The 72,089-nt window shown below is 34.8% G+C and overlaps 1 long non-coding RNA gene across 1 annotated transcript; it reads right to left on the bottom strand.

The window, feature by feature from the left end:
- Positions 1 to 18,673: 18,673 nt before the first annotated feature.
- LOC131826987 (uncharacterized) lies at positions 18,674 to 66,263 on the bottom strand. The gene is made up of 5 exons (XR_009351838.1): positions 66,129 to 66,263; positions 25,873 to 25,981; positions 22,726 to 22,806; positions 22,281 to 22,335; positions 18,674 to 19,789 (listed from the first exon to the last, which is right to left on the bottom strand). It is a non-coding gene; the product is annotated as an uncharacterized LOC131826987 (long non-coding RNA).
- Positions 66,264 to 72,089: the final 5,826 nt, after the last annotated feature.

The following is a 72,089-nucleotide window of genomic DNA, read 5'->3' as shown; positions in this document are numbered from 1 at the left end:
GGAAGGTTTTAGTTGGAAGTTAATGGGGTAGAGGCTCCTGGGTGGCCCACTCAGTTAAGCAGTTAAGTGTCTGACTCTGATTTTCTGCTGGGGTCTTGATCTCCAGGTCCTGAGATTGAGCTCGCCTGGAGCTCTGTGTTCAACAGAGCGTCTGCCTGGGGCTGTCTCTCTCCCTTTGCCCCTGCCCCCCACTATGCATGTGCACACTGTCCCTCTCAAATAAATAAGTGAATCTTTAAAAAGCAAGGAAGTTAATGGGGTATTAGTTGGAAGCCATTCTAGTTTCTGCCTTGCTGCCTTTAAGTGATATTGGCTTAATAGAGCTCCCTGTACTTTGAAGGCCAAAAGAACATTAGGTAGAGTTGTCATTCTATTAATAAGAGGAAAGGCTATAGCAGTAGTCTCACCGAGAAGGAAATCATCCCCACTGCTAAAAGGAAGTAAAGTGAAAGGATGTCCAGATTTTCCTCAGGAAGGCATCTTTAGGTTTTCTATAGACCTTGAAAAAGTACTTTAATTGTAGAGGATAGCAGAGATAACTTTTACCAGAATTTTCCAGTCAGTGCTTTCTCCTTTTCAATTGAAACACCAAGCATTTATTTTCACATATATGACACCAAACAATTATTTAAGGCCATTAATCAAAAGATTAATTTACTTTATGTGGGACAGTGAGATAAATAAACAAACATGGTGGATTTGGAGACTTTCAGGGAAGCCTATCCAACTCTTCTTTCTCTTTTTAAATCCCTTAGGAGTCCCACATTCTCCAAATAAGCACAACTTCTCCACAAATGATTTTTCTCTCCCAAATGCATTGAACATCATCCAGTCTTAAAAAGTGTTCCAAGAAATTTAAGGAATTGTCAGCAGAATTCTTAACTTACTAATTAATTGTACTTTTTTTTTTTTTTAAACTAACTGAAATATTTTGTCCCGATGATTGGAATGTTCACGTTTAATTTGCCAAACAAAAGTTTAAAAATATATTGTTAGAAATGCCACAGGCTTTGTAAAGTGGCTTTCCACTGGCTGAATGTTAGACCAAGACCAAATGTTTATTAATTCTCTCTGCCACAGAGCTAATAGAACTGTTCTTTTAATTCAACAAACAGAAGCCTGTGTTCTTTGGATGGTTATTTTATTTCCCATGGAGTCTGCTCGCTGTTGGCTGACAGTTACAATGGCTATGTATCTATTTGGCTCTAGATGGCTCTATTACAATAACAACAACAACAACAACAAAACAACAAAAAACCCAAAACAACAAAACAACAATAACAAAAACCAAAACCACTACAACAAAAACAAAACAAACCTATCTTTTAATTTGTGTTTGCAGTAGTTCTGAAAAATATATATTCAAAATTCTTGACAAAATTTCTGAAAATAATTTTGTGTTCCTTGGGAAACATTTTTAGTGTAGAACTGCAAAATTCATGAGATAAAGACTAATTGATTAATACAGAGTCTCACATTGTCTAAATATTTTTCCAGTTGCATTGAAGTTTCCCTCTTGAACTAATTGTGTCTTTTTTAGTATATTATATATATTTTTTTAAACAGAAAACACTAACCAGCAGCTTCCTCTCCCTGCCTTGCCAACACACAGACCATACCCGTGGTTACTGCCTTTTTCAGGAAGATGTGAGTAGTTCATAACAAAGCTGCTATGAAAGGACAGGTGCAGAGGGGTGGCCAAAAACTAGACGGAGGCATAGCTCTCAAAACTCAGATATTTTCACTGTGCTTTTGTCCGTGTGATCTTGAACAAATTACTTCATCTCTCCATGATTTATTTTCCCATTTATAAAGGGAGCATAAAAATGATTGTGGCTCTTCTACTGGAGTGTTAAGATAATTAGATTAAGTTCATGGAAAAGCACCAGAATAGCTCCTAATCAATGGTAAATAAAGTGAAGTGAGTTGTGTTTTTTCTCCTTTCCTTGAGCTCTCATCTTTATGTGTTTCCATCTTGCTGCTTACCTTTGCCTTGATGCACCTGTTTCTACTAGGAATTCAGTGTTACTTCTAGGGGAAATTCAAATGTGTCCTCAAGTTCTTCAGCTTAAAAATTCTTCTCTTTGCTTCTTATCATTTTTTCTGTCTCTATTTTTAAATTATTGGCTTTCACGTATTGCTTCCTTTATCAGTTGACCACTCTGCAAGTTTCTGATTTTAATCTGCCACAAACTGAGAAATCAGATTATTAACTCAATTAACTTGTAATAAATTAGGAGTAATTTGACTCAGGTTAAGCATCTGGATTGCTTTCCTCTGAGTCAAGCATATCCTCCTGACTGCATGGATTCTGTACTTGGTAGGATCTGTTTTGCTTTCCAAGGACCTCTTTTGCTTTTTAAAAGCGAATGTGCTAGATAAAGCACCTTGGAAAAAGTGAGGTGTTGTGATAGTACATTGAATTTCCTCTTGATGTTAGTGTTTGCTGTGTTTACAGAAAGTCTGGATGAAGAATAAAAATGATATAGAGAAAGTAGTGAGGCACATGTAACAATATTTGTTATAGGAGTAAGTGAGACAGCTCACGAATGTGGGAACTTATTACCCTGACTGCATTTCAAATCCACCGGCTCTGCGCTCACTACCTAGTGCTCTGCTTCAGGGAAACGGAATTGATTTGATAGTAGGGGTTACTACAGTGATTCTCAGATGGTGCTCCCAGAACCAACAGCAACAAAATATTTAGAAATCCAAATTCTCTGCTCAATACTAAACCTATTGACTCAGTACTGCTTGGGATGGGCTCAGCTGTCCATGTTGTACCACTTCCTCCAAGTGATTCTGATGTAGGCTGCTGTTGGAGACTCACCCCCTGCTCCTCCAGACAAGGCTGCTTGTATTCAAACTCAAATTATACATTAGATACACTGGGGAGCTCCTAATCTAGAATCTAGGGAGCTCCTAATCTAGAAATTATTTTAAGGTCAAAACAAAAATGGAAACAAACAAAAGTACTTCAGATGATTTCATTTTAAACAAAGCATGAGACCTATTTCTCTAGAACTTGCTTTTAGGCTGAAAGCAAAGTCACTATTGGTTAAGAACTGGAATTTGAACAGGACTCTGTGGTTCAACATAGCTTCCTTTTAGCATCTGTAATCCTGGGACTTTTCCACACTAATTCTTACTGTTTGTATCAGTGTGGAAGGCCTCTGTTAAAATACAAATGTTATCTGTGAGATATGATATCATGAATTAATATACGTTGATATATTTTCTTCTGCTAATTTCATAGTTTAACAAAAGGTTTCCCTGCCTCACCTTCAGAATTTCTGATTCTGAAGATCTGCAGAGGACCCCAAGAATTTACATTTCTAACATGTTCCAGGTAAACTGACAGTTGTTGGGCCTAAGACTATAAAAACTTGTAGGAAAGAAGGGTCCTGAGGAATGAAGTTCAGAACAAATAAGACTTGCCGGATGGGGAAGGAAAAAGTCATGCTGCTCTTCTCCAAATGGGGGACCAGAGCAACAGAGAGACCACTCTGTGGAAGGAAATAGAAGGGCAGCTGTAATGATGGATCCTAGTGACTTCAAAATCATGAGATTATTATTAGAATTTTGATATCACTAATTTCTAGTTTCCAGGTTTTTATCTCATGTTTTCCAAAACATACATTGCAGTAAATTGACTATATAATTTGTTAAAAATGCAGACACCTAGTCTTCAACTTTGCAACTTCTAATCAGTAAAGCTAGGATGAAGGCCAGAATAAGTAAACTAGGTGAGTTTGCTGTAAGTAGTCTTTTATTTGTTTGTACATTTGTAATCCTTTACTCAGAGAACAGAGGGCTTTCATTATTATAATTATTATTACTAAACACTTCTGGAGGTTTAAGAGTAGAATAGAAATATTTTTCTGAGTGTACTTCAGATATACTTTGGCTTTGTTCACAGAATGACCTCTACCCCTTCAACTCCTAGGGAGCACTTAAAAATAAATTGAAGATAACATTTTCCTATATTAGGTATTTTTTTTATATGAAATAACTCTCAGGTCCATCTAAACTCAGAAGAGATGAGACATCCATTAGTAGGACTATTCCCAATTATAGAAATCAATGTATATGAGAAAGAGCATGTGGGGATAATGCACAAACTTCATTCTAACCAATTCGAGTGACTTTTTGCTTTCAATGTGATGATGGCTACCATATTCCTGCCATTTTGATGGAAATCTCTACAGATAGGGGTGTTGTCGGTAGACTATTGTGATTGAAAACCATGTGCACTTCTAAAAACAATTATTAGCAGTTGTTGCTAGGTTACTTTTAATTTTCTTTTTTTCTTTAAGATTTTATTTATTTATTTGACAGAGAGAGATCACAAGTAGGCAGAGAGGCAGGCAGAGAGAGAGAGGAGGAAGCAGGCTCCCTGATGAGCAGAGAGTCCGATGCGGGACTCGATCCCAGGACCCTGAGATCATGACCTGAGCCGAAGGCAGTGGCTTAACCCACTGAGCCACCCAGGCACCCTAATTTTCTTAACTCCTTTCGTAAACCCCAGTTTAGAACCCAGTGAAAAGTCAGGATAGTGGCATGCTTATAATGAACCTTGGATCTTACTGCACAAGAGAAAAGATTGCTATCCCAGCTACCTTCAAATAATAGTTTGGTGAAGTTACTCTGACAGTTATGAATAGCAAGTGATCTTCTAGAAGATATAGCTGGCATACTTAAATCTTTAAGCAAATTATGAAAGCCATTATAAAATCTATTCACTGGGAAAGAAGGAGGGGTCTACTTCTTCAAGATTTTTTTGCTTTTTTAAAAATAAATTTAGTGAATAAATCACTGTAACAGAATGCTGTCAAAGAAAACACTTTGTCTTGAAATCTAATGGTGTCCACCAAGGAAACCATGAAAGATATGAGCCAAATATATTTAGACAAAAATATTAAGAAATATTTGATATTTTAAAGATATGTGTACCTCTTGTTAAACTCAGAAATTTAACCTACATAAAATATGTTTCACTAAGAATTATTGATAATGCATAGAATGGCCTAAATTGCTTGGTGAGGTGTTCAGGAAATTTTCTTTTGAAAATTTTTTTTATTCACTTAATCTATATTTGAATTGTATTAGAAGTTGAAGTTGTATGACTAGAATGGGCATGTGAAGAGTTTGTTTTAAAGGAAGACTGGATTGAGGTGTTTTAACTGCCTTAAGCCACACATCAGTTTGAACTGGACTGGCCCATGTATTGTTTGGCATTGAGACCTTGTTGTTTTATCCCTGTGAGAAAATAGTCACATTTATTCAACCTTGTCCCCATCTTTTGTTCCTGTATTCAGCAGAAAGACAGCATGGGAACAGAAGTAGCTGCCTATCAGAGAAAGTTGCCAAGTTTCAGGGTCCCCAGAGAAATGTCTTGGGTAGAACACTCCAGAATATTTCCCAATTTTGATGCTGTAAAACAGTTAGTATTCTGCTCAGGCTGATAGGCAATTCCTGTATTCACGCCATACTAGGTGTTATGCTATAGAAAGCATAAAAAAATTGCTTCAAGCAGTATGTTTTCCTTTCTGGCATTTAGGAGAAACTGAATGTGGAAAGTTGTGAATGTCCCTCCAGATTTGTTTGCTTTCTGTAGGAGAGGGTTATTTATTAAGATCATGGAGAAGCTTTTGTGAATGGTACCTTATAAAATAAAAGAATATTACTACCTCTCATTTTATTACTGTTCTTCTCTTTCAGTAATACTATACTTCTGATCTTGGTGTAAATGTCATATTGTGTGAATATGCAAACATCACATCCGCCTACATATGTTCTGTTGCTTAGTAATTCTTGGCACTGGAGCACAGTGAATTCTGTGCCTAATAAATGAGATATCCATCAGAATGAAAAACGAATTATGCTGGTCTCTTGGATAAGATATTGTTATTTCAGATTTTAGTTGTGAAAAGTAGGTTGCATTCTTGTGCATGGTAGTTCTGAATTCAGAGCTAAATTTGTATACTTGTTCATCAAATAATGCCCACTATCCAATGAATTTTTGAAGAAACAGACCAATATTTCAAAGCGTTTATTTAAAGATATACATATTTTTAGATATATAAATTTTTATTTGGAAAAATTTACTTTTTAAAAATCTGGAAAAATCTCCTTTTATAGTAAAAACCCTGTATTTAAGAGTAAGTTCTGGAATTATGCCTTGAAGATTGACCAATGAATTACCTTCATTTTAGTGTAATTTTTACAGCCATCTTTTGAATTCTGAGCCTGTACCTCCTTTTGTAATGTCCATTAATAAATCTCTGCAATTTGAGGTTTTTAGTAGGGGTCTATATTCAGCTTCAAATCACCGCATTAAAAGATCTCTCAAGGTGCCTGGGTAGTTCAAGAGTGACTCTTGATCTCAGCTGGGGTCTTGAACTCAAGGTTGTGGGTTCAGGCCCCATGTTCGGCTCCATGCTGGGCATGGAACCTACTTAAAAGATCTGTCTTTATCAATACATTTTAATTCTTTTTTAAATTTGAGAGACACTGTCTGTCTCTGCCTCAAGTAATTAAATATGCTTTTTTCTAATGGTGACTTCAAATCCACCAAACAGTGTTACCAGATATCGTATTCTGGAAGGTCATTCCTTCACTTCTAAATGTTCATTTCAGTACTAGGATTTTCTTATTCTTGTGCTAAAGACAGGGAATACAAAGATAAAAGATGTCATACTTTTTATTTAGGGGGAGACAGACGTGTTCTTTGATGTTAAATTAGAAATTACAACAGAGGCCACAAGTGACAATAGATATCTGGTAATAAAGTTCATACTGAATCAGTTCCAAAGGAGGACAGGGATTACAGAGTAACTGTTAAAGCCCTAGCCATGTTGAGGGAATTAAAGAAAGTGTTAACATAGTGGAGATTGAGGAAAAAGTTTGGAGACAGCAGTTAATACGCTTTGAGTCACAACTTCTTCCAAAGAGATGAGTGTAGGATGTTCCCACTCTACTTCAAATCAAGAGAAGGGGGCTTTACTGAGATCACTAAGAATTTGAGACATGGACTTCAAAGTTTTAGGGATGAGTACAGAGGGTACTGCCAGCAAAATGGAAATGATAAGAAGGATACCTCAACTTCTTGTGTTTTCAGGTACCTTAGTGGATCAGCTGTCTACCACATTATGGAATAAAGCCAATCTAGGGCCACCTTAATTAATTAACTATGCATTGGATATCCCTTACATCAGGAAAATGTGGACTAAAAATACAAGTGATGTTGTATAGCCAAGGTATTTTTACTTCAGCGGAAACACTATGCTTCCATGCCCTTGTAGGACCTCTAAATGCTGACACTCCTTTTACTTCACACATGGTCTCTTCTCTCATAGTTAGATACCTACTAGGGGATGATGGCTTTCAAGTTTTTATAAATATTCTCTGGACTTCTATCAAATTACATATGTGACCTTTTCAACTGTCTGCCTCTGGGTACTTTAGATGTCCAGAGAAACAGTACTCTTTCTAACTACTTTTTAATATGCTCTTCCTTTTATGTTAATTGTGTCCTCTCAAGTAGATGACACAGTTATCTACTCAGCTACAACTAAATCTAGAAAGGTGAGTCACCCTTGATACTGTAGTTATACCTTTAACTTCATGTCCTATAAATTACTATATAATGTTAGCTTTACTGTCATTCCTCCCTCTTTACCTTTATTACAACTAGTATAATTCAGACTTTTCACTTACTCATAGTCTTAGTTAACAACTTTCTTGCCTCCATTCATCCCCCACTAAAATTTATCTTCAGTAACATAACCAGTTATTTTTTTCCTAAAACAAAAGTATGAACATGTCACTCACTCCCTTGATTAAAAATCCTTCAGCATCTTATTAAAACCCAAGCTTGGAAATGCAATAAAAAAATTGGTTCCTTGAACTTTTTCCTGTTTATACTCTGGCCATATTTTTTGTTGCCCTCTACCTTTGACTTTATGTTCATTTAACATATGACCTATACTTTCCACTTATGTCATGGTGTTTCTCCCTTCTCGGTCCCTGTTTTCTCTGCTTTGAATATCTTCTCTACTTCTACTCATATTTTAGGATTAAGCATAGCGATTAATGCTATGACTCTTTCACTGAATGCCCAATGTAAGGTGGTAAAATTTATTCTGAATGTTTTTATCTTTGAACTGTCACTGTATTTGTAATACTTATTTGTTTGGGTCCCATGCCAGATTGTGTTTCTTTTGAATCTTCAGTACATAAAAAAAATATTCGGTGTAATGGAAATGTTAGATGGATGGATGGATGGATGGATGGATGGATGGATGAATAAATGGCCACTAGTCTTGCTTGATAGTTTATGCTGTACATATACACTTTCTGTGAAGGGAGAGGCAGATGATATTTGAAGTAGTAGACCATAAAGCCACTCTAGATTGTTGATCAGACTGAATATGCCAGTGCTATCATGAAAGTGGTTTTTGAAGAATAACACCTGAAATTACTTGTGAAAAAGAAAGGGATGTGAGTCAAGAACAATAAGATATTTTGGCAGTTGCCCAAGATGAATGCATTTAAGGTGGAAGTGGAAAAGGAAATGAGTAGGTTTGAAAGACACCATCAAGAAAAAATAAGCCAGGAAAATCAAGTATATCAGCTGTAAGTAGGAGTGAGGAAAAAAGTCTTAAGTGTTGAGAGGGTTTAACCATACAATTTGTGATATTTTGGACAGGGCTGAGTAATTACAGATAGACTTATAATCTGCCTGGAATTGGAAATATCCTAGTTTATGTAGAACTGATATTATTATACACATTTAAATTTATAGAGTTTTTGTACTCCTGCCATGATGGAGTATCTGGTATTAGTCCTGCCCTACCACTGTAAACAAATAGAAAATTGAATGGAATATATAAGAACTGACTTCAGATATTGGACAACAGACAATACAGAACTCTGAACTCTAAGAGGAGAAAAAAGTGAGGTGTGCGCCAAACTGTGGGAAGAACCAAGATGCCCTTCAACGGAGGAATGGATAAAGAAGATGTGGTCCATATACACTATGGAGTATTATGCCTCCATCAGAAAGGACGAATACCCAACTTTTGTATCAACATGGATGGGACTGGAAGAGATTATGCTGAGTGAAATAAGTCAAGCAGAGAGAGTCAATTATCATATGGTTTCACTTATTTGTGGAGCATAACATATAGCATGGAGGACATGGGGGAGATAGAGAGGAGAAGGGAGTTGGGGGAAATTGGAAGGGGAGGTGAATCATGAGAGACTATGGACTCTGAAAAACAATCTGAGGGTTTTGAAGGGGCGGGGGGTGGGAGGTTGGGGTACCAGGTGGTGGGTATTATAGAGGGCATGGATTGCATGGAGCACTGGGTGTGGTGCAAAAATAATGAATACTGTTATGCTGAAAATAAAAAATAAATTAAAAAATATGTGAGATGTGCTCTGTAAATCCCTGGTTTTCTACAGGGAATCACTTTCTGAGTCCTAACACAGAGGTTCAGGGAAAGTTGAAGCTGTTTAAATTTGCAAAACAGAGCATTTAAGAGTTAGGGACTATGAAGAAAAAGAATTCCTGAAATATGCATAGGCTTGCCTTCGGCCTGTTGCTGAATAATAATGTATGTGTATGCAGAGTGAAACCTGATAAAACAATTATCAGGATGTTAGAAGTCAAATAATTTCCAGAGCTCACACAAAGTTGGAAGTTTCTGTCATGCAAAATAAAAAGATTTCTTTGGACAGTAGAGGCTTACTGTAGGACACCAGAAAGTAAGTCCAAACAACACTTGAGTAAAGATTATTCTAAACAGTCGAAAAGAAGTCTTAAAAACATGTCATGAATATATATATATATATATATATATATATATATATATTTAACTAATCCATGAGTAATGGAGCTGCTTCTCACAATAAAATTTAAAATTTTTTAAAGAAATACTATAAAATTCAGACACTCAGTAACATAGTTTTCACAAGGCCTCTTACCTACTCAATAGTTAATAGGCTTACAAAGAAGCACAAAAATATGATGCAGAAACAGCAAAAATATCAGTTGTTAGAAAAGAGCCAGAGAGAAAATAGATGAATTTGGAAATGAGAGCTTTAAAAAAGTTATTAGAAATATACTTACTAATTAAATGAAAACATGACCATAATGTGAAGAGAAATTAAAACTATGAACTGGAAACTCTAGAAAATAGGATATCTATAATGAAAAACTCATTAGATAGGCTTACCACAGGATAGAGACTACAGAAGAAAAGAGTAATGAACTAAAAACATACATAGAACTACAATAGAATCTCTCCAAACTGAAGCAAAGGTCTCAGGGTGCGACAAGGACAATTGATCTAACATACATATAATTGGAGCCCCAGAAGACAAAGAATGAGCAAGACTGAAATATATTTAAAGAAATACTGGCCAGTATTTTCCAAATTTGACAAAAAAAAAAAAATGAATTTCCAAATCCAGGATGCTGGTGACTCCAAGCAGAGCAAATAAAACAGAAACCACACCAAGAAACCATTATCAAATTGCTGAACCAATGATTAAGAAAAAAAAAAAATCTTAAGAACAGTAAGAGGAAGAACAGACATTAGATAATACAGAACAAAAATAAGAATAAAGACGTTGCATAAAAACTATGCAAACAAACAAAACCCAAAAACAACAACAAAAAAACCCAAAACAACTATGCAAACAGCCTGACTTTTTTCACTTAGCCTAATGCCCTCTGGGTCCATCCATGTTGTCTCAAATGGCAAGATCTCAGCCTTTTTTATTGCCACATCATGCAACATTTATATGTTACCACATCTTCCTTATTCACTTATCTACTGATGGACACTTAGGTTGTTTCCATGTCTTGGCTATTGTAAATAATGTTGCAGTAATATAGGGGCGCATATATCTTTTCAAATTAGTGTTTTGTTTTCTTTTTCTTTTTTAAAAAATGATTATTTGAAAGAGAGAGAGTGTGTGCACATGCATGCGAGTGGAAGGAGTTGCAGAGGGAGAGAATCTTAAACAGACTCCCTGTTAAGTGGTGGGGTGGGAGGGAGGGCGGCAGTGAGGCCTAATCTTATGACCCATGAGATCATGACCTGAGCTGAAATGAAGAGTTGGGTGCTTAACCAACTGAGCCACCCAGGGGCACCAGTGTTTTCATTTTCTTTGGGTAAATACCCAATAATAGAGTTATTGGATCTTATGGCATTTCTGTTTTTAATTTTTTGAGGAGCCTCCATACTGTTTTCCATAGTGGCTGTATCAATTTACATTCCCATCACTGGTGTATAAGAGTTCCTTTTTCTTCACATCCTTACCAACACTTGTAATTTCTTGTCTTTTTTATTTCACCCATTCTGATAAGTGTACTACATGATTTCATTTGTAAGTGGGATCTAAACAAAACAAAAATGAATGAGCAAACGAAAAGTAGAATCAGACTTCTAAATACAGAGAACAAATTGATGGTTGCCAAAGGGGAGGAGGATTGAGGTTGGGCAAAATGGGTAAAGGAGGGGGGCTTGGGTGGCTCAGTGGGTTAAAGCCTCTACCTTCAGCTCGGGTCATGATCCCACGGTCCTGGGATTGAGCCCTGCTTCAGGCTCCCTGCTCAGTGAGGAGCCTGCTTCCCCCTCTCTTTCTGCCTGCCTCTCTATTTGTGATCTCTCTCTCTCCGTCAAAGAAATAAATACAGTCTTTTGAAAAAAATGGGTAAAGGAAAGTAGGAGATACAAGCTTCCAGTTATGGAATGAATAAGTCATGGGGATAAAAGGCACAGCATAAAGCATATTGTCAATTATACTCTAATAGTGATGTATGGAGTCAGATGGTAGTAGCTACATTTGTGGTGAACACAGAATAATGTATAAACTTGTTGAATCCCTATAGTGTACACCTGAAATTAATGTAACATTGTGTGTTAACTATACTCAAATTTAAAAAATGGTAACAATGTAAACAGAAGACAATGAAATAGCACCTTCAAAGTGCTAAAGGAAAAAGTCAATAAATTTCTATAATGAGCAAAAATGTCCTTCCAAAAAAAAGATTAAAACATTTTTTTAGACAATGAGAAAGATATATGTATATTTAGCATTCTTGCTAAATATGGTTCTTCAGGCTGAAAACGTGTGATGCCAAACTGAATCTGAAGCCAAATAAAGGAACAAAAAGAGCAATACAGTTAGAACATATATTGGTAATTATAAAAAAGCTTTTAATTTTTTTATTTCTTTAGAAGAAAATTGACCATTTAAAGCAAAATAGTAAAAATTAGTGGCTTAAATATACAAGGAAAAAGTGTAAGCTTGGAAACATAAATATACTGTGAAAAATGTTACATTATAAATGACTATATATAATCTTATTGAAAGTAGATCCTGACAAGTTTATGAAACTTATTGTAAACATTGGATAAACTTCTAAAAGTAAAACACTGATGTACAACTAATAGCCCAATATCTGAAATGAACTATAAATACCCTAATCATAAGGAAGTTAAAGTAGTAATACTGGTATCAGAAAGGCACACTTGAAGACAACGAATATTACTAGAAATAAAAGGAATATTTATAATTTTAAGGAGTCAATACATCACGAAGACAGCACTCCCAAATGTATATACCTCTAATTACAAGACTTCAAAATACATGAAACAAAAACTGATAGGACAAATAGTTGAGGATTTAAACAATTTCAAAGGATTTGAATAGTTGAGGATTTAAACAAAGTCAAAGATTTGAAAGCTAAAGCCACACTATGAACCAAATTATTTTTATTTTTACAGAATACTTTATTCCAAAGCATCAGAATATACATTGGGTACAAATGGAACATTTACAGAAATTGACCATATTCTTGGCCACATGGCAACTTTTAATAAATTTAAAAATTTTATAATTCCATAGAGTATGTTTTCTGACAAAATTGAATTAAATTAGAAATCAAAAAGATTATTTAGGTCCTTTCAAAAGATGGGAAATTGAACACTCTCCATAAATGCCTTTAGAGAGCAAAATGAATACTAAAAAAGATTTGAAGTGCATGAATTTTTTTTTATTAGAAAATGATTTGAATACAACATAATAAGTGATTTTACTAAAGAAGTTGCTTAGAGAAAATGCTATTGGATTAAAGGCTTTATTAGAAAACAAGTCTAAAACTAATGATTTAAGCATCTTCCTGGAGAAGTTAGAAAAAGATACAAATTAAATATAAAAAAGTACAAAGGAGAATAAAACACAGCTGAAACTGGAAATTAAGTGAATATAAAGTGGACAAAAATAAAAAAAAAATCAGTGAAAACAATTGGTTTTGAAAAAAATCAATAAATTTGATAATCTCCAGAGTGATCAGAGAAAATACAGAGAAAACGTATTATTTATAGAAGGAGTCAGAGAGAGGCATAGGTGCAGAACCTACATCCATTAACATTTTAATAAGTACATTTTATGAATTTTTATACCAGTATGTGAAACATAACTTAGATGAAAAGGAAAAATTCATTGAAAGGAACACAAAACCAAGATGGGCTAAAGAAAAAAAAAATAATGATAGTTTTATATCCAATAGTATTAAATTTGTAATTGAAAATATTCCCAGAAGAAAAATTTCAGTCTTAGCATCTCTGGTAAATTCTGTCAAAGGCTTAAGGAAGAAATAGTGCCAATATACACAAAATTTTTTTCAAAAACAGGATGGATGTGAATATTTGCCATGTCATTTTATGAAGGTAGTCTCATCTTGATACCCAAGCGAGGCAAAGAGGCATTACAATAAAAGTAACTTAGAATTTGATATCCGTATGAACTTAGGTGCATAATTTTTTAAATGTTAGGACATCAAATTCAACAGCATATCAAAAAGATAATAAATCATAACAATTGGAATTTATCCTAATAATATAAAATTGGTTTAACCTTCGAAGATCTAGTAATTTATCATATTAATTGGATGAAGGAGAAAAATCTGGATTCTTAATAGTTATAGAAACAATATTTGACAAAATTCAGTGAACAACTATTTATGGAAAACTCTCAGCATTTTAATAATAGAAGCAATTTTGTTTACCCTAAGTAAAGGAAGTCTAAATAAATGGAAAAGTTTATCTTTTATGGATTAGAACACTTGATAAAGGAAATTATTATCTATCTAATCAAACAAAAACTATGGCTAACCTATTAATGGAAGAAAAACTAAGGATTTTTCTCTTCGGATTAGAAATAGGGAAGGATGCCCCCTCTCATCACTTCTATTTAGCATTTTCGGGAAGTCTTAGGTCAGGGGTCAGCAAACTCCAGCCTGTAGAACAGTCACTTGTTTTTGTAAGTAAAATTTTTTTTAACATTTTTAAAAAAATTTATTTGACAGAGAGAGAGACATTACAAGTAGGCAGAGAGGCAGGGGGAAGCAGGCTCCCTGCTGAGCAGAGAACCTGATGCAGGGCTCAATCCCAGGACCCTGAGATCATGACATGAGCTGAAGGCAGAGACTTAACCCACTGAGCCACCCAGGTGCCCCTATAAGTAAAATTTTAATGGAACTTAGTGATACCAATTTGTTTATATATTGTTTATGGCTGCTCTTGCCTGCATGGTAGAGTTGAGGGTAGCAGAAACTATAACTAATTAGCTTAAAATATTTATTATATGATTCTTCAAGAATAAGTTTGTCAGTCCTTAATCTGAGTAGTGCAATGTGTGTGCGTGAGACAGAGAGAGAAAGAGAGATTATGTGGAAATTGGGAAGAAAATAAGGAAGTTGTCTTTATTTTCAGTTAGTGTATTCAGGTACAAGAAAAATCCTGCTTAATCTACAAAACTAATAAGACTCCTAAGGTCACAGGTTAAAGGTTTAGTTTTACAAAACAGTTTCTCTTCAATATATTAGCTATAAGTACTTGAATATATAGAATTTAAGAATTGATAATATTTATATTAGCATTGAAACACAAAATACTTAGGGAAACAGTATTTAGCTCAAATTTGAAAGCTTTAAATAAGTATTTTTTTGGCAAAATGTGTTTATTAAATACAAAAGTACAGGTTGGCCTATTTAAAAGGCCTGTAGGAAAAAATAATCAGACAATGCTACCAGAAATTAAATAAAATCTAGTAGATGAAACAGTATACCATATTCATAGATTTGAAGGCTTAGGAATTTGGAAAGTTGCCTTCCTGATTTCAGTACTTATAAAATCATACCAATGGGGTGATTGTGGCAGGCGTGTAAAAATCAATGAAATAGAATAGAGTGCCAGAAACCGTTCTCTTCCTACAGGAAGAGTTGCATCCTGCCTGGAGTCCAACTTATAAGGAAAAACTCAGCAGATACTACATTTTCTATGCAATATCATAAATATCTGTCTAGTGAGAGCAAATCTGTATTAATGTATAACATATACATTAAACATAACACTATGCTAAGAATCCACTCTCTTGTGGATGGGTCCTAATGTGGGTTTGTGTCCATGGAGAACTTGGAATGAGTACCCCCCTTCACTTAATATATTAGAATTTTCTGTAATTCCAACTAGACATTGAGTTTGTAATTTGATTATATGCTGCTGATGGGCATCAGTGTTTCATATGGAAGCATATATGGTAAATATCTAAGATTTATACAACCAGCCATTCAGATAATTATACATTCTTGCAAAAAGTATATTGTTACTATGTTTATGATTTAAGTATAGAGCATATATTAAATGCTCTGTGATTTCCATTTGTGCATGACTTGGGAGATCATTAAAATTACTTTTTAAATATGAATCTAATACAAATATGGAATTCATATTAATGGATATAGAAATAGAAATATATAGAAATATCCCTGATTGAATATATTTACTCCAAGCTGCAAGATCAATTTACTTAACATATTGCCAAATGTGATTTAAATAGATTATCTTGAAAGCAGCCAGAGAACAATATATGCAGAGGAAAAGCCGTATGAATGGTAGTTGACAACTCTTCAGAAACAATGGAGATCAGAAGACAAACTAAAATTTTAAAGTATGGAAAGAAAATGTCAGCCCAGAATTCTATATTTAGTGAAAATGTTTTGCCAAAAAAACTCATCATTTCAAGCTTTCACATTTGAATTTGTTTCTTGTACTTGTGTTAATAAGAAATATGAGGACATTCTTAGCTATAGTGAGAATAAGTTCTGATTTTCCAGACTGGACAGGAGCTTAAAATACATACAGTCTGTAGGCTGGATCTAAACAGGACCCTCCTGACACAGAGTTTAATTGTAAAATCAAGCATAATGTATATAATTAACTCTAGGCAAAAAAAAAAAAAATGCAGTTTAGAAATAAGATGCTTCTTGTTAAAAACAGTATTTGTGAAACTGATATTAGACTCTCAGTACCTGAACATTTAGCATCTGATACCCTTATCCAACTGTATCTGTTCTGAACCTGGCTCACAAAGCTGTCCTCTGATAATCAAATGATTTTCCATCTACATCTGCCAAGAAGAAAAATGTAACAGCTATGCTCACACAAGTCTTAACTTCCCATTTAGCAGTATCATTTTTTGTTGTTGTTAAATTAATAAACTGGCATTCCACTTGAAGTATCAGTTTCTTATGAGCTTAGTTAACATGAGTTAGCCTCCTTGAACATTATCATAATGGTACCCTGAATGATCAATTTTAAGACTTCTCTGAAATCTCATTTTTCTATCCATAGCAATCTGTAGAAGATGAATAAAACCCTTCATCCCTTAATTAAAAAAAAAAAACACAAAACTTTTTATTTTATACAACTTCAAACTTAAAGGAGAATTGAAAGAAGAATCCAAGGAATTCCTATTATAGTCCTTATCCAGATTTAAGAATCCTTTACATTTTTCCTTATTTTCTCTGTATACACACATATATCTGTGTATACATACATACATATACATGCAGGGATATTTTTCTAATGATGTATTGGGGACATAATTTTCTCTTTCCCCTAGATATTTCAGTATTTCTTAGGAAAATGGGTATTCTGTCATGTAACAACATATCATAAAAATCAGAAAAATTAACATTATAATTTGATACAGTTTTGTGACATAACCCATAGTCCATGTTCAAATTGTTAATTATTCCCCAAATGTCCGTTATAGACCATTCTCCCATCCCCTAGTTCAATGTCCAGACCATTGTGTGTTTTTTTAATTTTGTTGTATTTAATATTTCCTTATCCAGTCTTTATCTTTTTTAGTTTGACATTTTTGCTGCAGACATTTTGTAACACATCCTTTAGAGTTCCTTTGATGTTTCCTTTTGATTAGATTTGGGATACACATTTTTGGTGAAATACCCCAAATGATGTGTCTTTCTTAATGAGTCATATCAAGAGGCCTCATGATATTATTTTGGCTCAATTGAGGTTATGTAAACTTTGATCTCCAATTAAGCTGGAGTTGAGAGGTTTCTCTTCTATAAAGTTATTGTTCTTTCCTTTGTTTTTTTTTTTTTTAAGATTTTATTTATTTATTTGACAGTAGATGGAGAGGCAGGCAGAGAGAGAGAGAGAGAGAGGGAAGCAGGCTCCTTGCTGAGCAGAGAGCCTGATGCGGGACTCGATCCCAGGAGCCTGATGCGGGACTTGATCCCAGGACCCTGAGATCATGACCTGAACCGAAGGCAGCGGCTTAACCCACTGAGCCACCCAGGCGCCCCTGTTCTTTCGTTTGTAATTATCCTTTCACTACCACCCCAGTGGCGGTGTACTGTCTTCCAGTATCACAGATTAGTTTTGCAGGTTTTTGATCTTTATATATCTGGAATCCCATGGTATGTACTCTCCTTGTATATATTCTTTCAGTTTACGTTATGCTTGTGAGATTGATCCATATTGCTATGCAGTTGTTATATGTTTATTCTTATGACTATATTGTATTTCATTACATGAATATATCACCCTTTATGAGCAATTGAGCAGTTTTCCAGTTTGTAGTATGAAAAATGTGCTCTGTAAACATTATTGTAAATGTCATTTACAGAATCTGTTGGGTATATACAAAGGAAGAGTAGAATCGTTGAGTTGCATGTATCCAGTTATTCAGAGTTGGTGGACATTTCCAAAGAGTTTTCCAAAGGGGTTGGTTGTACCAACTTTTGTTCTGTCTACAAGTGAATGAAGGTTCTGGTAGATCTGAAATAATACATTTTTAAAAAAATTTTTCCTTTCCAATTATGTTTTTTTTTTCTTTCCTTATTGTACTTGCTATTACCTCCAAGAAATGTTGAGTAGCTTTTTTGTCATGAATGAGAGTTGAATTTTATCAAATGAATTTTTTTCATCTATTTGAGATTTTCATGTGATTTTCACTTTATTTTCTATGTGTTAAATCACATGGATTGATTTTTTAATGTTAAGCCAACCTAGAATTACTAGATTGAAACTATTTGGAAATAAGTCATCATTTTTATATACATCTGGATTATGTTTGGTAATATTTTATTAAGGATTATTGTGTCTATGTCCAAGAGAGGAGTTGGTCTCTAACTTCTCTTTGTTATAATGTTCTTGTTCTCTTTTGGTATCAAACTTATGCTGGCCTTATAAAAAAAGACAAGTTCTCTTTCTATTTTCAGAAGAGTTTAAGTAAAAATAGGGTTAAGAAATAACCCTAAGATTTGAAAGAATTCGGGCTCATACTTTTCTGGACTTTACTCATTTATATTCTTCTGTAGTACTTCTTTAAGACTATGGTTTCCTTTGTTTAGCTCTATTCCTAAGCTTTGATAGGTCATATGCAATGGTTAGTATTCATATATTTTAAAATATTTTGACCATCAGTGTGATTTATTCTTAGACAAATAGTAGTTTAAAATATATATATTTTTTGATTTCTAGCTTTAATTCCTCTGTGAAGATGGAAATGTTCAGTATCTGAGATACCCTGTATAGTTGTTAGTCATTTGTGGCTACTGAACACTAGATACATGGCTAGTGCAATTGAGGAATTGAATTTTATTTATCTTATTTATTTATCTTTAAGGAACTGGATTTTAAATTTTAGAATACATCTTATTTTTTAAAAATTTTTAAAGATTTTATTTATTTATTTGACAGACAAAGATCGCAAATAGGCAGAGAGGCAGGCAGAGAGAGGAGGAAGGAGGTTCCCTGCTGAGCAGAGAGCCCGATGCAGGGCTTGATCCCAGGACCCTGGGATTGTGACCTGAGCTGAAGGCAGAGGCTTTAAACCACTGAGCCACCAGGCTCCCCTAGAATACATTTTAGAATAAAATTTATTTAATGTAAATAGTCACATATTGCTAGTGTCATCTCTAATAGCATAGTCAGGATCACCAACAATTTTCTACATTGACATACTGAAGAGTATAATACTAGATGAAGACTTAACTAATAAGTTACCAGTATTTTGAAATCTCTTGATCTGGGGTAGAATGCACAGTGTCCTCTAGAACCTAGATGTGTGTTTTAGATTTGGAGTCCAAAGGGGAACTGATTGATCCTTGGTTAGCACTAATGATTCTCCTGACTATGAAGTTTATGATCTTGAGATCACTGATGATATGCTAAAATAATATTCATTGTGTTAGACAGATCTGATTATGTAATTTAGAAGAGAATTGGAAGAATGTGAAGAAAGTCTAGTATGGCTCAAGAAGGGCCAGTGACAAATATTTTAAAACCTATTCTTCATTTGTGCGAATCATTCCTTTCTGCCTTTCTAATTCAGCATTTATAAGAGGAATCTTCTTTCACTCTACTCCATAGTGGTATATTCCCATAATAACATCCTAGAAAAAAGATGGGAGAGTAAAAATACAAGATATGGTCAAAGTGGAGTGAAAGCTTGAATTCAGTAAATAATGGGATTTCTAATTAGAAACTATGACATCTGAAAAAAAAAAGAAAAAGAAACTATGACATCTGAAAAACTAAAAATCCAATTAGAATTCAGTTATCTATTGAGGAAAGCATGATTACAACCCTTATACCTTATAATTACCATCATACTTTTCCTTATTATTTTTGTTAAATATTTCATTGACTTACCTCACAAGCTCCTATAATTTTGAGTAAATCAATGATATGTACTGATGTAGACCTTAGATAGCTAATATATTTATCTTTCACTGAATCAAAGGTGAATATAATTATTTTCAGGAAAACTCATGAAATTACCACCTGCTTGAAAAGAAACTCCAGCAAATCCTGAATTTCAGGGACTAGAATCATATCCTGTAGTTATAAACAGGAGAAAAATAATCCTCTGGGGCCCTATGAACAATACTTTCCAAAAATAAAGCTCTTGTCTTTTAGTAACACATCAAAGTTGTACCATGGAGTTGGTAACAGTGCAGAGAAAAGAAAGAAACAGTTTTAAGAATACTTTAGAGCTTGGGGACATTTCAGGATGAAAGTTCTTTAGGATTTTGCTACATTGGTAGAATACCAACATTATAGTTCCTTTATGAAATGTCACCATCAGAGAGATTAATTTTAGAAATATGGGATCACAGAAATGTTTCCATTGATGTAGGTTACTTTGTTGAACTCCAAAAATGTGTCAAGAGTAACAAATCTATCTGACATGTCCAGTCAAGGATCTGTTTTAAGCAGAAACCATGGCTTGCAGGACACTGTCTAATTTTAATTTTCTTTTTCAACCACAAAAAGGAGTCTTTGTTTGCAGTTAGGATGAACACCTGTGGAATCCTTAAACATTTACAGACTTGTCTTTAAAAGCTCTATAGTACAGTTAAGATTTAATCTATCAAAGTGGTATAAATAATGTAGACATAGCCTTAGGTGCCAGTTCTTCCCACAGCACATAGAAAAACATAACAGCAGTAAGAACTTCTTCGGTGATTTTCATATAGCTCAAATATAACACTGCCAAAAAGGCAGAGGGGAGCAGTGTAATCTGGAGATATAGCCTTCTTGATGCTAGTAATAATGTGCTAAAGTTTAGAAACGGGAAATATCAGGGTTCTGGCAAAGCTAAAATTATTCAGAAGAAATAATATTCAGATGGTTTCTTGCTCAAAAGCTTGGATCTCATTATGAAGTTCTTGTAATTGAAAGGAAAGTGACTATAAGAATGGCCAAGCAGTTCTGGGCCTAAGCATTGACCGTCCATATCCCTTTAATCAAATCTAATGTATTTCCATGTTTATCCATGACATTAAAACATCTCTGCTGGACTTGAATGTGGAAGTTAAATCTAAATTTCAAACTGAGCATATATTAGACATAAAGTAAGATGTGCAAAACAGTGTATTGGCTACTAAAAGGGATAACAAGAAGTGTAAGATGTGGTTCTAATTCCAGAGATGATTAAAATCTAGTAACAAAGATGAGAAAATATTTGAGAGGTGACTAAGATTCATAGCATATATAGTTGAAAGGGGAAATTTGGGGAAGGTGTTTTCTGGAAAATCTTCTTGGTAGAAGAGAAAATGAGATTTAATAATGGCAAAGCTCCACACAGGTAGATGTGATGAGGGCAGGATGTTCTTGACAGGAGTATTAATGTAGATCTGGAGAAATGGAGAGACAGGAAGTAACTGATTTAAGCTGGAGAGATAGGTTTATTAGAGGAATAGAGAAGTAAGTTTGGAGATACCTTCCTCCCCCCAAAAAAGTGAAGGGACTGGAGTTCCAAAGTGTAGTAATTTAAGAAAACAGGTCTTTGGAAAGCTTACCTAATGGATGGAAACCAGCATAATGTAGGTGTTCAGTAAATATTTGATGAGTTAATGAAATGGGAGATTATCACTGAACATTTTTATAGAAAAGCAGATACATTAGGAATGAACTCCTCACTCCCTAAGAATAGAATTAGAGTCATTAGATGATGTACTGAAAATGCAACTGTTCTTTCTGGAGCTACACATTAAGATTGGCACTAAGCTCACAATCTAACTTTCTTTTCACAACATAAAAGAACTCTAAACTTTGTGCTCCCCCTTTCAGTTAGTGCCTCCCAAACTCTGTTATCACATGATCTTTCTTTCCGAAAGGCTACTTTTTATCCTTCCTTCTCTTTTTTTCTAGAGGACATATTTCTCTGTTCCAAATCACCTTCTGGGTAATCAACCCCGATCCCTTTCAGGTAGTGTTAAGTACTTCCCCTTCTGTACAGAAGTGTGCACTACTCTTGTTTACTGTACATTGCAAGTACAAGTCTTTTCACACGTTTATACCCCATGCTTAAATCTGCCCCGTCAAACCATCTTTAGTGTACTATATGATCACTGAATATCTACTGAGTTAAATACATACTTTCCAGTGTCACAATGTTGATAGCAGAGAGAAAAATTTATAAAACAAGTTATTCCTGGAAAGGAAGAAAAAAAAAAAAGGTGAAGGATTGCTGTCCTCTTTGATGAGGCTTCCTTAGTATCTGAAGGGAAGAAATAAGGAGGTGGTAATTCTAAGTTTCCTTGTGAATTCTAGGCTCAGCTTTTTACTAATATACTTTCTTTTTAGTTTTAGACATTTCATATATCTGTGTGTACATAAATATGCATATATACATACACATATGTTCATATATATGTATATTATATATAATCTTAATGATCTCTCTTTTTCTGCACACAAACATGTGCACTCATGCATTCTTAGTTGACAAGAGGATCTGCAAAAATGCCATGCTTCTGCCAGCGTGGCTTTCCAAACAGGTTTCATAGAAATAAATGAAATAATCAAAACAGATCTTACTTACTTTTCCTTCAGCCATACATGTACTTGGTTACTTGTTGAATTTCTGAATTTAGTAATTAAAGATGAGTAATGAGTAGATAGCCTATGGAACAAATCAAATAAATAAAGATGTAGGAATTCAAAAGAAGTTTCTGAAATGTTCCTACTTTAAGCTTCTCATATCTTTTGGGGATTTTACCTTTTTTAAAAATTTCATTCCAGAAACCCACAGGTGGACTTCCGAGAGTTTGTGAGCTCCTTTAAATCAATATGCTACATTTTGTAATATGTTTATTTTTCTTAGGAAATTTTATTTTTCCCCCTTGTTTTCTTTTTTGTAAAATCAGACTTCCACAATTAGCTCTGACTGTAAAAGAATTCTATTCTGTCTACTTTAATGTGTAAGACAATAGGTTATCTATTCAGTAATAGTAATTAGATTAATAACCACCAAATAATCTCAAACTGATTATATCTTTTAATCTTCTTAACTCTAAGAAGTAGTTTTTTTTTTTTTTTAGACCTTCAGTTTGCTGATGATTAAATTGAAATTCAGATCCCAAACATCCTGCATAAGCTAAACTCGTTATTCCATGGTAGGCAGTGGAGCCATGCCTCTCATCTCTCCAAATCTGCAATTCATTTCAATAGACTTGTTCCTTGCCCCATCAACCATATGTTCTCCAGGAATCTCTCTCCTTCCATCTGTTTTCCTCTGTGTACAAGCACGATTAGTCCTCGAACAGCTTGTCCAACTGTGCTCGATCTCACTTCCCACCCTGGTTTCAGGTCTTCTGAACAAGGAAGGTTTGAGGGCAGAGAAAACTGACACAGCAGAATTGGTATTTTTGAGTTGGCCATCAGGAAATCAGTCTGGTCATACGTCACTGCAGGGGTAAGAGTGCTGGTAAAGGGGAATAGAAACGTAATTAGCAGAAAGAGCTTTGTACCAGAAATTTGGAGGCAGATAAGGAAAGGAGTGAACTTGGAATAAAGCAGAGAGGAGACAGGCAAGGGGGGGGGGGCAGTTGGTATCAAGGACCTCAGTTCGAGCAGGAAAGGCTTTGTATCTCATTCCTAGAGCTGCCAGACCTTCATAATGTTGGAGATCCTGATCCCAGGAGCCCTCAGTGACTCTGCCACAGTCTCTGACTATAGTCTTAAATAATCCTCTTTGGACAAAGGGAAACACTTTCAAGGAAGTTGAGGCCATATCCATGTACGTACCCAACTCTCATAGGGAAATTTAAAGCATCTTAACTCATCAGTGATGCCTTTATACTGCGTGAATTCTGAGACAGCTGGAACTTTGTGAGGCTAAACCATCTTTATTATTTTCTTATTCAAACCCGAGGTCCTGTATTACAGTGGGAGCATGAGTGTTTCTTCCTTCTTCCTCATCCTCTCCCTAGAGGCTTCCACCTGCCAAAACTAAGAGAAGATTTTGCAGTGGTTCTTAAACCTAAAGAGGAAACAATGCTGGATTATGGTTTCTGAGGAGCCTCAGCTCTATCTCATTTATTCTTTTTGTTTAAATTGAGGAATTGAGGTGCAGAAATGTCATACACCTAAAGGAGGTAGAAGCCTGGAGCCCTCAGATTTCTGACTCAGAACCATTCCTTTTATCCTGTGAAATGTTCAGTACACATTTTCTCAATAATACTACTCACTGACCAGAAAATAAGTTGGTTGCTACTGCTTATTTTTCTTGGTATTAGGTTTAATAACTATTCCATTAGTACAATAACTTATTGCCATATAAATCCATGGTTATTTGTATCAGCGCATGCACTGAACTAATCATGCCAATATTTAGTCCTATTATGGGCCATTTAGCTCTCCTACTACATTTGATGTAAACCAGACATTGTGATTGGCCAAACTCTAGGACACAAACAGTTTCACAAAATGCACATGTTTTCCACCACTAAAGGAACAATATGCTTTGCAAATAAATGCTATTAACATTGAAGAGGCCATCCAAAACAATATAATAAAGGTGAGCAGGATATATCAACATTCCCGGCCTGCTTAGCCCTAGGACTTTGGGCAGTAGAGATGAAGAAAGGGTAGTGCTGAGAAAGGGAATGGGGTCCAGAGTTAAGTGATACTTGAATTGACCTTTTAGGCCACTGAGAGCAGATTGTAAACAAATTCTCAAAGCTATTGAAGTTTTTCTTTGAACTTTCCCCTTATGGATAGCTTATTTTAATTAGTAAGAAAACTTCTTCCCTGTCTGATGAAATCCTGGAGCCCTGATCCCAAAATGTCTTTGGCTGACCCAGACTTCACTTTTTGTGGCATGTAACATGGAGAATGAAAGAGCTAAAGTTTTGCAATCCTCTCTTTCCTCTGTTGAGATGGTTAGCACTATTCAGTGACTGGCCACTCAGCCTCCATCCTGTTGTAAACAAGTAAACTCTGAGCCACCGAAGTTTTGGTTTTGTAAGTTACCAGATCTAAAACAGAAGCTAGCCTGTCCTAGCTGGTATATTTCCCACTGTTTTCCCTAATGATAAAAAGTCTGTGGACTTTTGCACTGGAAATAGGAAGTTGAAAGTGTTATTTATATATTACCAATTTGGAATTTAAGCAGAATGGACACTGGTGTTCTAAGGCTAAGTTAGTTGAAGGGAAGAGTGCATTTCCCATTAAGAGCAAGCAAACCTGGTAAGATGAGAAAGGGAGTGGTTTTTCCATTTAAATGAGACTGTGAGACCCAAGTGTTTTAGAGGAGGACATTAAGTGACACTTTCTGGAATGGCATATTATCCCAGTCATCGCTAGAACAATTTTTTTAACCTTTCTGTTTCTCCCATCTGTTAAAAAAAAAAAAAAAAAAAGAAATATTTATTACTGATATTTTTCTACTATTGTTACTAAGAAGATTAAATTAGTTACTGCATATAAAATACCTTGTATAATGCTTGGGTTTTAGTAATAAGTTACCAAATGGAAACAATTTTATTCCAACATTTTTTTTCCATTCCATCTCAATTCCTGTCTGAGTATGGCCATGCTTTCTTCATTAGTGTAAGAATAATTATTTTCATTTATATGAACAGCTTACCATTTATGCCTAATGATGTGTAGCACAATAGCTGTTATACATATCATTAAATGTGTGTCTGATTAACCTTCTTGTAATTTTAATTGCAACACAAAATACCTCTTGTGCATACTCAGCCATCAGAGACTGGGCTCATGAAACATGGTTGACTGCTTTCAACCTGAAAGAATTATAGAGAACGTCGATCACACCAGCATAAGTCATACACCTGAGAACAGCAGAGCACAAAGAAAAGAACAGAGGGTTAGGAGTCATGAAACCTTTAGGTCCATCACTGTAATTTATTCAGTCTTCAGAAAGCTTTTCTCTGTGAAACATGGCTAATTATACCTATCATGTAGGATTTGTGAAGAACAGAGATGCTGTACATACAATGTTCAACAAGGATCTTGGAACACAGTAAAAAGTTTATTAACTGTTACTATTTTTATAACTTTGGACTTTAATTAAATGGGACTTCTAGAAGCCCATTGTAGTTAGTATACCTCTGCTTTGCAGGTATGTTATCACATCCTCTGCTCTCATTCTCTGCAAATGCAGAATATGAGACACCAGCATGATTTGTCCAAGGTCATGTACCTTGTAAGGGAAGGAGAAGCTGAGCCAGCTGGGTGCCCCACCTCTTCCTTTACTTCCCTCTTTCACTCAGCCTGTGCCCACTGCTGGCAAAACAACCTGAGGCATACATTCTTCTGACATTTAGTCAGTGGCATCCTGTGCCTTCCCAAAGAGAGGAAGCACATTTGAGTCAGGAGGAAATACAACTGCCAAGTAGGAAAGATATCAAAGAACAGAGGACAGCTGACCTGTTCTGGGCTGCAAATATGGCAAAAAAGCCACATCAAAATGGTTCCTTGGACCCAAGAAACTTGAGAATATTAAAAATCTGTAAGTATGAGTCACACCCCCCTGTGGGAAGGAAACTAGAGCTATCTCCTATTAACCGGAACATGTCTTCATGGGGTCTGTGCCCCAAGTTTCCCCAGCCATGTCTTCTTTGGTTACCATCTCTGAATACTTTCTTCCTTGTTTAGAGTCTTGACCATGGCCCAGGTTAAGTATAGACTGAGTAATCTGAGCTGTCTTGGGTGAAAGCTGCACATTATCACAGTAGAGTAGCTGCTCTTCAGAGGACCCCATCTGCTGTATGTAGTGTAATACTTCCTCAGAAGATTTGTGTGAACCTTGACTCTGAGCTCCATGGGAGATGAATAGACAAGTCACACTTGACTACTCTATCTCTTTCTTGCCTGTTTTCATCTTGGCTAGGTCTTCCCTCTGAGGTCCTGGGAACAGTATATTACAGTTATTTGAGTTCTGACATAGTACTTCGCAAAGGAGAGGAATTACTTTACTTTTTAGGTGTTCCTACAAAAAAAGTTATTGCAAGGATGAAATAAGAGAATGTGGGTTAATTAGACATATATTAGTGTGTGTTTAGAAAATATACTGGATATATATTAGATATGTCTAGAAAATGATAGTTTCCCTTTTTCTCTTACAAAATAAAACCTAAATCTAGAGAAATAGAGTTATAATAAATATATTCCTGATTACTTAAAAAACTGCAAGGATTAAAGATAGGAAAGGGTGTGAATTCCCCCATCATAATAAATATTTCATCTTCTACATTTATAATGTAAAATTTATAAGAAAAACAAACAAGAAAAATTCAAAAGAAGTCCCTATGGATAAGCAGTGTACCATGAGTGTGTATTGTATGAATAGGTATATCATTCATTTAAAAATTAATTTAAATAAAAAAAATAATTTAAATTACCTTTCAGACATCAGAAAACTTTAAATAAAGGAAGAAAAAGTAGTAGAAGTTTGACATGGCTCTTTGTTAATGAATTCAGAGTACGAATGAAGTTATTTGAGGGTAAATATTTTTCTGGTTATGATAAAATCTAGGTATGATTTCTGGTTATGAGCTTGTGGTTTAGAAGATTAAAGATGTTATAGCTGGAGGAGTTATTTTTCATTATGTTCTTAGGGAAGGTCCTGGTAAAAGACTATCCCATGATTAAAAATAAAGATCCCATGATGCCCAATGATTAAAAAAATTCCAAACAGATATATTTTGTAATAACTAAACACTTTGTCTCTTAATGTCTTTCTTCATTGCAATTATTGAACAGTAGGGAAGGAATTAACTTCTTTTTCTATATTAAGTGAAGTGTCAAAGAGGGAGAAAGTATGGTTCTGTTTAGGTTCTACAAGCTTGAAGTTCTGAAATGTCATTTTCCTGGAAGCCATATCACTCATATTACTGGGCTTAATGTGAAATATTGTATATAATTTATTGATATTAACAAGCCCATCTATCACACCACTGATCCCTCAACTAGTTTGAGAGGAATACTATGGAAATGTTGGTGTGTTCCAAGATTGCTTGTATGTGGTACTTGGTTATTCCAGGTCTGTCTGACACATAAACTGCATGGGCCATTTCTTGAACATGATTTTCTCTCGTGCTCCCATGTGCTGGTCAGGCTGGCTGGATGCATTGAGGAGAAATCTGTAACTGTTACACGCTTATCTAGGTAACAGAATTGAGGCAGTTGTGCATGAGTAACAGTGAATGTTGTCTACCTTGCAAGCTGCTGAGGATGATGAGATGGTCAGAGTGCCAACAAAATATTATATAGTGTAGAAAGGACTACTTTTGATTCTCTAGGTAACTTTAGAAGAATAGGAGAATAATCTCCAAAGTCCTTCTAATTGCTGTCATTGCCATGGGTGTAGCTAAACTACTTATTGTTAAGGGTCCTGCAAAAATTAAAAAAAAAAATGATGATAGTGGAGATAATGGCTGATACATATGTATATATATTAGTTATAGTATATTATTAGTTATATATCTATATATAAAATAACATATATGAATATATATGAATAAATATAGTGCATCAGTACCTGAATATATATAGTGCATATAGGTACAGCTATTATTATTATTATTTTTTGTTTCCTTAAATTAAAACTTTTATAAACTCCTTCCCTTCCCCTATAACCCAGATTTCAGAAAGTATAGAATCATGCTCTTGTCTCATCTATCCTCATTTTACAGATGAGGAGACAGTTTCAGAAAAATGAAGTAGTTTGCCAAAGCCTAAATTTTAATCAATATAATATATAGTGTGAGAGGAGTAACTACTGAATTAGGTTAGCAAAACATTATTACATACGAGAAAGCCCTTGGGAACAGTGACAGGACAGCTTTTCTTTCCCCAGGTCATTATTTTTTTTTAAATTTTTTATAAACATATATTTTTATCCCCAGGGGTACAGGTCTGTGAATCGCCAGGTTTACACACTTCACAGCACTCCCCAAAGCACATACCCTCCCCAATGTCCATAATCCCACCCCCTTCTCCCAACCCCCCTCCCCCCAGCAACCCTCCTTTGTTTTGTGAGATTAAGAGTCACTCATGGTTTGTCTCCCTCCCAATCCCATCTTGTTTCATTGATTCTTCTCCTACCCAGGTCATTATTCTTTAAAAAGCAATAAATGTTCCTACCCCTCTTCATGTTTTTAAGAGCAAAGGAAGAGGTCTTCATGCTTCAAAAATAAATTATTTAACCTGTACTGTGAGACCCTGAATTTATGCTAAGAATATAGCTGTGAACAGGACAAGCATGATCCCTGCACTCAGAAATGTAGCTGTGAAAAGATGAACGATTCTGGTATGAGGACATCAGAACCTTTAGGAAGGATGCCTATCAGAACATTAGAATGAAAATTATAAATATTTGAATTTATAATTGATCCAGGTTTTAACTATTTGAAGTAGATAAAATATATAGGGAAAGAGAAAATTTTAGATTGAATTGTGAGGAAATTCTCTCCAAACTCATTACTGTCAGGTTTGCAGCTTAGTTCATGTTCAGATTATGATTTGATTGTTAAACACTTAGGCCTTGCTTTTTATTCAATAGAATGACCTTAAGTTCAAGTGTTAACCCCTCAAATACCTTCAAAGAGCAATTTAAGCTAATTTTAAATCAGAACCACTTTTCTTTCTGGATGAATCAAATAAAAAATAGTGTGCTCGGGGCACCTGGGTGGCTTAGTCATTAAGCGCCTGTCTTTGGCTCAGGGCATGATCCCAGGTTCTGGGATCGAGCCCCACATCGGGCTTCCTGCTCAGCGGGAAGCCTGCTTCTTCCTCTCCCTCTCCCCTTGCTTTCCTCTCTTGCTGTGTCTCTCTTTGTCAAATAAATAAATAAAATCTTTAAAAAAAATAGTGTGCTCACTCCATAATAGGGTATTACGTGCTTTTTAGCAAATAAGGACAGAACTACGGATTGTCTACTGTATGTCAGGCCTGTGACAGAAGAATAAGTAAAGGAGCATATATTCCAAAGTTATTGCCCCCCAAAACAAAGCAAATTAAAATCTAACATTGGATTTTGCAAATTTAAAACATATAAAATGTGGATGACAGATTTTATAATGTATATTATATCATTATTATGGTTTTCCAGAGAAACAACAGGAGATACGTATATGAGAGAAAGAGAGAAGGAGGGAAAAAAAGATACATATAGAAAGACTGACTCATTTTATGGAATTGGCTCATGCAGTTATGCAATTGTGGGGGCTGGCATATCTGAAATTTATAGGGCAGGGCAGCAGGCTGGAAATTCAGGCAAGGTTTCTATGATGCAGTCTTGAGGAATTCTCTTTCTATTTTGGGAAACGTATGTTTGCTTCTAAGTCCTTCTGCTTCTAAGGTCTTCGACGGATGAGATGAGGCCTACTCATTGAGAGTAATCTGCTTTACTTAAAATCAGTTGATTGGGTTCATTATATTTGCATTTACTTTCACTGTGACATCTAGACTTTAAGCGATTGAGCACCATAGAGTATAGCCAAGTTGACACATAAAATTAACCATTGTAGTGTATGCCCAGGGTCAAGAGCAGTATTCTTGTTCTTCTGTTTGGAGGCAGAATTTTTGTTTAATAGAGTAGTCTTGAAAATTGTCAGCAATTCCCACTACTAAAGGTTATATTAGAACAGACCAGTATTTAAATTGAATAAAAGAAATAAAACGTTTTGGGGTGCCTGAGTGGCTCAGTGGTTTGGGCCGCTGCCTTCGGCTTGGGTCGTGATCTCGGGGTCCTGGGATCGAGTCCCACATTGGGCTCTCTGCTCTGTGGGGAGCCTGCTTCCCTCTCACGCTCTCTGCCTACTTGTGATCTCTGTCAAATAAATAAATAAAATCTTTTAAAAAAATTAAAAAAAAGAAATAAAATATTTTAAGAATTGAAAATTGGGAAAAATGGGGATTTGGTGTTTATTATTGTATATGATTCCTAGTAATGGCTACTTTCATAACACTTCACTGCATAGACATCAATCCATGTAGAAAGACGTGGACATAAATCCCTGTGTTGATGAATTATTTTGGGAGCCTGGAATCACCTTGAATTAATCAGCCAGGTTACTTTAGAATATGATGTACAACATTAATTTTATTATATTATGACAAATAGGGAGAAAAGAACTGATTTGCAAATGGACGACCTATCATATTGACGAATAGAAACTGCCCAAATGTAGAGAAAATGCTGATTTGGAGCAATTTACAGATATTGATGTTAATAAAAAATAGTTTTGTCATGTTAAATATAACTAGGCAAAAATTTGAAAGGATTGGGAGATTAAAATAATTAAATGAAACTTAGAACTTAATGAGATTTTTATTAACTTCCCTTTGAACTATTTTCACTGGAAAGAAAAGGCTTTTAAAAAGCATCAGCATAATTTATTTTAAAAATACCATGTGATTCTTATCTTTGTATTTGTTTAGGTAATATCTGCTGTCTTCTTTCAGAGTAGCCATTCCAGAGTCAGGGTTTCTATATGTAGCCTCTGTCATATACATGTACTTATCGCATAGAGAAATATTGGTGATCCAAAAAAAAAAAAAACCCAAAAAAACAAAAAACAAAATAAATTTGGTTTCAAGATAACTGTGATTGAATTTGGGTTCCATATTTATGAGAGTTTTCCACAGAAACAAAACCAACAGCACACACTGAAACATAAAATTAGCCAGATTCTTAATTGATTCAAACTATGAGTTAGAATAACTTGTGTAATGGCAATACAAACAAGAAAAGAAGAGGCTACAAAATCAATATGAAGTATTTTGGGTCTGATATGCCTAAGTTTTATTCTTCAAGAGCTAGTCAGATCTAAGTACAAATAAAATTCTAATATTAACTGCAACAAAAAGGAAGATGTAAAAAGGAAAATGATGGTAGAGCAACAAAAGAAGAATGGAAGTGTCAGCTCAGGAGACAAAAGGTCATTTTATTTATTTATCTATCTATCTATCTATCATCTATCTATCTATCTATTTATTTTTGCTGGTAACATGGTCCTATTCATTTCCTCCCTAATGGATGCTCTCTGCTACTTTTCTGCACCATTGAGAGCAGCTGCTGAATAGCATGCAAAGCTCAGCTTGTGACTTCTCTGGCACCCACATGATTTTCCTGAAAGCCCCAGGGGAGGTTAGTGAAGAGAAATTACCAGCACAAAACAGAGGCAGAGCTGAACTCATTATCTATAATACTGATTTGTAATCCAGTTAGCTTTGTAGGTAATCCTTCCTTACTCTCCACTGTGCCATCAAACTGGCTTCAGTGAGAGATGGAGATGTATGGATTTTTCTGCCATTGACCTGTAATCAAAAGCTGTGACAATAGAGCATACTAATTCTAGTCAGCCAAGATGGTAGTTCTTTACTCGTCCTCCTTTTTCCTTCCAGAGGTTCGACATTTTATCTCCAGTCAGAGAGATGGATAACTGAGTAACTGCAGGCTTCTGTGCATTCTGGTCAGTTGCACTAGTCGGTTACTGGGTGGTTGTACTACTGCCTGCACACCCCTGTGTGCAGCGTGCTCTCATTTCCTTCACCAAGGCACTTCTCTCCTCCTGTCATGTCTAGTCCCCACAACCAGTCAGGTTGAAATAGGAATAGAAAACTTATCAACTTATTCTATCCTATTCTATTTTGATTTTTTATTTATTTTGATTTATTTTTCTATAGTTTTAAGTTGTTATTTAAATTCCAGGTAGTGGAATTATATTATAATACTGTCGTTTTTATAGTGTAGTATTAGTGTCAGGGGTAGAATTTAGTGATTCATCACTTACATACGACCCCTAGTGCTCATCACAAGTGTCCTCCTTAAAGCCCATCACCCATCTAGCCCATCTCCCCGCCCACCTTCTTCCAACAACCCTCAGTTCTGAAGAAAAAAATAGGGGCTCCTGGGTGGCTCAGTCATTAAGTGTCTGTCTTCAGCTCGGGTCACGAGTCCAGAGTCCTGGGATTGAGTCTCACGTCAGACTCCCTGCTTGGTGGGGAGCCGGCTTCTCCCTCTCCCGCTTACCCTCTTTGTGTTCTCTCTAGCTCTCTCTGTCAAATAAATAAATAAAATCTTTGAAAAAAAAAAAAGAGTCTGTTTTATGGTTTGCATTTCTCTTTTTTTCTCCCATGCTCAACCGTTTCTTTTCTTAAATTCCACATATTAGTGAAATATATGTCATTTGTCTTTCTCTGACTGACTTATTTCATTAAGCATTATATTCTCTAGCTCCATCTACATCTTTGTAAATGGCAAGAATTCATTATTTTTATGGCTGATTAATACTTCATTATATATGTGTGTGTATGTACACACACACACACACACACACCCCACATCTTCTCTATCTATTCATTAGTTGATGGACATTTGGCCTCTTTACATAATTTGGCTGTTGTTGGTAATGCTGCTGTAAACATCAGAGTGAACGTAACCCTTCAAATCAGTATTTTTTGTATCCCTTGAGTAAATACATAGTAATGTAATTGCTGGGCCACAGTTAGTTCTATTTTTTTTTTATTTTTTGAGGAACCTCCAGGCTGTTACCCAGAACAGCTATACCAGTTTGCATTCCCACCAACAGTGTAAGAGGGTTTCCCAGTGTCTGCATTCTCACCAACATCTTGTTTCTTATATTCATTTTAGCCATTCTGACAGGTGTGAGGTGACACCTCATTGTAGTTTTGATTTGTATTTCCCTGATAATGAGTGATATTGAGCATGTTTTCATGTGTCTGTTAACCATCTCTTTGTCTTTTTTGGAAAAATGTCTATTCATATCTTCCACCTATTTCTTAACTGGATTATTTGTTTATTTGACTATTGAGTTTTATAAGTTCTTTATAGGTTTTGGATACTAACCTTTTATCAGATATGCCATTTGCAGATATCTTCTCCTATTGCAGAAGTTGCCTTTTCATTTTGTTGACTGTTCCCTTCACTGTGCAGAAGCTTTTTATAAGTCCCAATATTTCATTTTTGGTTTTATTTCCTTTGCCTCCAGAGATATATCTAGTAAGGAATTGTTATGGTTGATGTCAAAGAGGTTATTGCCTCTGTTCTCCTCTAGGATTTAGATAGTTTTCTGTCTCACATTTAGGTCTTTTATCTATTTTGAATTTATTTTTGTGTATGGCGTAAGAAAGTGGTCCATTTTAATTTTTGCACATGTTACTGTCCACTTTTCCTAACCATTCGTTGAAGAAACTTTTTTCCACTGGATATTCTCTCTTGCTTTGTCAAAGGTTAGTCAACCATATCGTTGTAGGTCCATTTCTGGCTTTTTTTTTTTTTTTTCTGTTCATTGATCTCTGTGTCTGTTTTTGTGTCAGTACAATACTGTCTTGATCACTACAGCTTTGTAATATAGTCTGAAGTCTGGAATTGCGATGTCTTTAGCTTTGGTTTTCTTTTACAAGATTTCTTTGGCTTGAACAGACTGATAACTAATTAAAAAATAGAGTAAGTAATCAAAAATCTCCCAACAAACAAGTATACAGGGCCAGATGTCTTCCCAAAGGAATTCTACCAAACATTTAAAGAAGAGTTAGTACCTGTTATTCTCAAACTATACCAAAAAAATAGAAATGGAAGGAAAACCTTCAAACTCATTCTATGAGGCCAGCATTACCTTGATTCTAAAACCAAAGACCCCACTAAAGAAGAATCTCTGGCTGATATCCCTGATGAATGTAGATGCAAACATTCCTAACAAAATACGAGGAAGTTGAATCCAACAGTATATTAAAAGAATCATTCACCACAATCAAGTGAGATTTATTTCTGGGCTTTAAGGGTGGTTCAGTATTTGCAAATCAAACATGGTGATATACCATATTAATAAAAGAAAGGATAAGAACCATATGATCTACTCAATAGATGCAGAAAAATAATTTGACAAAGTACAGCATCCATTTTTGATAAAAACCCTCAACAGAGTAGAGATGGAGGAAACATACCTCAACATCATAAGGCTATTTCTTTTTATTTTTTGCCATTATAATAATAAAGTTTTATTTTTGTATCATGCATTAGAGTTTCAAATAAAATATATTATTTAATGATCATATCAATCTTGTGAGATCAGAATTAGGACCTCAGTTTTCTAAATGAAGCTAAGAAAGCTTAAGTGACTTGTTCCAGTTTTACATAGCCAATGTGTGGCTGAATTTAGGTCACATGGCTTATTTTTTTAATTAATCTTTTTATTAACATATGTTATTTGTTTCAGGAGTACAGGTCTGTGACTCATCAGTCTTACACAATTCACAGCACTCAGCATAGCACATACCCTCCCCAGTGTCCATCACCCAGCCCCCCTCTCCCCTCCATCCCCACCTCCAGCAACCCTCAGTATGTGTTCTGAGATTAAGAGTCTCTTATCTTTTGTGTCCATCCCAGATCCATCCTGTTGTATGAAAGGGGAGAAGGTTATTCCTTTTTAATACAAAAGGAAGGAATTACAAATTTCAAAGATGTCCATAGAGAGAAAGTAAGCCATTAAATGCTATCAGTTTATATACTATGCATCTTGGGAAATGAACATGGAATTAGATACCATATGAAGATCCAGTAGCATTGAAGAACTTTGCAGGTTTTTGTTTTCTCACTTGGAAAGATGATTTGGTTATTTTTGAGTAAAGGGATGGGTCAAATATATGTTAGCATAATTTCTAGTTGTACTCCCTCAATACTGTCTTGCAAAGACCTTGTACATTTTAACTAATAGAGATAAACAGCAACAACAAAAAATACACAGAATAGGCCTACATTCTATACTATATAAAATTAAAAAGTAGTTATTTTAACTAATGGGTTCTTTCTTAATTAATATGGCAAATCAGTCTTGTTTAATGCGTTTACATTTATTCTTCTCTTCCCTAGGCCGATTGTATTTTTAATCTCCTTTCTATCTTGCCAAATTCTATTAATGAGTATATTTAAGTACACAAAACATTAGGTTGGGAAAAATATTAACATACACACCAACTATTCACAATTATCTAGACGTGGTTTAGCTTTCTTCCCAATCCATATGTACTATATTTGTTCTTTTATTAAATCACAGATATTTTTTCTAGGTAAGCATTAAATTTCTTTCTTATCAGACTTGTGTTTCTAAAAGATTTTCATTCACAAATTGTGTGTGTGTGTGTGTGTGTGTATTAATGTTGCTAATTTTGAGGAAGATATTGCAGGTTGAATTCCCTAGGAAGTATATTCTGAAAGATAGGGATGCAGAAAGTTTATTAGGGAGTGTTCCTGAGATCAATACCTGTGGAAGAGAAGGTGGGGAATGAGGCCTGGCTGAGTGAGAACTGCTATGAAGATTGTGGAGCTGGGATGGCCTTTTAGAGTTGTCCTCCTTTGGAGCAAAGGGGTAGGGTCTTTATACTTTCATTTGGACAAGTCATTGGATGGTGGCTGACCTTCTGAAGAGTGTATGACTTGAGCCAGACAGCTATATATAGCCAAGGACAATTTCTAGAGAGGGCTAATAGCTGAGAGATACTAGCCAGGAGTAGATTAATGAGGTTGGGTTAGTCTTTGTTCTTAAAAACAAAGTATTAAAGGAGAATCTTTAAACTATGTTTCAATAATTTATTTTTATCTGTACTTTTTCTTATTTATTATGTAAATGCAATTCTGTTTAAATACTTAGCACTCTTCCCAGTGCTTCTCTGAAGGTAGTTAAATACTTTTCATCTTTTCATTTTTGGGCTACTGTCTTTACATAATATTAGCAGGAAGCTGATTTAAATATACTGCAACATCCAAGTTATTTAAGCAACTGGGAAAAAGAAAGAATAAAAGGTATATACCCTTTTTATATCACCATGTAATTTTACCCAGTTTTACACATATTTTTCTTTAAGATTTTACACATATTTCTCTTCCAACTAATCAAAACAAAATGCTAAAATAACCAAGTTAGTGTCAAGTGTTAGTTTTAAGCTATAATATTTTAGTATCTTTAAGTAATATCATAAATTAAAAATATGGTTTTATGTAACAATATATTAATACTAGTGAGGAATTTTTATGACAGAAAATTTGTTCAGTAAGTAAGAAAAACTGAATTTTTGCATCTGTTTATAATGTAACTTTGTTAAGTTAAAATTTAATTGAGTCTAACACTCTGTTTCTTTTGGCTCATAACTTTGAAGTCAGTCAGTCACTGTGGCCACATTTTATGATCACGCATCAGTATGGTGGTCAGCCCCAGGGAGTCACATAGACTACAGTGTTAATGCCTCTTGTCTAGTACTCAACCTGTACAACTGTGTGTGTGTGTGTGTGTGTGTGTGTGTGTGTGTATATATATATATATATATATATATATATATATATATATGATGCTTCTGAGTACTTTACCTTATTTCTGCCCACTTATCATCATTTGAGATATTTCTTTTATTTAGAAAGTCCAACTTTTGTAGTATATAACACAGAATTAAGCACTTAATAGTGTATCAGTATATCATATTCAAGGTTCAGATTCTAAAGTTAGCACATAGGGTATAAATAATGTGTGGTTAAAACTACTCTTTAAACTGGAGCATAGGCTGTACTATTTCCTTATGTATACTAACATTTGAGAACTATGGATCCAGATGAAAGGAAGCTTCTAAATCAGATGTAGATCTTAGAATCTCTCTTCAAAACACTTATTTTATTCCTAGATAAAGAACTCTAAAATGTTTCTCTTTGCCTGCAGGATTTACTTTCTCAGTTTTAAAGTTGAGTCTCTAAACTGCTAATACATCTCAATAATAGTATTTTGTTTTCAATTTGGAAAGCACTTGGCATAGTCCTGGCACACAGTAGGTGCTCTGTAAATGTTGATGGATTTGAGTCCAAGTCATTCTAGTCTTTAAATAACAACAGAGAAGAAAAATAACCCTTGAAGAAATGACCGGATTAGCTCAGATAATTTCTTAAAACAAGAAAAATTGACTTTCTGTATCTAAAAGCAAGACTTTGTGTTAGGCTGTAGTATTTGAAATTGTCTTATTTGTAGGTACATATATGTATTTAAGGTAGCAAAAACGAGGTATTTAATATTTATGTACATAATGATAATAGTAATAGAGAGTAATAGAAATATCATCCAAGCAGAAATTCAATAAAGAAACAAGAGCACTGAATGACACATTGGACCAGATGGACTTCATAGATATATACAGGACATTCTTCCCTAAAACAGCAGAATACTCATTCTTCTCAAGTGTACATGGAACTTTCTCCAGAATAGACCACATACTGGGTCACAAATCAGGGCTCAACTGATACCAAAAGATTGAGATTATTCCCTGAATATTCTCAGACCACAATGCTTTGAAACTGGAACTCAACAACAAGAAAAAGTTTGGAAGGAATTCAAACACTTGGAAGCTAAAGACCATCCTGCTTTAGAATGTTTGGATTAACCTGGAAATTGAAGACGAACTTAAACAATTCATGGAAACCAATGAGAATGAAGGCACTTCAGTCCAAAACCTATGGGATATGGCAAAGGTGGTCCTAAAAGGGAAATACATAGCCATGCAAGCTACTCTCAAAAAAAAAATTGAAAAATCTATAATACATCAGCTCTCTTTATACCTTAAAGAACTGGAGAATCAACAACAAATTAAGCCAGCCCCCCATACAAGAAGAGAAATAATCAAGATCAGAGAAGAGATCAATGAGATAGAAACTAGGGATATAGTAGAACACCTCAATGAAATTAGAAGCTGTTTTTTTGAAAGAATCAATGAGATCGATAAATCATTTGCTAAACTAGTCTAAAAGAAAAGAGAGAGGACCCAAATCAATAAAATTATGGATGAAAAGGGAGAGATCATGACTAACACCAAGGAAATAGAAACAATCCTCAGAAATTATTATCAATAGTTATATGCCAATGAGTTAAGCAACCTAGACAAAATGGATGCTTCCTGGAAACCTAAAACTTCCACAACTGAATCAGGAAGAAATTGACAACATGAATAGACCGATATCTAGTAACGAGATTGAAGCAGTGATCAAAAACCTCCCAAAAAACAAGAGCCCAGGACCTGATGGATTCCCTGGAGAATTCTACCAAACATTCAAGGAAGAAATAACTCCTATTCTTCTGAAGATATTTCAAAAGATAGAAACAGAAGGAAAACTTCCAGACTCTTTTTATGAAGCCAGCATTACCCTGACCCCCAAACCAGGAAAAGACCCCACCAAAAAAGGAGAATTTCAGGTCAATATCCCTGATGAATATGGAAGCTAGGATTCTTAACAAGATCCTAGCTAGTAGGATCCAACAGTACATTTAAAAGGTCATCCACCATGACCAGGTGGGATTTATCCATGGGATGCCAGGGTAGTTCAACATTCACAAATTAACCAATGTGATAGAACAAATCAATAAGAGAAGACAGAAGAAACACATGGTCCTCTCAATTGATGCAGAAAAAGCATTTGACAAGATACAGCATCTGTTCCTGATTAAAATGATTCAAAGTATAGGGATAGAGGGAACATTCCTCAACTTCATAAAATCTATCTATGAAAAACCCACAGCAAATATTATCCTCAATGGGGAAAAGCTGACAGTCTTCCCTTTGAGATCAGGAACACAACAAGGATGTCCACTCTCTCTACTGTTATTCAGCATAGTACTAGAAGCCCTAGAAACAGCAATCAGACAATAAAAAGAAATAAATGTATTCAGATTGGCAAAGAAGAAGTCAAACTCTCTCTCTTTGCAGATGATATGGTACTTTATATGGAAAACCCAAAAGACTCTACCCCCAAACTACTAGAATTGATACAACAATGCAGTAATGTGGCAGGATACACAATGTACAGAAATCAGTTGCTTTCTTATACACTAACAATGAAAAAATAGAAAGGGAAATTAGAAAACCATTCCCATTTACAATAGCACCAAGAACCATAAGGTACCTGGCAATAAACCTAACCAAAGAGGTAAAGGATCTGCACTCGAAGAACTACAGAACACTCATAAGAGAAATTGAAGAAGACACAAAAAGATGGAAGAGCATTTCATGCTCATGGATTGGAAGAATAAACATTGTCAAAATGTCTGTACTGCCAAGAGCCATCTATACTTTGAGTGCCAGCCCGATCAAAATTCCACTGGCATTTTTCAAAGAGCTGGAACAAGCAATCCTAAAATTTGTGTAGAATCAGAAGAGACCCTGATTGTTAAGGAAATGTTGAACAAGAAAAACAAAACTAGGGGCATTGCGTTGCCTGATTTCAAGCTTTACTACAAAGCTGTGATCACCAAATCAGCATGGTACTGGCACAGAAACAGACACATGGACTAGTGGAACAGAGTAGAGAGTCCAGATATTGCCCCTCAACTCTATGGTCAAATAATCTTTGACAAAGCAGGAAAAAATATACAGTGGAGAAAAGACAGTCTCTTCAGTAAATGGTGCTTGGAAAATTGGACAGCTATATATAAAGAATGAAACTTGACCATTTTCTTACACCACACACAAAGATAAACTCAAAATTGATAAAAGACCTCAATGTGAGGTAGGAATCTATAAAAATCCTAGAGGAGAACATAGGCAGTAATCTCTTTGGCACTGGCCACAGCAACTTCTTTCAAGGTATGTCTCCAAAGGCAAAGGAAACAAAAGCGAAAATGAACTTTTGGGTCTTCATCAAGATCAAAAGCTTCTGCATAGCAAAGGAAACAGTCAACAACATGAATAGGTAACCCACGGAATGGGAGAAGATATTCGCAGATGACACTACAGACAAAGAACTGATATCCAAGATCTATAAAGAACTTCTCAAACTCAACACACACAAAACAGATAATCATGTAAAAAATGGGCAGAAGACATGTACAGACACTTCTCCAAAGAAGACATACAAATGGCTAACAGACACATGAAAAGATGTTTATCACCATTAGCCATCAGGGAGATTCAAATCAAAACCACATTGAGATACTACCTTACACCAGTTAGAATGGCCAAAATCAACAAGACAGTAAACAACAAGTGTTGGAGAGGATGTGGAGACAGGGGAACCCTCTTACACTATTGGTGGAAATGCAAGTTGGTGCAGCTTGCATTTGAAAAACAGTATGGAGATTCCTTAAGAAATTAAAAATAGAGTTACCTGATGACCCTGCAATGGCACCATTTACCCCAAAGATACAGATGTAGTGAAAAGAAGGGCCACTTGTACCCCAATGTTCATAGCAGCAATAGCCATAGTCACCAAACTGTGGAAAGAACCAAGATGCCCTTCAATGGATGAATGGATAAAGAAGTTATGGTCTATATATACAAAGGAGTGTTATGCCTCCATCAGAAAGTATGAATACCCAACATTTGTAGCAACATGGACGGGACTGGAAGAGATTATGCTGCATGAAATAAGTTAAGCAGAGAGAGTTAATTGTCATTTGGTTTCACTTACTTGTGGAGCATGAGGGATAACATGGAGTACCTTGGGAGATGGAGAGGAAGAGTGAGTTGGGAGAAATCAGAGGGGGAGACGAACCATGAGAGACTGTGGACTCTGAGAGACAGACTGAGAGTTTTGGACAGGAGAGTGGAGTGGGGGGTTTGGTGGGTGGGTGAGCCTGATGGTCAATATTATGGAGGGCAGATATTGCATGGAGCATGGGTGAGGTGCATAAACAATGAATTTTGAAACACTGAAAAAAATTAAATTAAAAAAATTTGTATTTTCAGCCTTTCAAATTTTTGCTTAATGGTGGGAGAATGTACGCATTGTTATTTTAATTAGTTGTCCTTAAGTGGTAGTAAGATTGAATGTGTTTTTATGTATTAATGACTCACTTGATATTTCTCTTCTATAAATTGTTGGCTTATATTCGGTTAGTAAGTCTTATTTATTTGTAGGAGTTCTTTCTTGAAATTAAAACTATCAGTTACATGAGTTGAAACTATCTTTTCCCAAATGGTGGTTTGTTTCAAATTTTATTTAATGTGCCCTTTATTGTACAGAAAATTTTAAGCTCAACATGGTCTAATTTATAATAATTTTAGGTTTCAATGTTAAAATATTGAATATTACATGGATATTTACTTCAAATTGTGAAGATTCATTATTTGCCAGTACCTATTGTGTTAATGGACTGAAATTATTAACAGTTCTCTATCATAATGCGTATGATGTTAAGCTTTTTCTGCAGAGCGGTCTTGAAGGACATTCCAGTAGGTATAGGACTTCTTTTTGCTGTTTCTGATGTGTTTCCTTCTGCTGCTTTTTTGCTTCTGCTACATGGCTGGTCAGTGGTGCAAGTGTGGGGAAAATCTGGCAGTGCTCAGTTGTATGTCCAGAATGCTCAGTCCTTTGGCAAATCCTCTGTCCTGGCCTGTATAGTGACTGTCTTTCCAGATCTTTCAGAGGCAGAGACTACATGTTGAGACCTGCTCCAGCCTAAAAAGTTCAGTGGACTTCATGACCTGAGCCGAAGGCAGAGGCTTAACCCACTGAGCCACCGAGGTGCCCTGTTCCTTGTCTTTAAAACTCATCTTGGCTTCTCCTTTTCCTTTATTCTTCACACTAATTTTAGAATTATCTTCTCAAATTCTTCAAAGGTTTCTATGAAGTATCAATTGGTTTTAATTAAATACAGATTCATTTAGGGAAAATTACCATAATTACAATACTGAGCCCTACCATTCATGAACATGGTATTTCTCTCCATTTATCCATGGCTTCTTTTTTTGTCTTTTATTAAAAAGTAATTATTTTCACCAAAAATTAGTCTTTGGTACTTTATATATATTTTTTGTTATTCTAATGAATAAGTTTTTTTAAAAATATACTTCTGATGAATAAAAAGTGTTTTCATGTGTTTATTTATCATGTAAAATTAAGAAAACTTACTGAATTTTCTCATTAAACCTAAATTTTGTTTAGATATTTTCTTGCATTTTGAAGTCACTTTCATATTATTTGTTAATGATGGCAATTTCCTCTTACCATTTCCATTTTTGAAATTCCTCAGTCATCTTTTTGTTTATATTCATCTTTTAATATAATCAATACAATGTTTAATAGAGGTGGTAATAAACACTGTTGCTAGGCTCCTGATTTAAAAGAAAGAAATCTAAGATTTGACTATTTAGTATGGTATTTACTATAATTTTTAGTCAATATCTAGGGGAACTCCCTAGTGTTACTAATTTGTTATCAGTTTTGAATCACAAAAGTTGAATTGTTTAAATGCTTTTACTCTGTTGAGATAATTGTATGATCATATGACAGCTTGAAATGGAAAATTACGTTAATAGATTTTTCTAAAATTAAAACATCCTTTCATTACTGAATAAACCCTTCTCATCATAAAAGGCATTTTATAACTTGATTCACCAATCATTTAGTCTGGATTTTTCCATACAGGCTAAAAAGTTTAATTAGCTTGTAACTCTCCTTTATTATTGCCCATTTTAATATCAAAGTTTCTCTAGTATCACGAAATGAGCTGGGAGTACTTTTCCTTTTTTTCTTCATAATCTGGAACAATTTGCATAACAATGAATTGTTTATTAATTTAAGAGGGCTTTTCTGTGAATAGATTTTTGACTATTAGTAATTCCATTTTCTTCACAGTTACACATTTTCTCAGTCTTTCTTTACCAGTGCAACTGAATTTTCATAATTTGTATTTTCCTGAAAGGATATACAATTTATCTACATGTTCATACATTTCTTCATAGTATTTCTAATCTGTTTTTACACATCTGTAAAATGTGTAAAACCCTCATAATTTTCATTTGTATCTTTGCTTACGAGTCAATATTTCTAAATAAATTTTTTCTCAAAGATTTCTCTTGGTTTCACTGATACTTTCTACTCATTCTTTACTTTTTTCAGTTTTCTGCTTTTATCATGGTACCTTCCCTTGTTTTCTTTTTAGGTTAGCTGTCATTTCTTGTGTGTGTCAAATTTTTTTATCCAATTTTTAGGTCATAAGTATGTCTTTTAAAGACTTTATATTCTGTGCTGCACTAGCTATATCCTACAAATTTTGATGCATTGCAATTAAATTGTTCAGTTTTAAGTATTTTATTATTTTCTTTGTGATTCATTCTTTGATCAAAGACATATTTACAAATGTAATTTAAATTTTCAAATGTATTTGTGCATCATAGACTTTTTAATTCTAATTCCATTGCATTTTACAAGAGGATTTGTTTGATCATGGATTTGGGTTTGTTTAAACTTCTTTCATAGATAGTACATAGAAAATTTTTATAAATTATATGTGTGTTTGGAAACTATACATTCTGTGGACATGTTCTCCTGTATATAAATGCACATCTATTGAATTATATTTTTATTCATGGGCTCTATATGGTTTCTGTCTTTTAGATAATTGAATTTTTATTATATATAATATATATATTATATTATATAATATATTATATGTATATGTTTATATATCCAAGTGTATTTTAGATATATATACTTAACTAATCATCTATATTATATAGTGGATAGTGAATTTACTAGGTTTTCATTATATTTCTGCAATGTTTTCTTTAAATATTTTGAGATTGTCTTGTTACATACATACAAGGATTATTGTATCTTCCTAGCAAATTGTTTCTTTTGTGAAAGAGTGATTTCTTTTAACGTAAAGTCCATTTCTAGGTATTAAATGAATACCCTGGCTTTCTTTCAGTTAGTGTTTGCAAGATGTAACTTGTTCTTAGCTTTATTTTCAGTATTTCTTCTTTTTAAATTATGTTATGTTATTTCTGAGTTACACTTAAAAATGTGTGAAAGAGATAGTGTTCACCAAGTTATGGATGTCATCTCTGTTTATCCCCAGCCTTCCGTCAGTTGTGAGTAGACCTGGCCAACGAGCGTAGTGATCATGTTTCATAGATATCTAGCTGTAGATAATTTCAGGTTCATGGGAGAAAGAACTATTTGTTTCTTTAAGTCACTGTGCTTGTAGAGTTATCACAGTATAGAGTAGTCAATTCTGACTACTAATTTTATAAGCTGAATTTTAGTTTAACAACCGAATTCCTGTTGTGTTTAATCTGAAAATCTGTCCATTATATGAATTGAATCTGATAAGAATTTCTGTGATTGCTGTTATGTTTGGCTTTCTATATTAGCTTAGGCTCTCTTTTTATCATGTTTTCCTTGTCTTTTATACCTTTCTCTCTTTCTTAAATTATTATTATTATTTTTTTAATATATATATTTTTTTATTTATTTAGTTGACAGACAAGAGATTACAAGCGGGCAGAGAGGCAGGCAGAGAGAGGGGAGGAAGCAGGCTCCCCGCTGAGCAGAGAGCCCGATGCGGGGCTCGATCCCGGAACTCTGAGATCATGACCTGAGCCGAAGGCAGCGGCTTAACCCACTGAGCCACCCAGGCGCCCCTCTTTCTTAAATTATTAATGGTTAATTTATTCCTTCAAACCTTTTCACATTCTATGGTACATATTTGAAATTAGTCATTCAGTTTTCATTATTTTAGTAATTGGCTTTAAAATTTTAACATACCAACTCATCTTGATATTTGTTTTTGCTTTTTGTTTGTTTATTTTTTTAATTTTTTATTTTTTATAAACATATATTTTTATCCCCAGGGGTACAGGTCTGTGAATCACCAGGTTTACACACTTCACAGCACTCACCAAAGCACATACCCTCCCCAATGTCCATAATCCCACCCCCTTCTCCCAAACCCCCTCCCCCCAGCAACCCTCAGTTTGTTTTGTGAGATTAAGAGTCACTTATGGTTTGTCTCCCTCCCAATCCCATCTTGTTTCACTGATTCTTCTCCGACCCACTTAAGCCCCCATGTTGCATCACCACTTCCTCATATCATGGAGATCATATGATAGTTGTCTTTCTCTGCTTGACTTATTTCGCTAAGCATGATACGCTCTAGTTCCATCCATGTTGTCGCAAATGGCAAGATTTCATTTCTTTTGATGGCTACATAGTATTCCATTGTGTATATATACCACATCTTTTTTTAATTGGTTTATTTCCACTTAGTCTAAAGAATTCAAAGGACCTTAGAGATGTTTTTTACTCTAAACATTCTCAAATTGTCTAGAATTTTTATTCTCATTTTAATTCCCCACTAAATTAGTAGTTGTGATTTTTTATTTAAATAATTTATCTAAAAGAAAAAATTACTTAATATCTAAATTTATCATATTCTAAACAATTTAGAAATTTATAAACAATTTTTTGCTTTCTTGATTCTTCGGGATTTTTTTAGTGAAGATCATATATTGATTGATCTTTCAATGAAAATCTGAATGATAAATATCTCATTTTTTTTAAATGCCTTAATTTTGTGTTAGTATTTGAAATTGTTTTACTGAAACTTTGGAATTTGAGGCTGATGTTATTTTTTCTTAGCCTTTTGAATATTATTTTATTGTTTTTACATTTTTGAGATGATATAAAAATTTAATTCTTTTAAAGATTTATTTTCTTTAAAATTTTACCCTTTTTTTTATTTTTTAAAATTTTATTTATTTATTTGACAGGCAGAGATCACAAGTAGGCAGTAAGGCAGAGAGGTGGGGGGGTGGGGTGGGGCTGGGGGGTGGAGCAGGCTTCCTGTTGAGTAGAGAGCCTGATGTGGGGGGCTGGATCCCAGGACCCTGAGGTCATGACCTGAGCCAAAGGCAGAGGCTTAACCCACTGAGCCACCCAGGCACCCCAAAACTTTACCCTTTAAAAAAATCCTTCATTTTCACCATAATGTCTGCAAGTTTGGTTTGTATTTATTTATTGGAGTCAGGCTCATTTTATTTATTCAGTCCAAGGTTTGTTTTTCACCTGTTCTGGACAATATTCAGCCATTGTTTTTTTGGAATTTGCCTATCCTACAACGAATTCTATTCTTCGGATACTTTTTTTATGTGACGTAAGTTGGAGCCTCACATTGATGCCTTCATAATTCTGCTTTTGTACTGTCTAGCTTCATCTTTATCTTTTGCTTCCTGGATAATATAATGATATTTAGTTCCCAGTATATATATTCTTCTTGAATTGAGCTCTCTTTGATGCTACACACTTTCAGCAAGTGTATATTTGATTTCTTTTTGAAACCCTCCTATTTTTCTTTGTCTCTACCTATAGGACTCTACTCCTTCCTTTTTACTTTAAATAAATTTTAAAATACTTACTTTGTGGACACTTTAGATGGTTTTATTTCACAAGTTTTTGGGGGTACTAATTCTCCTATTCATTACATCTTCCTTCTCTCCCTCATGGTGGAAATCCCTTTTAGGGCTTCCTTTTTTTATATTTTAGTTTTTTTCCTGTGTGTGTGCTCTATGAGGCCCACGTTCTGGAAGTAGTTTCCAGAGTGGTTTTTAGTTTACATTTGTCAGTGCCCTCAGAGATTAATTGGTCCAGTATCAATTTTTATGTATATTTCTGCACTACTGGCATACTGTAAATTAGAAATTTATATATGCAGAATAGTTTTGAGGTTTCAGTTTGTAAGCAGTTAAATATAAATAAATAAATAAATAAATAAATAAATAATCCTAGTCAGACATAAAACCTTACTGCTGACTTTTCTCGACCCAAGGGCATAATATCTCTAATTCCATTTTCATTAAGAGGGAAGATACCTGGAGGTCCAAGTCTCATTCAGGGACTACAGTGCCAACCCTGTGGCCTTTCTGGAATAATACTCTAGTCTTTACATGTTGGGATAATTTTAGATTTCCTATTTCCCTTATCTCATATTTTACATCTTATATTAGAATGTTACCTCATGTGCTTTGCTTTGCTGACTTCAAGTTCTTGACACCTGGACATTTTTCTTTTTTTAAGGTCAGCTATGTTTTTTCTTTATTTTACTTATTATATTTTACTCAGCATTTTTACATGTTTGAAATGAGGTAGAAGTCTGTAAAGTCTGTATTTTAGACCACCGTGTTGTAAAACTTGAATTTGGTCAATGTTTATATTCATATTTTACTATTTTAATTTTTTAACATAATTATAGACTTACATAGACTGAATTTATACTGCTTTTTCCAATTAGTGCAGTTCTTGCCATTATGAAAAATAATTCTTAAGTATTTGTATTCTTTTAGATTTACACCATCATTACCTGAACAATATAGGTTTTTTTAAAAAATATTTTATTTATATATTTGCTTGAGAGAGAGAGCATGGGAGCAGGAGTGGTGGGGAGGAGCAGAAGGGAGGGAGAAGGAGGGCGAACGAATTTTAAGTAGATTCTGCACTGAGTGGGGCATGAGATCATGACCTGAGCTTAAACCAAGAGTCAGCCACTTAACTGACTGAGCCACCCAGGCACCCCTGGGTTTGTTGTTTTATCCTTAACTTTTGGCTTTGGGATATAAATGTATATAATTTCTTTTTGCTACCTTGAATAGTAATGTAGAACATTGATTTACTATATATATTACATAGGTATTATAGTGATGATCTGCTACTAGGTTAATCTCTTGCATAAAGTTTGAATTGTATTAGAAAATCAAAAGAACAGGGTTTAAATAGATTCACATATCAAAAACTAAAGTCAAATGCTGATAATGTTTTCAAAACAGTGTTTAAATTAATTCATTATAATCCACAGTCTGGCTTTATGGCTGATAAACGAATTCTTTTTCAGTGTTGAAGTCTTGATCAAATTCAGGTGCTGTTTATTGCTGTCATAGCTCACAGAGACTGAAGTAGAAATCCAGAATATTAGGTTGTTGACTCACAATGAGTAATGTGTCAGGCAGAATGAATGAATTCTCTTGTTACTTGATCATTACATTTTCTCTATATAGATAAAAACATGAAAAGAAAAATTATCAGGTAGTTGTTTGGCTATTTTGGAATCACAAGAACAGATGTTTAACAGTTTTTTGAGATTTAATATTATCAGGGCCTCATAACTTGATATATCAGTGCCCATAATAGGAACATTCCTGTCTGATGGACCTTTATTCCCATACATCTAACACAACCTTTCCTGCATTGATAATGATTGCATGATCAGTGGCTGTTTCCTCAGTGGCTCCTCTGTACTCTGTATTTATGCTTCTGTTGCTAAATAATCTTGCTTTGCGTTGATGTTGGATATTTTGAATTATTTATTGTCTTCAATCAGTTTCCAGCTAAGTTTTTGTTAACCATGAAGGCTTTCTGTCTTCTTAATATATTTGACTTTAGAATACCATTTCTATGTCTTATCTACCATTGTTATTACTAGAACTATCTGCTAAGATTAATTGAAATCTTCACATTACTTGGTTACAATGGTATATTCTTTTATGAGCATTCTGTCATTTAAACTTGTAACACAGCCTTGTGAAGGAGAAATTGTTGTTATACCTGTTTTGCTGATGCGTAAAGTTCTAAGTGACCAACTTATCCAGTGAGTTTGTGACAGGTTCATAATTTATATTTAGGGCTATTAACTTCAGAACACTTTTACCCACTTAAGTTTCACTGGTTCTTGGAATGAAGAGAGAGAAATACCTCTTTCACATTTCTTTGTAGCCAAATGATAGTATATTAGATTAGAATTATAAAGATCATCCTCATTTTATATGTGAGGAAATAGATCTAGAAGCTCAGGGTTTTATCTAAGACCACAGCTGATTAGTTGCCATTCAAGCCGAGACTGGAACGATAACCTATTAGTCCTGGGATCTTTCCAGCGATTCCAGTGTTATTTCCTTCTTCTCATTTCCCTTCTACATCTTCCTGTTGTAATATGTGGACATTTCATTTACAGGACTTCCTGAGAAAGACCAGTTATGAAGTGATTGTGGTTGTGTATTGAATTAATGGTATTTACATATCTGTACAGACACACAATCATAAAGATGAAGAAATGACTACCATCATTACTAGGACATGGACACTAAGGTTTTTGGATGTGGTGGTCAATTTTCTTTTCTTTTTTTTCTTTTTCTCCCCTAAACTATACATCTTTTTAAACTAACTGAGCAAGTATGGATATTTGTAACACAATAAGAATGAGGGATACAAAAATCGGAGTTTCAAATACAACCTTAAACAAACAAAATCTGTGTGAAAATTTCTATCTAGTACTCAGCAGGCTATAACTAGCTAATTAACTAGTTCAGAGAGACATCCCACTGGGAACATTCCCTTTTTCATATATTCTGAGTGGAAAGTTTTTGGCTTTGCAAAGAATGGCCTCTTTCTAGTTAACGTTCAGAAACATTATCACTGTCCAGCTGAGCTGCTGTGTGGGGCAGCCATCCTAAGACTCTGTTCTCTTTCATTTCTAAAATGATTGAAATAACATGGTAAAGATTCAGTCCTTTGAAGCCAGTTGTATATAGGAATTATATGTCAGTAATCCCAGATGGGTGCGGTTTTGTTTTTGTTTTCTAATTTTTAGGGACCATTATGCCTGTGCAGGATGTCAGCTTGGCAGATTTGAAGATCAAAGTTCTTTTTTTAGGTACAGCATATATGCCAAAGCTAAGACATCTCTCTAGGCTCACTGTGCCCATGTGTACTAACTCTTAATAATAGCTGCCAATTCCAGCAAGAAAGAAAGCAATTAAGTGCCCATACTCATCCCTCCTTTGTTGAGTCTGACAGGCAAGGTGACATTGTGATGATGCATTACTGGTGATGGAGTCACCAGGAATTGAACAAACCAAGCATTATTACCCCAAGTAGCCAAAAGAGCATTCTTTGAGAAAACAGTTAATTTGTGAGGCTATCAGAAATACTTGAGAATCCAACACTATAGATGTAAAGGTAGAATTTCAAACTTCAGAAGTAAATAATCAATATAAAATGTAAAGGACTAGGGTAGTTTTCCTATTAGTGTAGACTCTTTACCCAGGGAGTGACTTTACATTGCTTTTCACTTTTAGGGGATTTATTTCAGCTTTATTATTTATATATATATATGTTATATATATAAATAATACTTAAATATAGTTTTCCATTAAAATTAGATATAGTCTAATATTATTTAAAATATAAACAATATATTTAAATAGTTGTATATTTAAAATATACAACTGACAAAGATAATGGCTTTGCATGGACATTGGCCTCCTCATTTAAAAACCTGAGAGGCTGAAATTTTCCTAACATGAACAACGAGCATGTTAAAACTGGGTCTGAAAGGAAACAACATTCAACAGGAAAATATTATTGTGAATAGAGTTAGGCAAATTGGGAAGATCCATTTTTTACCAATTTCAACTTGTATGAAGTGAGTTTTCACATGGTTAATTAGCAAACACTTATTCAGTGCCTATCTATGTGCAGTTCCTGTGTTAGGTATTGAGGTTAACAGAATGGTTCCTGCTACCCATTAATTTACTATTTAGGTGGAAAGGCAGATGAGTAGCTAGGGCAGTAGTACACTACAGACTGCATTTGGAAATGTGGGACATGCCCCAATCTGGAAGAGCAATCAGCTAAAACTACCCACCAGAGGTGACAGTGGAGGTGAATCTTGCAAGAATCAAGTTAGGCAGTAGAAAGGAGACTCCGATCCTAAAGGAATTGTTAAGACCATGGGGCAAGCACTAATGGAAACAATCACATCTAAATAAGACCATCTCACCCCACTTTCTTTTCAGACTGCAATCTGACTTGGAAAGAGCCCTTGTTTCCTATCCCTTAAAAATTTAAACTGACTTTGACCTGCAAATATTATGTAATGATACAGTTTCTACTTGTGCACTAGTTACATAATTTTGTGTTTTCCTTGCTTTTTGGTATCATCTTCCTTGACAAGGAAGGAGTTAATTTTATCTTGTTCAACATTTTCTAGGCCCTATTGTATATTATGCCAAACCCAGTCATCTATTTTTTTCTTCTCTCTATTGATCTGAATCCAGGGATTTTTCCATTAATTTTGTTCTTAATTAACTCTTAAATGTTGCTTCAAGGCTAACTGCCTATATATTTAGATGTAGAATTTCATAATGTCAAGAATGATATTTTAGCCAAAATATTGTGAAGAAAAATATACCTATATTTTGAATGGAAAGAAATTAATTTATTGAAATTTTGCTGTCTTAATACACATGATTATAGCTCATGGTCACTTGTGTTTATAAGTAAAAGGAACCATTTACTATTTACTTTTCCTAGTTTTGTCTACCCTTTTTTCACAGCTCAGTTTAAACAACTACTTTCCTTTATACAAAAATCCAGTTGCTTTCATCATTTAAAAAGTACATAGAACAGAATATCCTTTGTTTTTCAAACATAAATTTGAAAAAAATGAGAGAAGTTGGTCATACTTCAGATATCTGAAAATATTAACACTTAATGGTTTCCAAAGCCTATAAATACAAATGCTTTAAAAATATCCATATACAAATCACAGTGGTGTACCATATAAAACTTTAACATATTGTCTGACTTTTCTTCTTCATCCTTTTTTTTCCTCCTTATTAAACACAATAACATTCTAAGATAATGTGTGCTAGCTTCTTTGTTTGTGTAACAGTTCTTGACATGAATCTTTCCAAGCATAGTAACGAGTATGAATTGTGCTCGCCTAAAGGCTATGAAACTCAGAAACTGTGAAATGGAGTTCAAGCACAGCCCTTTATAGCTTGGTGGAAGTTCAACTGTAGTTTGGGATAATTTAGTCAGCAGTTTCAAAAAATGCTTTGAAAACTATCTGCACATAAGCATTCTTGTACTGGGCTATTGGAAGTATTTTTCCACTCATTATAAATTTCCTACTTTGTAGGAATAAAGATCACCCATTGAATGTTTGCTAGTTGGACTGCTAATTGAAATGTTTGAATAATTGATATACAGTGCATTGAATATCCTTCATTGCAAATCCCTTTAACATGTTACCCCAGGATTTTGGTTTAGGAAATACGGTGGGTAGGAACCACATTTCAGAAGTTCAATCTTACTATCTATTGTTTCACATATTTCTGTTTAACATTTTTCCCCCAAACTTAATTCAGTTACATAAATAAGATTTAAAAAAGTAAAAAAAAAAAAAAATCTCAAACTACTATCTAAATGTTTTCGTCTAGTCTTTTGAGTTGGTTGAGAAGATACAATGAAAACTATGGTAAAAACCCACTGGAATTCCTTGCATTCAACAAATCTTTATTGAATGTCTACTTTTGATCCAGAACCATTAGAATAAATGTAATCACTCAAGGAAATATTATTAAGTATGTTTGACAGCCAAGGATTCTCTCTGATTTCTTTCTTGAAGGGAGTTCTAAAAGTTGTCTTCAATATAAAATGTATTATAATACAGTAAGTATGATTACAGGCATTTTCACATATGACATTTATTTCATAATAAAGGAGTTGGAAAGGTCTGGATTCCAGTCTTAAATCTTCTGTTTACTGGCCATCTGGCCTCAAGAATATAACTATATTTGTCTCTTCTAACTTAAGCACTAACTTCAGCAGTGCCTGCATATTCTAGTGGCTTCAGTTTTCCTCTCAACATCTACCTGAGATAGCTGCCCCGCACAGCTCCAGGATGGCCCTGGTTCTGGGTTTCCTTCCTTTTGTCCTTAAACCCTAGGTAGGGAGGAAGTACATTCCCTGCTTTTGCTAATTCCTGGGCTCCCTCCTGAGAGCTCTTTCCACTTTTCCATCACCCTTGTAAACCATCTTCCAGCTTACACTCCCTCTGTTTGAAATACCTGGAGTGGTATTTATCTTTCTGACTAGGCCTTGATTGATATAAATCTGTATGTTCCCATTTCCTCCTCTGAAAATGGAGATAAAATTACCTACTTCAGAGGGCTATTTTGAGGTTACAGTTTTAAAATACCTGAGTAATACAGTCAGAGGGGGAATAACAGACAATCTAGCAGTGGAGGAAGGGTGCTCTAAAGAGGGAGGAGATAGGAAATGTTGACAAAAGGAAAATAACATTTATTTAGTGTTTCATTTTTTCCCCAAAACCCTAACCCTGCAAGGTAATCATCATTATTTTCATTAAGATGAAGAAAATGAGACTTGTAGGTACATGGTTAACATAAAAATCAGAACTCAAGTCTTTCCATTCACTAAATTTATATCCTTTGTTTTGTTTTTCTGTCTACTATGATGACTCCTGTTAGAAAAATTTCAAATATAAACTGTGTACTAAATAGGATTGAATTAGGGATGGATCTTTAGTCATTTTCAAAAAGCAGAGCAAAAAAAAAATTAAGATATATTAATTTTTTAGAGAGAGAGAGGGCGGGAAGGAGGAACAGAGGGAGAGGGGGGGAAAGATTCTCCAGCAGACTCCCTGATGAATGCTGAGCCTGATGCAGGGCTCCATCTCACAACCCTGAGGTCATGACCTGACCCAAAACTGAGAGTCACGTACTTAACACTAGGCAGGCACCCCTTAACGCAGGCACCCCTCAGAGCAAAATTTCTTAAACAATTCTGCTTTGTTTACATGAGTGAAGAAAAATACTGTTCATTTAAAACACACATATACTTTTTAGAAGGATGGAGTTCTAACCCTGTCTTAATTTAGCACTTGTATCTAGAACACCTCTTATCTAATGTTCAGTTATTTGCATTTTTTAGCCCTTTGTGCAGATGATCAGGATAAGTTATGAATCAAATGTTTTGCTTTTAATTGCCCATATTGTCCACGTGAATGCCACTTTTAATTACCATCTGTTTCCCTTTTTGCTGTTTTATCCACAGGGTCTAGTAAATCGTTTTCTATTATCAAAAATAAATCAGGTGACAAGGTTCAGAAATTGTTTGTGGAAGAATATAAATCTCTGATCTGAGTAAAAGAGGGATACCTTAAAATAAATATTCCAGGTGAGAAACTTAGGCACTGTAGCAGGTGCAAATTCCCACCTCACTTTTTAAGTTTGTGAACTTCAGAAGGACTTGAAGAAGTTTCTGTATGATAAAAATAAGGATCTTTGAATTTTGTTTAGACATTCCTTTGTGTTTTTGGCAGTTTTACAGACAAAACAGTATAGTTTACATAAGGAAAAATAACATGGAAAAATGATATAATAGCATGACAGGATACATGAAGAGAACTTCAAAAGCTCCTGACAGCTGTGGAGGGTGAGCTCATATTTTGTGGAATGTAGCAGGGAAGACAGGTGAGCACAGACCTCAGATTTCCCATATGTGAGGTACCTGGGAGGTCTATGTACTACTGTGGGAAGCGATGATTTAAGGAAGTAAAACTTTAACTGGATACACATCAATGAGGAAACCAATATTGATAAAATAAAAAGGAATCTCAAGGAATGTGGATATCACTTCCAAGAATTTTGCTCACATTTACTTAATTGATTTTAACTTTGTTTCTCATTAGATGTTTTGTTTTTGCATTCATTTGCCTAGAGCCATACCACCCTGGATTGTGATCTCCTTAGATGTTATGAGACTGAGCAAAGTTTAGTCCAAAGTTAAGTTGTTGGGGAAAAAAGACCACCTAGGAGAGTTGTGCATGTGATCACTTAACTCTAGAGTTACTGATGCAATAAGAAATCCATGAAATATGGAGAGTTTTGCAAAGTCTGCCACAATGGACATTGTGAGCCTATAAAGTCATCTGCTAAGTCACTCTGATTAAAACATTATAACTGATCTCTGAAAATAATGGCTTTTTCTTCACTTCTGCCTTCCATAGTTCACACAGATTACTTGCATTGCAAATTCTAACCTACAGCCACTTAGGGAAGCTTTCAGAAATAATAATTCTTATCCTTACCAAAATTTTCTGATAGAGACAAGTGATAAGAGATAATTTAGCACGATTATGTTTTCTTTATATTTGATCAAATAAGAATTTTGCCTTATTTCTAGGAAAAATGATGCAGTATGTACTTATGAAAAATGAAATAAAAATAGTCAAATAATAAGTGATCAGAACTTTAATATGATACTGTGCTAGTAATTCCTTTCCAGGTTTTCCTCCTGTATTTGTATTTGTATCTTGGGTAGAAAAGTCAGTCCAAGTTGCAAAAAAAAAAAAAAAAAAAAGAAAGAAATCCATGAAATAATATGGGTTCTTAAACTGAACCTCCCCAACCAAAATCTGAAATTGATATGGGGAAGGTTGGAAAATAGTTTTATAACTTTTGATTGTTATTATGTTATTTATCTTAATCTTCATTTGATGTTTATGTTACTGGATATTGTTTGATTCAATACTATTTGATTGAGGAAATGAAGCGATAACATTTTTTGATAGCTATTAGATGCCTAGCACTGGAGGACTTACATAAGTACCTCATTTACACTCAAAATAACCCTCTTGAAGATGCACATTATTTACCCCTGTTTTGTACATAAGGAAATTGAGGCTCAGGGATGCCAAATCTATTAATAGAGAGCTTGGATAGGAAGAGAAAGGACAAAGTGTCAGACTGATGGGTAAGAGCCTTGAAAGAGTGCCAAGAGTTTTAAAATTTTTAGGGGTCTAATGATTTTAAAATGTCTTAAGTGTTAATTTTTAGGTTGTAGGGTTAGGCTAAAATGAAGCCTTTAATTGGACAAAATGTGCTTCAAATTGTTGGTACTCCTTGAAGGGACGTGGCAACTTTTTAATCATAAAGGGATAGAGACCCCAGGATTTATGCCAATCTCCAATTTATCTAAAAGTCCTCCCACAATTTCAACATGCTACCAGCACTGACTGTGAATGAGTATGGCTATGAAAATACATAAAGTATGGCTGTGCCATTAATCAGGTGCGATCTTTCAAAGCATCATAAATTACAGTGATCAATGCCAAGTCTCATCTTGATGACTTGGGGACTAAACCCATGGATCAGCCTGACAGAGACAAATAAGAAACTAAATAGGGACGTGATAGTCTGTTAGAGGTGAGAGCTACTTGTTAGATTTTCAGACATGTCATTTGTGAAAGATGGTGGATAATTTGAAACTGCGTGCCTCTCATCTAGGATTCCTTATGCTTATAAGTGGAGGGGTTTTTTTGCCATTCTTTGCAGATTTTATTTTGGTTTGAAACAAAAAAAATCAATATCCAAGTTATTATCAAAACATATATTCTGCCCAAATTTTGAATGAATTTAAATTAAAAGCAAAAAAAAAATCTATATTTCCCTTTTTTGTGAGATTGTAGTTAGAGATTCAATGAGAAATTTTAGATTGATTTCTTAAAAAATACATTTTTTCTGACAATGTAATACCGTTGGTAACTGAAACTTGAAAAATTAGTAACAACATGAACAAAAATACATGCCTGCATTTTCATTGTCACTGTAATAATTGCAAGTGTTCTTATAGATATTCAAATATAAAATTTTTAAAAATCTACTTATTAAAAAGTAACTGAATATAATCTGTAGTTGTCAGATGTCTTCCCCATGATACTCAGTATTACTTGGAGCATCAGTGTTTAAGAAAACAGAAGCCAGTGCATATGTCTTTGATAACAGAATGAGAGGCATCCATAATTGTGAGACACCAGGGAAGGAAAGACAGGAACTCACTTAGCTTACAGAATGGAATGGTGAATCTCAGAGCTCCTGCTGGAGCTTCTACAGAACTCTGGTGTGTCCAGGTGTCTAGCTTAGCCAGCTGCACTGAAGTGAGTGATTCCTAAGAAGACTCATCAGTTCTCACAGCTGCTTGGAACACTTAAGTGGATACTTTGCAGAACTTCTCCCTTAAGTTCCTACAGACTTCACATCTGATATCTGTGCACATGTCAAACATTATCTGCTGCCAGTGAATAATAGTTTTATCTCTTTCATTTCTCAGAGCTCACATAAGTGACTGCCAATGGCAGAATCTAACCCTACAGGAAATCACGTAAGAAAAAGGATTCCAGGGAATGGGTTAGTAGTCTCTTCTGTGGTGCTTAGAAAGTTACTGAATGTAATGGCAGTGATGTTGACAACAGTTAATCCAGCACAGTTCAGTCACCTCATCATCCTATGATATTCTTTTACCTGTATTTAAACTTTTGACTCCCACCCTCATCACAACAACCAAATCATCATTTTAACATTACATACATATGCATAACCCTCATATGACTGAAGCCATGATCAATTTCTCTAGAATAAGGAAGGATACAAAGTCCCATGTGTATGGTACCCATCTCTTCGTGATATTCAAACCTTTACTAGCCAAGTCAAATCCTTATTTTATTATATTATTTTATTTTATTTTATTTTATTTTATTCTATATTTAGACCACACTCACAAGCGGGGAGGTCAGGGAAGAGCAGAGGGAGAAGAAGAAAGAGAATCTTAAGTAGGTTTCATGCCCAAAGGGGAGTCCTGTGTGTGGCTTGATATCACAACCCCGAGATCTTGACCTGAGCCCAAATCAAAAGTCAGATGCCTAACTGACTGAACCATCCAGGCTCCTCTCTAATCCCTCTTTTACATCCTGTAGCTTAAAGACCAAATAACAGGGTTAGAAGAATGAACACACAATATGTTAGAAAGTAGGGTGGTAGACTTGTCTGTTTACTTCATATTGATTGAAAGGGTCTGTGAGTGGATCTGATGAAGAGACATCAACCATTATCCAGAGATTCTGAACTTAGAGTTTGAAATTGTGATCACATGGGTTATTTCCTTTGGGGTTGGTTAATGTATTTGCATGCAAGAAGGAGAGTGAACCATTTATTCTGTAACCATAAAACAGGCTTTTTAGTCATTAGAGCTTCTTATCAAATGTTTCTGGTCCACCTGAACAAGTAGTAAGATTGCTTTTTGCCCATGCTTTTATATATATATATATATATATAGAGAGAGAGAGAGAGAGAGAGAGCGCGCGCATGTGCACACACACAATGGTCATGTGACTTGTTTTGAAAATGAAATATGAGCAAAAATGACATAAGCTCTAAAGGTCATGCAAGATTTGCCATGCTGTCTCTCTCTCCCACAATTATGGGCAGTAATGCAAATACCAGCTCTTTCATGAAGATGATAAGTAACAGAACCTCTACCTAGGCTTTAAGGGCAAAAAATGCATGGGAAAGGGACACTTGTGTGACGCAGCCAGTCAAACATCTGACTCTTGGTTTCGGCTGGGGTTGTGCTTTCAGGGTCATGGGATCAAGCCCCATGTTGGACTTCACATTTGGTGTGGAGTTTGCTTTGGATTCTCTCTCCCTCTGCCCTTCCCACTCATTCTCTCTCTCTAAAATGGATGAATGACTCTTTAAAAAAATATTTAGGAAAAAGCCAGGATAATAATTAGAGACCAGAATATTATAGATATTAACTTTCCTGACAGTTTAGATCTTAGTCTCACCAAAAAAATAATTATGTGACATGATAGAGGTGCTGGCTAATGCTATAATGGCAGTCGTATTGCAATATATAAATATATCAAATCAATATTTTATACACCTTAAACTTGCACAATGAAAAATGTGTGGAAGAAACACAGAAACTTTTCAGTTGGTGTTAACCAACTGATACTTAGGTTTTTTTTTTTTTTTTTTATTACTGCAGACTAACAAATCCTATTCTGAATAATATATCCACTATTAAATCTGAAAAGAAATGCAATATCAAGTTTTAAGGTTCAAAAGTTGTCCAATATTTGGAAAGCAAAACATTTAATGCATCCTAGAAAATAGAAGGATATTGAGCAGGTTCAATGTGTTTCTGATTACATTAAAGTTTATTATATGCATATAACTTTTCATAAAATGTCATCACCATTGGGATTATGGAGGCATGAAGAGGTTAGTAAATCCCAGTGGTGATGGTTTGTCTACATAATATTTGGGAGTGCCCATTTTCTTTCCTGAGGCTTACAGAGATGGTCTGAACTGGCCCATTGGTCAGCATATGCCTAACCCAGTTCCAGGTGCTTGTAGATATCTTATTCACCTCTCAAAATAAACTATATCTTTAAAAATTGACACCCTTTCAGAGAATCCAAAGGATTCTTGAGTCTTCAAAATGAGGGTGTATAGGTCAGATTAATGCAATGATTTACCTGGGAGAAGTGTACTGCAATGAAATAAATGAGGAGGGTCAGTCTTAGTTCTTGATAGCTGTGTTACTTGGTTTAAGTACGTAAGTTTTGAATTCTAATTTTGTTTTATAAAAATTGAGGATAATAATAGCTACCCCATAAATTATTGTGAGGTTTGATCACTGTGTCAAACCATAGTGGTTATTCAAGATATAAAGTGGGTTTTTAATATTTACCTTTCAAATTTTTATCCGGAATATGCATATGAGATGGTTTGGATCATAGATTTCTTAGTAACCATTTCACAGTAAATAATAAATATGTCCATCTCCCTTGCCCACAGCTTATCAATAGGGTAACATGATGAGAGTAAATGGGAACTTCTCCCATATGAGTAGCTAGACAGTCCGTATGCAGGCAATGAGGAAGACATATTTTTCTCCGCTTACACAGGGAAAGGAGGTAGCTGCCCTGCTCTACTCTTGAAAAGATCTCCTTAGAAATGTAATGGTTCCTAATCCTTGCTTTCATTTGATATTATCATTGACCATATCCTTTGATATATTTGGTATATGCACATACTTGCATCAGTTGAAATTTGCAATATGTATATCAAGTTTTCAAGAAAATAATGGCTGATTTTCCCAGTGTTCTCTAGTAATAGGTAAAAAGCCTTCAGTCACCCAAATCCTGTCACCACCTTTTCCTTCTAACAATCCTTTTAACTCTGTTACTTGTTAGCATTTTAAAAAAATAATAAAAATAAAAAAGTTTTGGGCAGCTGACAATGTCCAGAAGGTACATGGCACAGGGCAGTAGCTGCAAGATGTTTTCTTCTGAAACTAGAAAGTCATGGAGCATGAAAAAACCCTTTCTAGACAATGTAAAGTGAAACAGGAAAATACACTTCAATTACTGTCCTACATAAATATCCAAGGGGAACAAAGAGCATCAGTCAGGAGGCTATTGTCTCCCTAATTATGTTCCAAATTGGAAATGGCAACTTGTTTTCTTCCTCACATAATAGTTCTCTAAATAAATTGTCTTCTCCCGCTGTCTGCTGCTCTCTTGAGGATTTGGTTATTTAGGGATAAAGAAGAATTCCTGGTTGTGAAAAACATGGGTTATGAGCCAGCTCCCTGCCTTAGAGAGAAAATGGAAATGAATACTAGGGTTATGACATGTTCAAAGTCAGATACATTTTAGCAATTCATTTGTTGTGATTTGGGTACTAGGGAAGGCTTTTATAAATTTTACGTATATATCTTTTGACTATTGGAATACTGGCTTACCACACTGTAATGAATGAAAATCACAATCAGAATATTTGATAATGTCTTTATCTTAAAGTATTGTGGTAGCTCTTCAAAATAAGAGTTTAACTGATGGGGATTTAAGAAAAAACTTTTCATTACTATTAGTTCATCTTTATCATCTACTTATGTTTTCTTTCTGTATATTCTTTAATAAATATGTATTGCCCTCAGAAAACTTGCAAAATCGTCCTTAAAATTTAATGCTGAATTTTTTTCTTAGCGACTTTCTCTATGAAGTACTTATATAATTTTTTTTTTTTTTTTATGTTACTGTGTTTAAACTTTGTCAGTGAAGTATCATCTCAGTTGTAAGGTGAAAACTTCAGGGGTGGATACTGTGTGGATAACCTGTTCTGAGTTTACTTATTTGTTAGATTTTTGGTCCTTTATTCACAGAATTTATTTTTATTCTTAAAAATGGTTATCAACTATTATTATCTTCTGTGATTATAGCTAGGATATGAAATCTTTATTATGGTCCAAAGTTAATTTTTTCTCAGTTCAACTGAAAGTGTTTTTAATTTCCTACAAATGTAAACTGTTCATGGTTTTTGATGTATTGATATGTCTTTAGGAAGGTTTGTTTATTTTGTGTTCTAAATCTTCTTTAAATCTTCTGTATCAAAACGATTGGTAGATAGTCCTTGGTAGATTTTTATCTTCATAATATCCTGTCTTTCAGTATGACTGATAACATAATGTTTTGACAAAGTGAAATTACAAAAACTAAAGACATATCATAAAACACAAAGAAGGAAAAGCTCAAGACACCTTTAAAGGAAAGTTATAGAAGCTTCATTCTCAAGGAAGGTGAGTATATCAGTGTCATTTTCCTGGGACAGATATAGCATGGAATATATCATGGTAAGAAATTTAGTAATTGATTTAATGTGGTACTGTCAAATAGAAGAATACAAATGATAATTTTGTAATCAATTAAAAACCTTTCTTAATTCTGATTTTTAGTGTGTTTTTCTTTTTTCTTTTAAAGATTTTATTTATTTATTTAACAGACAGAAATCACAAGTAGGCCGAGAAGCAGGCAGAGAGAGAGGAGGAAGCAGGCTGCCCACTGAGCAGAGAGCCCAAGGCGGGGCCAATCACAGGACCCTGGGATCATAACCTGAGCCAAAGGCAGAGACTTTAACCCATTGAGCCACCCAGATGCCCCTGTTTTTCTTTTTTTAAAGAATAGCTGACTTCCACCCTTGATCAATCACAAGGACAGTTGTCAGGGCTTTGTTTATGTTGAAACATGTTTCCACGTGAAAGTATGAAAGCTACCTAATCCCTTTTTTGTGCTGGCAGAGAGCATTCTATGTGTAAGGACACTTTTTTTTTTTTTTTTTGGTGTATATATAATCTGAGAAGAAGAAGAGCTGCAACCAGTTTAATACTGTGACTCTATTCAATGGTTTTACCAGCAGGGGTCTGCAGAGAGGAAATAAGTTGAGAGAAATAATGTTAAACTCCAGCAGTCTTGTCATCTTTATACCTTTAAATTTTAGCCAAATTAGAGTGAAGAGTTCCAAGGGAGACAATGGGTCATCTATTGTCTTGGCACAGATAGACTGTGTACCCAACAAAGAAGGAAAAAGAGCTCATCAAATGTTAACATGAATTAGGTTTAGAAGTTTAACAACTGGAAAAAAAAAGTCTAATCAACTTCACAGTTATTAAGAATTAGCAAAATCGTGTTTATTTTCCCTCTCCTTCCCAGTTTCAGTTTTATCTTGGAATATAGACTCTAGGCTTCTGTTTCTTTCTTTTCTTTTTTTTTTTTCTTCTGTGTCTAACAAAGTACCCATTTTTCAAGTCCAGAGTGTAAGATTTTGGTTTCTGGGCGATCTGTAACACTTTAGGTAAAGTTGTCTAGTTTCAATACATGACTCATAAAGGAGAGGGAGTTGTTAAATATAAATGAGAAGTATGGCTATGTGTTTGGAATTTGACATATTAAGCTGTACATAACCAGGTGGGAAATAAGGGACAGTATTAAGAAACATCATTTTGCTCATAGGTGTTTTCAGTGCAGCAGAACGGTCATAATACATTTACATATAGGGTGAGATGCATGAGAAGCCCTCATGGGATATAGTTATGGACAGTAGAGATGAAATTCTCTTTCCATTTATTACTCCCAGCTGAGGTATAACAGATTATTTTATTATCCAGTGAGTATGAATGACTAACTGTAGATAAGGCGTGATGTTTTCATATGACATTTTTGATTGTCTTTACATCTGGTTAAACTTTTTTAGGTACTATGTCAGTTTCACCTGAATAGCAACAAAAGAGATGAACATCATCTTTCCTGGTTAAGCCAGGTATAATGCAACTAATTTGCCTAACAAGTGGACTATGACTAAGTTTTCTGTTAGAAACTAGAGCACTATCTAAATCTTTTTTTTTTTTAAGACTTTATTTTTTTGGCAGAGAAAGATCACAGGTAGGCAGAGAGGCAGGCAGAGAGAGAGAGAGGGAAGCAGGCTCCCTGCTGAGCGGAGAGCCCGATGCAGGATTCGATCCCAGGACCCTGAGATCATGACCTGAACCGAAGGCAGCGGCTTAACCCACTGAGCCACCCAGGTGCCCCTAGCACTATCTAAATCTTAATAACAATGGGTAAAATAACAGCAGGTCTAATAATTACTATAATGGCTATTGACAGCTCTTGAATTTTCCTATAGTCTGATCTAACTCAGATAGGGTAATACATTAATTTTCTTTATTGTCGTGTATGTATACTTAAGGCCAAATATTCATGCAAACAATTTGACAATTCAGGATCATGTCTATATACACCTATATGTCTATAAACACCATAATGCCTCCTAATGGAAATGCACCTTGAAGGTCACCGTAAATATTATACTATATGTAACTGAAAAAAAGTCTTTATATGAAATGAGACCAGTGAATTTTAATGCTAAATTTAGCTCTCATAGAATGTGTAAATTAAAATGAAGAGACCAGAGAGTTCAGTGTTCAGTTCTTTGCTAAAATATACTTTCTGGTAGCTTTTTTAAATCATGAAGACAAATTCGTGTGGAACTCTTTTCTGGTTTTCTTCACAGTGTATTGGTATAATAGATATGTGTACTTCTGATAAAAATGCAGAGACCTTAACCCTTTTGCTCACCAACCCTGACTATCAGTTGCTGTGCTATTTAGAAATCACAAACCTTGCCTGTGCTAGAGACTTTTGAGAAAGATCTATTCAGATGTACTTTGGACCAAGAATGTTTTGGTTGATGAATCTGCTGTTTGTGTTCAGAAAATGGTTATCTGTGTGAAGTTTTATTATAGCAACCAGGGGTGATAAGTCCACATCAGCTGATAAACATTTTTGCTATTAACAGGGTGGTTTTGATTTTTAGCTTTGTGTGAAATGGACCTTTTTCCAGATATGTGTCTTAATATAACTGTTTAATGTATGTACAGCTCTGTGTGTGTTGTGTTTGTGTATAAAAAATGAATTTTAGAATAATTATCAAATTCATTCCATGTGCATAATATGAAAAAACATAGGGACATATCAAGCTACTGTTTATATACTGTCATATAAGCTATGGATTAACCTCTAACACAACTGACAACTGAAAAAAGTTTTCGTACTTGGTGTTATCTGGGTAGATCTTCATATTTTTTTGGATTTATTCATTAGTTTCAGATTCACATTTTATTTCAGAAGAGAAAATTGCAAATTGGTCTTTGTTTTGTTTTTTGGTTTGTTTTGATTTTTTGGTCAAGTCTCCTAGATTTGAAAGAAGTTTTTGTAGAACATAATCTGTAGTTGAACTGGAAAATATATTCCAGCTTTCAAATAAGTTACAATTTAACCAATATTTGAATAATTTCTGTTATTTTTAGTTTTTATAAACTATACTGGGAAATGATTCATAGTATCTAAAGCATGTTCTATATCACTTGTGATATAAAACTAATAGGATGGAAAATTACTTTGAGAAGAAAGTGAGTTCCACATTAGATAATTGGCTCTTTTTATATAAAATTATTGAATAACTGAATGACTTTGGGAAATTCAGCATTTATGATGCTGAAATAATATCTCTTTATATAAAAATCTTTGTATTTAAGGAAGTATATTTTTTACTATGTAAGTGGAATATTTACATGGTGGCAAGAAGCATAAATATATCTGAGGACTTTTTAAAAAATATTTTATTGGGCATCTCACATTTTATCAATGCACAGTATTTTAATTTTTATTGTCACTTTTCGTCTTGGTTTTATGAAAACTAAATTTTTCTCCAGTACTAACTTTATCCTGAAATGTTAATAAGTTCAAGGAAGACATTTTGAAATGTTTGGGCAAATATAACATTATTTTAGAAAATTTGGTGTTCCTTGATAATGTATTAATTGTGCACCTCCCTGAAACAACTGCTTTAAGTTAAATTCTTAATTGTATGAATTCTACACACATTGTATGTGTATTTATTATCTATACTGGAATCTTTATTCAGTGCAATTTTTTGGACAGTTAGTTGTCAATAAATTTCCTTGGAAAACAGGTTGCACTAAGATTATAGTGGAATCTGTCCAGGAAATTTGGTCACAAGTGTGAGAAGCTCCCCGTACTTTTCCTTTTAACCCTCCTTTCATTGCCTAGAGTTGGTTAAATAGTACTGAGTAACTGTCTTTAAGAGTAATCAACACAATATCGACTCAGTCACCAAATGAAGTACTTTAACTGCTGTACCTACCCAGTCCAGCTTCTTCCTTTCACCTGGTTCCACTGGTAGTTGATGACAGCTTTCTAACCATCCTGCTATTAATTCCTTCTCTCTCTTCTTAGTTGAAGTCTGTTTTTCCTGGCCAACCTGCTGCTTCTTCTCTACTTCAGTCCTCTTCTCAACTCTCCTTTGATCTCCGTTAATTATTAATCCCTTAAATTCAACCCCGCCATCAGAATTGACCTTGGTTTATTTTGTTGTAGTTATTGCTTCAGCCTGGAATATGAATGTGCAAGCCAGTGGGTTTTTTTTCCTCATCTTCCATCGTAAATCCACTTATCAGTCAATAACATTTTCCACTTATCTAGACCTAGGTATGAAGAATTTCACTGTCTTTCCCAATGCTGTGAGTGTCAGTATTCACAAATACCCCATAGGCTCTAGAGAAATCCTAACAATGATAATAATAAATGGTTAATATATGTTTAGTGCTTACTTGTGCCAGGTAATTTACATGGATTTGCTCGTATGATTTCCCCATTCCACCCACACCATGAAGTAGCTGCTGCAATTATCTCCAATTTATAGCCAAGGAAATTAAGACTTACCACGATCACCCAGCTAGGAATTGACAGTCAGTGTTTCAACCAAGATTATTGGTTTCCAGAAGCCACATAACCTATAGGTGGGACCTATGCTCTGCAGAGGCAGGATATCTATTTAAAAAGAGAGGGAGAGAGAGAGAGAGAGATTTCCAAACTTTTATTGTTTTTAGGGGTCTTTACTACACGAACACATCCAAATTCACACTTCATTAAACAAGTAATTATTGATCACCTACTATGACTCAGGCACTATTCTTGATATTGAAGAAAGCAGTGAGTAAAACTGACAAATCCATGGATATCATGTTGTTTGCATTCTCATGGGAGAGGAGCATGATAAAAATATGTTATGGTTGTGGAAGTAAGTTCTGTTAAAAAATAGAGCAGGGTAGAGGGAAAGAGTGTAATTGTGCAGGGAAGTAATATTCTTCCTATTTGTCCTTTTTGATAAGGTGACATTTGAATAGAGATAAAAATAAAATGAGGAGGTAAGCCATGAAAATATTTAGAGAGAGAGAATGCCAGATGGGAAAAGTAGTAGATGCAGAGATCCAAAGTTCCAGATATAGATACACCTTGCTTTGTGTTTGTAAGGATAAATAAGCAAGGAGGAACTCCAGGACGGATTAAAACGAGCAAGGGGGGAGGAGTAACTGGAGAGGTTAGAGAAGGATAGGTGATATAGGTCATAGTAAGGTCTTCAGAATTTATTTGGGGTCTCAGGAAACTTCTGAATGTATTTGTTGAGTTGTTATACTGTTGTGGGGAGAATCAGTGATAGGAAGTTATTATAAAATACAAGTAAAAGATGCAGTGGCTTAGAATAAAGTGGTGATGATGTTGGTAGATAGATTGATCTATCTGTCTATTCTTTATAAACACAGAGATACTTTATACACACAGGTATATGCACACATTTATGTCCATATATACTTTTAATTGAAATGTAATATACATATAGAAAAGCACATACATCATAGGTGTACATTTGGGTGAATTTTTTACTGGACACACTACTATAACCAGCTCTCAGATTAAGAAACAGAATATTCAAATCCTAGAAGCCCTCTCATGCTACATTCTAGTAGCATGCATTCTTATAAAGAATAAGCACTGTTCTTCTAAAATAAGAGTTGGCAAACTGTTTATGCAGAAGATCAGATAGTGAACATTTTAGGCTATAAGGACCACAGGTAGTTTTTTATACATATTATTTTCTCCAATTACTTTGATAATAAAACTCTATCATTCTGTGTTAGAAATAATCTATGCCATTACAATTTTGAAAGCCTTACCCTTCAATTTTCTGCATTCCAGAATATACAGTTTTGAGTCCATGGTCTTTTTTACCCCAATTTTCACATCCTCATCATGGCACTTTTTGATCCAAAAACTGGACTTTTTCCAAAAAGAAGTGTTTTCTGTTCTACTCCTCATTCCCACCTATCAAAATAATGAGTGATCAAATGTTTTACGATCCAAATGCCATTCAAACATTGCTCTCATTTGGGGGGAATAAAGCAGTAGTTTTACTCAGTTTAGGTTTCTCAGATTTCACAGCAATTATTGGAGAACCAGATGTCTTTAATGACATGCCAGAGGCCATCCATTCCAGGACATTCTTGAATCCAGAAATATCCTTTACTAAGAACCAATATTTTAAAAGAAAAGGAGGGCCTGGCTACCAAGACTCTTTTGGGTACTTAGAGGGATTTCCTAGAGAAATGGCAATACCTTTGGAGAGACTAGTAGCCATATTTATGTGATATATTTGCTGCTTGCTCTTTCTCTCTCTTTCTCTCTCTCTCTTTCTTTTTTTTTTTCTTGGCAAATAATCTGAGTTCCAAGAATTTATGGGGACAATAACGTCATTGGCATTGGTACCTATGACTCTGCAGGTTCAGTGATTTTCTATCTATCTATCTATCTATCTGTCTCTATCATGTAAGCTCTACACCCAACATGGGGCTTGAACTCAAGACCCTGAGATCAAGGGTCATGTGCTCTACCAACTGAGCCAGCCAGGTGCCCTGTGATTTTCTAGAAGAGCTCATGGAACTCAGAAAATCTGTTATATTCCTGGTTATGGTTTATTACAGTGAAAGAATACAGATTAAAATCAGCAAAAATGAAAGGCGCATAAAGCAGAGTCCACGGTAGACTACATACAGGCTTCTAGGCGACCTTTCCCAGTGGAGTCTGACAACTGCACTTATTTCTTCCAGTTAAAATATATGACAACACATACAAGTATTGTCAACCAGGGAAGCTCACCTAAGACTTGGTGTTTAGGATTTTATTTGGAGTTAGTCATATAGGCACGGAGTGCCCATATAGTTGATGTTAGTCTCCAGCCCCTCCAAAGAACAAGCCAGTACCATGAGACTCAAGACCCCACCATAGATTGCATTGTTAGCATAAACTATCTGGCATGGCCCAAGGGCCTGGATAAATGAAGACACTCTCAGGGCAGAAAATTCCAAAGACTGCATTATCTTTCAGGAGCGAGTCAAGGATCAAACATTTCCTGACCAATGTGCAGGAGTTGAACACCCTAGTGCTGAAAAGTCCATCTCTCCCTGTGTGAAGTTTACATCTAAATTTCAAACAAGTTATCTATCCATATATTTACTGGGAAGAGTAGTTCAAATTTGAAACAATATTTTTTATCTCCTATTGTGAAAGTGAATTTTACTCCCTTCTGGTTGAAATTTACTTATCTTTTGTCAACATTTACCAGGTTATAGCCCACTTCATGTTTTTTAATTATTATTATTATTATTTTTATTAACATATAATTCATTATTAGCCCCAGGGGTACAGGTCTATAAATCACCAGATTTACACACTTCACAGCACTCGCCATAACACATACTTTCCCCAATGTCCATAACCCTACCACCCTCTCCCTAACCCCCTCCCCCTGGAAATCCTCAGTTTGTTTTGTGAGATTAAGAGTCTCTTATGGTTTGTCTCCCTCCTGGTACCATCTTGTTTCATTTATTCTTTTCTTACCCCCCAAACCCCCATGTTGCATCTTCATTTCCTCATATCAACTCATATGATAGTTGTCTTTCTCCCATTGACTTATTTTGCTAAGCATAATACCCTCTAGCTCCATCCACGTTATTGCAATTGGCAAGATTTCATTTCTTTTGATGGCTGCATAGTATTCCATTGTACATATATACCACATCTTCTTTATCCATTCATCTGTTGATGGACATCTAGGTTTGTTCCAAGGTTTGGCTATTGTGGACATTGCTGCTATAAACATTCAGGTGCACATACCCCTTTGGATCACTACATTTGTATCTTTAGAGTAAATGCCCAGTAATGCAATTGCTGGGTCATAGGGTAGCTCTATTTTCAACTTTTTGAGGAACCTCCATGCTGTTTTTCAGAGTGGTTGCACCAGCTTGTACTCCCACCAACATTGTAGGAGGGTTCCCCTTTCTCCACATTCTCGCCAGCATCTGTCATTTCCTGACTTGTTAATTTTAGCCATTCTGACTCGGGTGATGTATTATCCCATTGTAGTTTTGATTTGTATTTCCCTGATGCCCAGTGATGTGGAGCATTTTTTCATGTATCTGTTGGCCATCTGGATGTTTTTGCGGAAATGTCTGTTCATGTCTTCTGCCCATTTCTTGATTGGATTATTTGTTCTTTGGGTGTTGAGTTTGATAAGTTCTTTATAGATTTTGGATACTAGCCCTTTATCTGATATGTCATTTGCAAATATCTCCCATTCTGTCAGTTGTGTTTTGGTTTTGTTAACTGTTTCTTTTGCTGTGCAGAAGCTTTTGAACTTGATGAAATCCCAATAGTTCATTTTTGCCCGTGCTTCACTTGCCTTTTAGCCCACTTTATGTTATCAAATATTTTGTTATTGCAACATTCAAAGACTGGAAAGCTGTATCAGTCACAATTGGCTAGGCAGTGCAACCACAAAATCTCTATGGCAAACAGAAAACACTGAACATTTATTTTCCTCTCATGAACATGTGAATTGGTTATAATTGTTCTGTGTCTGTGAGTCAGGGCAACTCTACTTCTTTTGTCTCATTTGAAGTACCCAACTTCAGGGGAAGAAACTAGCTGGGTTTTGATCTTCTTATGGTTATGACAAAAGCACAAGAGGACAAATATAAGTGCCTAGCCATATTTCAAGCCTCTACTTAGGTCACATATGTTAGTCATTGGCTAAAAGTATTTCACATGAGCAATACCACAGTCTAGGGCTAGGGAAGTACATGCCACTTATCATGAGGCTGTGGTAAACAAATGAACAACTAATAATACTATAAGGGAGAGAACGGGACTACATTTAATTTACCAGAGAAGCTATGGTAGGGTTAAAAAATTCAGAATGACTTTCAAACCCTGGCTTATTGACTTAATTGTTTGGGTGTAGTTACTCAACATCATTGTTACTTGGTTTTCACATCTGTAAAAAAGAAAATAAATAATTATCTATAGTTTTTTTGTGAGGATTAAAGATAACATGAACGTACCAAGCATAGTGGCCTCCTAGTAAGTATTCAATAAATGGTAATATTTATCATAATATTGATGAAGACCCATTGTTTCCTGTAATAATAATAATAGCTTATAGTTAATAGTGTTTGTTGTATTCATGGTGTTATCCCAAATACTTATATAACAAGTATTCTTCTTGTCAACATTTTCTAGGTGAACAAGAGAAGCTGAGAAAAGTTACAAAATATGTCCAAAGTTAGCTTTCATTTTATTTCAAACCATTTCAAACCAAGTGGCTGAAAACAATAATTCTTTATTTAGATCATTATTTTATGAGCCAACTATTAGGAATAGGATCAGCTAAATGGTTTTTCTGGATGCATGCAGATTCAGCCATGTGTCTGTAGTTAGCTCTCTGGTTGGCTGGAACTACCTAGTCAAGAATAGACTTGGCTGTAAGGGCTCATCATTCTTCCATGAAGGCTCTTATCCTCCAGCATGAGAGCCTGGGCTTACCTGCTTCCTGGTCAGAGTTCCAAGAGAAGCAAAAATCTAAGCTGCTTGAGGCCACAGCTTCTAACTGGTGCATCATCCCTTTTACTTCACTCAGTTGGCCAAAGCAAGTCATAGGCCAGCCCAGACTCAAAATAATTGGAAATAGAATGCATCTCTCAAAGAGAGAAGCTTTATAGACATATTGCAAAGAACACAGATACAAGGAAGAATGAAGGATTATGACCAATATTGGAATACACCATAGTCTGCCTTCTGGCTACAATTCTCACATTCTTCCCCATGGAAAATATTCTCTTCTTTATTCAAGAATCCCTAAATGTCACACCATGAACTATGACATCAGGTTTGAATCTAGAATATAATCACGGTATGTCCAAATGAAACTCAT

The sequence above is a fragment of the Mustela lutreola genome, chromosome 3 (assembly GCF_030435805.1).
Source record: "Mustela lutreola isolate mMusLut2 chromosome 3, mMusLut2.pri, whole genome shotgun sequence".
NCBI classification, from domain to species: Eukaryota; Metazoa; Chordata; class Mammalia; order Carnivora; family Mustelidae; genus Mustela; species Mustela lutreola.
The sequence above is the reverse complement of the archived record's forward strand: the minus strand, read 5'-3'. Positions and strand labels throughout refer to the sequence as shown.